The 72,089-nt window shown below is 44.1% G+C and overlaps 1 protein-coding gene across 1 annotated transcript; it reads left to right on the top strand.

Annotated features, from left to right (window-relative positions):
- Positions 1–12,047: 12,047 nt before the first annotated feature.
- Positions 12,048–63,687, top strand: MYOZ3 (myozenin 3). The gene is made up of 6 exons (XM_086931295.1): positions 12,048–12,195; positions 20,326–20,415; positions 21,364–21,530; positions 22,727–22,958; positions 23,861–24,047; positions 62,506–63,687. The coding sequence occupies exons 2-6, from the start codon at positions 20,334–20,336 to the stop codon at positions 62,687–62,689; spliced, it is 852 nt and encodes a 283-aa protein (XP_086787421.1). The 5' UTR covers positions 12,048–12,195; positions 20,326–20,333; the 3' UTR covers positions 62,690–63,687.
- Positions 63,688–72,089: the final 8,402 nt, after the last annotated feature.

Here is a 72,089-nt window from a genome sequence, read left to right as displayed (position 1 = left end):
TGCTTAGTGGAAGCGTGCACTGCCGGCTGGAGGTGTGTGTGCCTGGTGGAAGCATGCACTGACGGCTGGTGGTGTGTATGCCTGGTGAAAGCGTGCACTGACAGCTGGTGGTGAGTGCGCCTGGTGAAAGCATGCACTGACGGCTGGTGTTGTGTGTGCCTGGTGAAAGTGTGCACTGATGGCTGGTAGTATGTGTGTTTGGTGAAAGTGTGCACTGACATCTGGTGTTGTGTGCCAGGTGGAAGCCTGCACTGATGGCTGGTGGTGTTTGTGCTGGTGAAAGCGTGCACTGACGGCTGGTGGTGTTTGTGCCCGGTGAAAGCGTGCACTGACGGCTCGTGGTGTGTGTGTGTGTGTGTGTGGTTGTGTGTGTGGTGGTGAGTGTGTGGTGGTGAGTGTGTGGTGGTGTGTGTGGTGGTAAGTGTGTGGTGGTGAGAGTGTGGTGGTGAGAGTGGTGTGTGTGGTGAGTGTGGTGTGGTTTGTGTGTGGTGTGTGTGGTCTTATGTGTGTGGTTTTATGTGTGTGTTCCTATGTGTGTGGTCTTATGTGTGTGGTCTTATGTGTGTGGTCTTATGTGTGTGGTCTTATGTGTGGGTGTGTGGTGGACTTCGTTCCGCACACTCACACTCTGCCCCAACACACTCACACACTGCCTCACCCTACACACACACACACTGTTCACCCTGCACACACACACACACACTGCTCACCCTGCACACTCACACACTGTTCACCATGCACACTCACAAACTGTTCACCCTGCACACTCACACACTGTTCACCCTGCACACTCACAGACTGCAGTCACTGTCACTCTGCAGTCACTCTCACTCAGCAGTCACTCTCACTCTGCACTCATTCTGCACTCACTCTGCATTCACTCTCACTCTGCACTGACTCTGCACTGACTCTGCACTCACTCTCACTCTGCACTTACTCTCACTCTGCACTCTCTCACTCTGCACTCACTCTCACTCTGCACTCACTCTGCAGTCACTCTCTCTGCATTCACTCTGCCCTCACTCTGCACTCACTCTCACTTTGCAGTCACACTCACTCTGCAGACACTCTGCACTCACTCTCACTCTGCACTCACTCTGCACTCACTCTCACTCACTCTCACTCTGCATTCACTCTCACTCTGCACTCACTCTCACTCTGCACTCACTCACACTCTGCACTCACTCTGCGCACTCACTCTGTGCACTCACTCTGCGCACTCTGACCGGAAGAGGAGGAGTAAGGAGTGAGAGCGAAGCGGAGCAAGAGTGTAGCTGTGCTGAGATACGAGCTGCGGAACTGCGGAGCTGCGGAATTACCAAAAAGCCGAGAGTCGAAAAGCCGTAGCGGAGAGAAGGCGGCGGGCATCAGTTTCAGCGTGGGGGTTCGCTCCACACACTTTGGGCTTTAGGCTGTGTGCCACCTCCTCCGTCCTCACTGCGCTAGCACCGGCGTGCTGTGGGAGGTGCGCGAGGAGTGAGAGCTTGGGATTTGGAGTTTGGCGCTGGCTGCGAGAACGGCATTTGGAGCATTTGGAGGAGCACGGCGGCGTTTATGCGAGGAGCCAAGTGTGAGAGCCGAGAACCGTCGTGCAGGAGGGTCCACCAGGGGGACAAGCGAAGCGAGGTGAGCCACCCCATCGCACTGCCTTCCCCCGCCTCCCCCCAGCTGCACTATCCTGCCTCACTAAACAGAAGCACAGCAGCAATCCTCCTTGAAAGCGTTGCCCGCCGCACAGTAGTATAGCAGCAACCCTTTCTGACATCGTTGTCTGACTCCTCCACAATCACAGGGAAAACGTGAATGAACACGAGGAGGAGGGATGACTAATGGGCTGTGAGCTGCAATAAGGAACATTAACAACTGCTTAACAACAGCTCTTCCCTCATCCTAATTCAGCTCACTATCTAATTACATCTCATTAAAAAAGGGAGCCCTGTGACGCGTCCTTTTAGCCAGAGAACGCTCCAAGCGGAAAAACATCAATTTGCCATAAAGCACTGTTTTTTCAGCTCAAAGCCTTTCTTCCCTCGAATAAACCTCGCAAACATTGGGTTGCGAAAAGCACATCTGACTATGCTAAAAAGGGCTTAGCGTTTACCATACCAAGCGGTTACTATTCCAGGCATTTTCTAATACAATACCCGATTATTGGAGTACTTCAGAGGAGTTCTGTTCAGCAGATACGAGAAAGTGACTCAAACTCGCTGGGATACCAGACTGTTGGCGGCGCTTGCTAGAAGAACCAAAGCATCGTAGTGGCATCGTAGTGGCCACCTACAGCTGACGACCTTTCATAAAACAATAGCTCACTGCCCAGGCTAGAAATCAAATCCCACAGTTTCTTACCGCCAGAGAGTGCCAGAGAGCTGCACGAACGCTAGAGCCAGAGCTGTGAGCGCAGCAATCCAAGGCAGAGGAGCCGCTAAAGACTGTCTCAAGACTCAATCAACACCCATCTAAGCCGCAACCGGCACATCCTTCTGTGCAGAAGCTTCAGAGACCTGTGCGGGGGGAGCTGGGAACCGGTGCAGCGCAGAGCAGAAACTAAACCCACCTCTAGCTCTCGGACAGTTATGAGGTCAGGAAAAGTGAGAAGGTCTTTCATAAAACCAGCATCCAGACGGAAAAGGGGGGCAGCAAAAGATGCTGGAACCTCCCCATCACCTACAGACGACAATCAATGTACAACAACAAACGCAAAGGAAAAAGACAACTCCAATGAAACCAAAACCAGTAAAGAAATTACTGACGATATGGGCTGCCTTTGGTTCACAGGCTTGGAACTCACCAAAGACAAAAATCCTGAAGCCACAACGGGCCAAAAAAATGCATCAAAATCAAGTAAATCATTGAAAGGATCAAAAAGAGCCAGAACTGAAGATCTCATAACTATAGATGGAGAACCAGTTACTAAACCCTCACACACTTACCAACCAAAAATCTACACGAAATTTGCGTTCCTAAAACTTCCTATAGCAGCAATCTTTACAAAAAACGGGAACTTGGAACAACTACCCACTCCTTTGGAACCTGGGAAGATAGAACATTTCCCACCACAAGTACAACAACTTCCGGAAGCAGAAAGATCCTTAAAACTTGTAATGGCGGACATCCACATCAACAGTTACCAGAGGGCACAAACTGATATCGAGCCAACAAACAATAAGGAAAAAGACGAAACCGCCTGCACGACAGTAGATCAGCCAGTGGAGTTTAGCAGTCCACCAAACATTGTATTAAAGAGTGCTCAAAACACACAGACTCCGCCCAGAAGGATAAAAGCAGAAAGCTCCCCGGTCATGCAGACCTCTCCAAGTGGGCCAAGATTAAACGGAGCACTAGACGCCTCCATCATTTTCGAATTTCAAGACCAACACGATTGGGGCGACTTCTCATCCCGATCACTGCAGAAAAAAGCCCTGAGTGAGCAGGAAGGAACGGGAGTAACATCTCAACCGACCAGCACCCCTCCACCGATGCTAACGAGCTCGCGAGACGCTCACCAAACGGCCCCTAAAGAGCAGAGTGACACAGGCCGTTTTAACCTATCAAATACACCTAAAAGTCAGAAAAAAGAGAACATCTACGCCACAGCCAACGATATGACCTTTCTGGCGTCACAGGAGTGGCAAGACTTAGTGGCGGCCTACAACTTAAAACCCAGCAAAACCCCAGTGACACTAGACCGGAGAACGAGAGCAAAGGCTTGTCCACCACGTTCTGGGCAAACCTACTAAACACAATACAACTATCTGCAACAGCTTTACAATATCAATCAGAGAAACTAGACATGCAACTAACAGTATTACAAACACTCGCAGAGTTTACCTCAGGAATCGAGAGGAAACTAGGCGACCTAAACGGTCTCATTAAAAGGGGACAGGAAGCAGCAGAACTTTCAGCGCTAGCAAAAACAGAATGCGACTGCTTCCCAATAATAAATAAGCTATCGACGCTACCAACTATGCTAGAGAATCTCCGGGACGAGCTGAAACCTCTCAAGGCACCAGCTCCAACAGACACAGTCACTAAGGGAAACGAGACCAGGGCCCCACAACCAAACGGAAAACAGTCCCAAGTGGAGAAGAAGCGACTCCAAAACGGGAAGATCGGCCCTCCTCAAGCGATTCAATCGCCAAAAAATCTAACCCCAACTTTCCCTTCTCCTGAAATAGAAAGCGTAGCAGCACCTACAAACTCACAAACCCGCCGGAAACAAAAAAGGAAAGGTAGGAACAGGAGAATGATAGCCATAACCCAAGGACAGGAACGCCAATTACAGGAGTCCTACCACCAAGAGGAAAAAGAAGAGACCGTATCTTCCCACAATGAGACCGAGCAGACCTTGACCACAGGCAAAGAAATGATCCCTGGGAAAAAACCGACCGCCGCAAGGACTTCAGATAAACTCAATAAACCAAACACAATAGAAACAATTGCAACAACAACCGATCATTCGGGATCGCACAAAAACAATACACAAAGTATACAACAGTGGAAAAGACTTGAGCAAGAGCCCCACGAACGTGGTGCAGCTAGGAGCCATAACTCTGTGCCTCAAAGCGAGAGCCTGACGGCCCTGAAGCCGGATCAGGAAAACTCCTCCGACAAACTCAAAAAAACAATTATAATAGAATCATTTGCAATTACAACCGAACACCCTGGACATAAGGAGGAGTTAAACACACAAAGCATACAACAGCGTAAAAGTCCTGAGCGAGAGACCTACGAAAGTGGCGTAGCTAGGAGCCACAACATCATGCCTCAAAGCGAGAGCCTGCCGACTCTGAAGTGGGATCAGGAAAACCCCAAATCAACGGAAATCACAGTCACAGCAGACTACAACTTCGACCAATCCTCCAACAGAGTTAATGACCCTGGCCACACTGCAGTTGAAGAACTATGTGCCACTCCATCCAATAAGACAGACATACTAATATTCATCCCAGAATACAAAACCAGAGGTCGAGTGGACGTTCTGAACAGAGGGAACATTATAAAATGTATAAACTCAATCGAGGGCCTGGAGGGCATCTCCTCAACTGACCTACTCCAAATCGAATTCCAACCTGCACCAGAACAGAACAAATCAGAAACAACCAAGACGACATGGTCATCAAACGACCCGGTCGATCGCATCTTAGGAAAGCTGACCAAATTCGCACAGTGGGGAATAAAACTTGAACCAGGCAAAAGGCCTTGCTACCCAACACCTTTTCTAAATGAAGGCGGAACAGAACATCGTCCTAAAGCTACATCAATCCTAAAAGGAGCACTTAGTCAGTCACCAGGCTACCAAGGGAGGCCTTCCTATACCGAAGTGGCAACAACAAAATTTCCAACTTCGAACTCTGGCATAATACTGCGAACAATAACAAACAGAGGTGGACATTGACAAGAGCACCCAGCAGAGCCCCCGAAACTCGCAAATTCGATCACCCTAAGAATATGCATCTGGAACATCAACGGCTTGACCGACAAACTAGACGACCAGGACCCAATAAAATACTTAAGGTCATTTGACCTAATACTACTCCAAGAAACTCGGAATGCAGAAGAAATATCCTTGGAAGGATATATGATGCAAACTTCCCCTGCGACCAGGACATCAACCTTTGGTCACGGTTCAGGAGGACTGATGATCTTTGCCTCAATACTATCAATTAGATCGATGAGGGAAATAAAAACTAAGACCATTACTCCACACTTAACACTAGGAAGCCGGACCACCCTCTTGTAATAATCAATTCCTACATACACCTGAAGCACAAGCAGAAGGGCGCAAGAGAGCTGGCCAAGGAAACAGCAAGAATCTTGGATGAGGGGGAAGCTGAGGACTTAATTCTGGCAGGAGATTTCAACCTTTTTCTCCTTGGAACCGCCGCTGACGACGAACTATCACAAGAACTCGACAGGGCATGGGGAATCCCAGAGCAAGTACAAGTGCCGGCAACTAAACGAACAAAGTGCGCAACACAACTGCTAAAAGATCTAGAGCAATTAAACTTAAGGGCGCTGAACAGCCGGTTTAAAGAAGACACCCCCCCCAGCTTCAACCTACCACTCCGCCACAACTTCCTCCTATCTAGATTACGCATTTGTAACGCTCCCTCTATTTGACGTCATCAGCTCATATCAATTGGGCGCCAGTGACCAAAGCGATCATCTGCCGCAAGAAATAGTTTTAAAGCCTCTTAGTGGGATCCCCAAGGAAGTCAGGGCAACCGCAGGCTCTGAACATACAACAGACTTCAAACCCATCAGATTCAAACAAGACAATATCGAAGCGCTGTCTACTGACGCAAAGGAATTAATACATCATGGGACCTCGGCCGGAAACCAAATAGACACCTGGGAAGGGTTCACGAAGGCCCTCGGGATCAAATACGCAACTAAACCAATGGCGTCTAAAGGCAAACCCTCGAAGGCTATATCGAGAAAGACAAGTACACCAAAGATAAAAAGCCTCAAAAGAGACATCAAGCAAACTTTGAAGCAATTGCGCACACAGCCTATAAAAGAGCCTCTACACCTCATCCTACGCAGTTGAAAAGCAAGTCTGAAAAAGGCAACCTGGGAAAACAAAAGGCAAACGAATGATGAACTTTGGGCAAAAATAAAGCACGATTCAAAACAAAAAAACAGCGCCAACTTTTGGAAAACAATTCATAGCCTGCAGCGGCCAGGGCACCACGGGATAAGCTCATATATATCAGAGCCAGCTTGGGCAGACTACCTGCACAATCACTTTAACCAACTCAACGAAGACAATTCCACAGGTCCGACAATACAAGGATACGAGCTTACTAAGGAGACCAGCGAAACAAGGAAGGTAGAAAAAGGGTTCAGAAATGCAGGAGATAACATCAGAGTACAACATAACCAACAGAAGGCAGGGGGGGTAAAGAATAACAGCACATCAACATTTAACACCGAAAATGACATCGATATAACCACTAATCGGATAAAAATTCAAATAAAGAAGGGGAAAACGGAAGGAGCCCCGGGCCCAAACTGGATTCCACCGTCAATATTCAAGCATGACATCGAATTCTGGAGCGATACTTTAGTGCCACTCTTTTCGAGCACACTGGAATTAGAAACATGCCCGGAATCCTGGAAAGGATCTATCGTAAGCCCTATCTATAAGCAAGGAGATAGGAGCAATCCTGCCAACTACCGGCTGATAGCCCTACTAGACATAGAGGCCAAGTATTATGCTGGCATACTATTAGAAGAACTGACTTCGTGGGCAGAGACAATGCATATAATTCCACCGAACCAAACAGGATTCTGCAGAGGACAGGGTACCTCTACAAACATTATGGCTCTATCCCTACTTACAGATGCGGCAAAACTAGGAAAAAACTCGCTGTTCTTGTGCTTCATAGACTACAGCTCAGCCTTTGACCATGTGGACCGGGGTAAGTTATGGCAAAAGCTCGAAAAATGGGGGATACCCCACCCCTCTTGAGGCAACTCATCCTACTGCACACCAACACGTGGGTCAAGATCAAGCTGGGAGACGGGAAGCACCTTTCAAGGTGAATCAACACCTCCAAAGGCCTGAAACAAGGGTGTGTCCTAGCCCAGACCCTGTTCAACCTTTACCTGGCAGATCTACCAGGGGAATTGGACAGTACCAAATCGCACGCCCCGAGGCTAGGGGACATTACGCTGACCAATCTCCTCTATGCCGACGATCTTGTTCTAATAAGCCGCACTCCAACAGGCCTCCAACATCTTTTGAACACTACTAGCACATTCTCACATCGTAACGGCCTAACCATCAACTTGAAAAAAACAAGAATTATGGCTGTGAACTATAAGAAGGCCAGGAAGAACAATTTGTTCCTGGACGGCCACAAATTGGATCAACTGACGTGTTACAAGTACCTGGGTGTCTTATTGGATAGCAGAGGGTCGTTTAAACCTCAATTAGAGACGCTACACCGAAAAGGAACCATGAGCTTCCTCGCGATGAAACCCTTGAAGAAGCTTCTGCCTGACCACACGCTCGACCCTTTTCTGCAGGTACTGAGAGCTCGTCTCCAACCGACATTAACATATGGGAGTGAACCTACTTTTGGAAAAGACGCTCTGGCACTTGACAAAGTAATCGCCAGAACCTACAGATCAATTTTCCAGCTTCCTAGTTATGTCTCATCAGCGCAAATCCGTCTGGAGTTTGGGATACAAAAGCAAACAGTGGAAAGAAGGGGCAGCTTCATAAAAGGCTGGCACAAGATCAGAAACGCAGAGCCAGGCACCCTAAATTCCCACCTCTGGACTGAACTGCAAAGACGAGAACGATCACACGCTAGAGTATCTGGCGGAATCTCTAGAAAATCTCGAGCTGACCGGCCTTTGGAACAGCCCAGTAGACCACAAAAACTTTAAAAAACTAGTAACAAAAGCAACTAAAATAACATCGCTGCTGGAAGACAAAGAAACGCTGGCAAAAAGGGCACATGGATGGATAGTCTTAAATGACTATAAAACCTAAAACCTCAAGTGTATTTAGACCAGGGATTTAAACAGAAGATCAAGGAAAAATTCCTAAAGCTGCGATTAGGCATACTCCCAATTCGGCTCCATGGAAGAGGATTCAGGACGACCAATCTTGCCGACTCTGCAATACAGGTCCTGAAGATCTAGTCCACACAATATGTATTTGTCCCAGTTTAATGGACCTAAGGAGAACACTACTACGCAAAATATGGAATCAGAAGGGGATTAGATCCTGCCGACAGGCAGTCAAACTGTGTTTCAATCCGCAAGAGACCCAACTAAACTGCAGAACTACAAAATACCTCGACGCAGTGGCAAAAAGAATTAAGGAAGCCCAAAAAGATGAAAATTAGTAATAGCCAGACAGTGCCCTGTGCATTCTTGGGTTCGCGACCCAAATGAAGTACCTTAACTGACTAACCAACTACACGTACTACACAAATAATTTTTAAATGTTTGACAACCAATTTTTATGTATTTTAAATTGTGAGTTTTAATTAACTGTGCAATAAAAAATTACCAATTTACCACTCTGCGCACTCACTCTGCACCTCGTACTCACTCTGCACTCACTCTGCACTCACACTCACTCTGCACTCTCTCTGTACTCACGCTCACTCTTCACTCTGCACTCACTCTCACTCTCACTCGCTCTGCACTCACTCTGCACTCACACTCACTCTGCACTCACTCTCACTCTGCACTCACTTTCACTCTGCACTCACTCTGCACTCTGCACTCACTCTGCACTCTGCACTCACACTCTGCACTCACTCTGCAATCACTCTGCACTCTCACTCGCTCTGCACTCACTCTGCACTCACACTCACTCTGCACTCACACTCGCTCTGCACTCACTCTGCACTCACACTCACTCTGCACTCTGCACTCACTCTGCACTCTGCACTCTGCACTCACTCCGCACTCACTCTGCACTCTGCATTCTGCACTCACACTCTGCACTCACTCTGCAATCACTCTGCACTCACTCTGCACTCACTCTGCACTCACTCTGGTTACGCAGTGTAGGCTAGGCCCGAGACCTAAAAAGCTTGATGAGGCTGCTGCTGATGTCCTGTGTGTTTTTGACACCCCTGAATGGAGGCTGGCAGTGCAAAGCCTCGGAAAAGAGCTGGAAAACCTCTATTTACAGTGTTTTTTTTAGCTCGTTTACCCTGCCACCCTGTGATATCAGATCCTCACAGGGACACCATGTGATGGGAACCGATATTGTGTGTCACACGGTGGCTGTGACAACGTGTGAGTTGGCAGGTATGAGCATCAATGCTCAAGTCCTTAAACTCCTCAGCCTTGACTGGATCCCCCCCACCCCTCCCCCCCACACACAGTCACACACACACCTCATCTCTTTCATGTAGGTCCTCAAAGCCTCCTTCCCCAGCCTAACCTAGAAGATAGTAATCCAACACCAGGACAGGAGGCAGGAATAGACCGCTCGGACATGATGTAATGGGGAAGAACATGTGGCTTTGCAAGCCCAAGGGGTCTAGAGAACATGAAACCAATCTAGAGTACAGGCTTGTGGAGAGCTCAGCGTAAGTTGTGGGCATACAAGCCTTCGCGAGGTAATAAATCATGTAACAAGTATACATGTAGTAAAAATAGGCATGATGTCACCAGGGTGCATGAGGCAACAGGGATTTACAGACACTGGGACAGGGAGGCACGAATGTGGACAGTGATGCAAGAAGTCGTTGGCATACATCAGGGCAGCGAGAGGCCCAATCAGAATTTAGGGCTTAAACTGATGCAGAACCTGGGTCCGCAGACATACATCAGGCACCCATATAGGGGGCGCGAACCCAAATACATGGACACAGAGGCAGATGTTTCTTCCAAAGATGTAATTGTGTTTCAGCTGGAACAAAAAAAAACCTTCTGTTTATCTCCCAGTGGCATGTCATTCGCATGAATCACGTGGAGTTAAAATCATATGAACATGGACTTGACGGCATAAACACGCACAGAACGGAAGGCGAGAGGACTCTGACTCCAGCAGTGGGGTCAGGGGTCACACATGCATGCTCTGAGAGAGAAACAAGGACACAGACACAAAGGTGTGGAAACACGGGCATCAACACTCAAGCAGGTGCAACCACACAGGCAATTACAGCAGGCCGGGAAACACACAAGGGCTTGGAGACACAGGCTCAGCACTGGGCACGCAGCAGGGGCTCTGAGAAACAGACACGGACATGACTGGCATGGACGCGGACATGGGTAACAGACACAACAAGCATGGATAGAGAAACACAGGAAGGGATAGAGAGACACAGACATGGCTAGAGAGATACTGATGTATAGGAAGACACTTGATGTGAAGACACAGCTGGATAGGAAGACACAGCCGTGGATAGAGAGACAAGGACATGGATGGGGAGACACACATGGCCATGGAGACACTTGCTCGGAAGAGACAGGCATGGATAAAGAGACACATGCATGGATAGAGAGACACATGCATAGATAGCGAGACACAACACATAATAGGGCCACACACCTTGTTATGGAGACACTTGCTAAGAAGACACAGTCATAGGCAGGAAGAAGCAGACAGGGAATAGAGAGACAAAGAAATAGAGAGACACTGACATAGAGAGACACAGACATGGATAGAGACGCATGCATGAACAGAGAGACGCATGCATGAATAGAGAGACGCATGCATGAATAGAGAGACGCACATGTTTAGAGAGACACTTGCTAGAAGGAAGACACAGACATACTCTGGCTGGGGCACAAGAACATGTTAACTGTACTCCGCAAAACTTCACATCTCACTGGCATCACCTCTCACCACATAGGGTTTCCCGAACAGGGTATCCCACTACCAGTTGATGAACTTTGCTAATTGGACAGGCAACTGCACCAAAAAGCAAAATAAACTGAAAGTTGGCCATATAAAACATATGTAACATAATAAAATGCAAGAGCAATGCAGGAATATGCCATTGTGTTTGCAACAAGCAATCATGCATGTTTTTAGATGAGCATAACATGTACTCGCTAAGAAGAACTCAGAAGTAAAGTAGATCTATTTTGTCTTACAAACCATGAAAAGTTTTTCTTAATGTTACCAAGGATACATATCAGTGTTAAAAATACTGTTTTTGTTAATTAGAACATTACAAAGTTACGGAGCAGCTTAAACGTAAGCAATGACTAATCAGAGTCTTTGAACAATATTGGACGGTCATTGTCACTTCCGGCTCAAGGTAGGCCTTTATCTTTCGACCTATAGGAACTATTTTTCAGATACTAAGACAACAATGTCGGTTTTAGTGTTTAGTCCCAGTGACCTCATCAGTTTTGTAAACTTGTTTTCCTAAAACTTGGGAAGTTAGATGTGCGTGACTAGCAGTTGGGCGAGGGGTCATTCCCAGAGGTCGCCAACTGCTCTCCCTAGCCCCACCTATCTTACTCCCGCCCGCGCTGCCCCTGCCAGAAATAAGTTTATGAGGTAATGCCCGGAGAGTCTTGGAGTGTCAGAGGAGAGGTGCCCCAGCCGGGCTGACAGAGGGAGCAGGGACTGAGACGAAACAGGTGCAGGCGGGAGAGGGTCCCCTGGCGAGGAGGCCGTGTGAAGCTAGAAAGAAACGGTAGCCCCGCGACCAGGAAAAGAGCCTGCACCCCGAAGGAGAGCGCCATCCCTACGAACAGGTAAGTGCCCCCGGGGCGACTCTGAAACGAAGCACTATCTCTGCACAAACAGATATGTACAGAGCGCAGAGGCGGAAAAGAGTAGAAAGGAATATGTTTAAAGGGCTCGGATTGGAAATTAATTCGGTCACTTCAGCTCAATGCATCCTTACAGCACTAAATTAACACAAAAGGGTGGTTGATGTTTAAGGTATTTCAGAGTATGGGCCCTGCCACCCGCCAGAAATTAAAACTAATTTGCTACTTTTTCTGTACATTGCCAATATTTTTGCATTGCCGGCCCATGTACCTCATTCTCGTCCACCTGCCCCAGGCGTCTCACAATTTATGATTGTCCTGCGTTCCTCACATTGTTTGTTCGCGTGCTGAACGCTCCTCACAGAGCTTTTCATGTGCCACCGTCTTCTCATCTCATGGTACATGTACCACAGGCTCCTCACGCATGTTCATGCAGGCCTTCAGATGCTGTGTCCACTGGAGAATGCCCTGCAGAGGGGGTATTCCCCAGATTGGCACAGAAGCTGCTCCAACACTGTGAACTCGCGCATGCTCCACCCATAAACGAGGATGCTAAGTTCTGAGTTGACTTGCGGGCATTTTATCCAGTGTTTGGTGGATACCCCATTGCCGCCCACGTCTGAATGATGCTCACTGTCGGGTTCCAGGAGACCGGCCGAGTTTGCATTTTCTACCCCATGCGAACAAATGGACATGAAGAATGCCAGTGCTTTGGTGAAGTTATGCCACAATATATTTTGGCGGTAGTCTAGAACAGATTATTTTTTCGTAAATTTACTGTATATTGGTACAGCTTGGAGAGTGCTTGGGGGCCATCTAGCGCTAACATGGAGTGAATTTTCAGAATCAGGATTTAATTTGGTCCAAATTGGCTTTGGTTGGAGATGGGTATGTCAGAGTATAATGAATTGTGTTGGGGCAGCCTCTGGGTGGCTTGGAGTTTATTTTGTGGTAGCTTGGATTGCATGGTGTGCACATGCTACAACCGGCACTGCCATTGCTACTATTGCACTCAGGCAGAAACAACAAATAAACAGAGCACTTAAGACTCTTACTTTCTGTAGTTTCCACAACATGCCTTTGCCCTAGACTTTTTACACTAAACATGATGTTTTATGGGGATAAGGTTGGGGAAGGGATCAATTATGTGATGTAATTGGAGGCCAAATGGTGTGTGATGTTACTGCTTTTATCCTTGTTGAATACTCTGTATTTGGGGATAACTGGGAGGGTATTGGATAGAAGCAAAGAGTGTATATGAGACCAAGCGCTGAGAATAGTTCCAAGTTCACCTGGGTAGTGTGGATTGTATTAGAAGTGCTTGTGGGGAGTACAATGAGCTCGTTTGAAATGGATTTTGGTAGTTTGGAGGCATTTAGTGATTCATTGGGCAATATTACAGTAAGTTAGACTATTTTTGTTGTAATTAAACATTTTTAAGTGTACGCTGGGGTATACTGAGTGGCTACTTTATGCTTATCTTTCAGTAGCTTTGATAGATCATCTTCAGTGGCTGATCAAAGTGTATTTTGAGGAAAGAGGAGAGCTTTGAAAAACATTTTATACTTTTTTTCTTCTTTTCGGGAGGTCTGGGTCCTTACAGTGACTGTCCACCATAGCTTTTCTTTAACCGTTTCAGAGGGTTAGGGAGAAGGGCAAAGGGCATGTAGGTATTGCTGGGTATCAACACTGGTGGTAAGGCTCGTTTTTACTGTAGCTCTGCAAACTGTTCCAGCTGTTTAAGTCTTGGCGGGTATGGCATAGATGCAGCCCGGCTCTAGTTGAGGCTATGGAGCGGTTGAGGCCACAGCATTGCTGGGGATGTGCAGTGTCAGACTCAGGAGTTGGTGGCTCTGTATTGATGTTTCTTCATCTTGTTCCATTGTCGGAGATTTAATACTTGGACCAATCTGGAAGGTTCTATGTGTCAAGGCCCAAGGAGACTTGGATCTCCGTAAAGGCGACCCTCACAGCTTTACTGGATCCGCCAGTGTGGCAGACTGTTCTATGACTTGCAGTCATAACTTCACTTCTGCTCCTTCCACAAGAAGAGTCACAGCAACATTTCAGCAGTGGATATGTACCTGCACAGTAGTGTAGGTCCAGAATTCTGCAAATCTTGATAATAGACATTACATGATCTGATAGCAGTTTATTCTCTTTGTGGTTCGGGCCCCTGATGAGCCTTAGAGTTTGTATGCTTGGGCTCCCCTGCTGCCTTTGGTATTGTGAGGGCAGCTGAATCACCATCAGATTACAACTACCCATCAGAAGAGGTGCATTGTTAAGCTTCGTCCAGGCCTCCCAAACTGTGGCAATATTCCTCATTACATTGTGGTCACACTTACATAGGGAAGACAGCCCACGCTCTCAGGTGGAATTAATTTAGCCATACTCTTTCTCTGGGTGTCTCTCTTTTTCTGTGTGTGTGTGTGTGTGTCTATCTCTATCTATCTATCTATCTATCTATCTATCTATCTATCTATCTATCTATCTATCTATCTATCTATCTATCTATATATATATCTATATATCTAAATATCTCTCTATATCTATCTATCTATCTATCTATCTATCTATCTATCTATCTATCTATCTATCTATCTATCTATCTATCTATCTATCTATCTATCTATCACCCTCACTCTATCTATCTATCTATCTATCTATCTATCTATCTATCTATCTATCTATCTATCTATCTATCTATCTATCTATCTATCTATCTATCTATCTATATATCTATATATCTAAATATCTCTCTATATCTATCTATCTATCTATCTATCTATCTATCTATCTATCTATCTATCTATCTATCTATCTATCTATCTATCTAACTATCGCCCTCACTCTATCTATCTATCTATCTATCTATCTATCTATCTATCTATCTATCTATCTATCTATCTATCTATCTATCTATCTATCACCCTCACTCTATCTATCTATCTATCTATCTATCTATCTATCTATCTATCTATCTATCTATCTATCTATCTACCTCTCTCTCTCTCTCTCTCTCTCTCTCTCTCTCTCTCCCTCTCTCTCTCTCTCTCTCTCTCTTTTACTTTCATCCCATGTGACGGATTCAAATGGTAGCACTGGCACTTTAAATACTTTAAATACTGAGTTTGCACAAGATCACGCTTTCCTGTGATCAAGGCTCCACGGAGCCAAAACGTTATGGTGACAGCACTTGAATAAAAATTTGGCATCATAATCTACCGTGGTCTGTGTCTGTTCCTGCTCGCGACTGGGAGATTTCAGCGTGTGGTAGACGGAGTAACACATATACATATTTTCAGCAGGTCAGGGGAGTAGCCATGGGGGCCTGTTTCTCTCCCAGTTACGCCTGTCTCCATATGGGGTACTGGGAGAGACAGGTCCTCAGTGGTGAACACTCTGCTATATGCAGGGATCACATTGTTCGGTGGTACAGATACATCGACGATGTTTTTATGATCTGGAAGGGAACAAGAGAACAGGCAGAACACTTTATTGCTGAGTTGAATGTCAATAATTATAACTTGTCTTTTACCTCTGACATTAGCAAAACGCATGCCACTTTCCTTGATGTTGCAATTGATGTCAACAATGGGCAATTGGAAACATCTTTGTTTAGGAAGCCGACAGCGGGCAATGCAGTACTACATGCTCACAGTCACCATCCACCACATTTAATCCGAAGCATCCCTTATGGGGAAATGCTGAGGATTAGAAGAGCATGCAGCACGGATGCCCAATACAAAATAGCACAAGAAGCGTGCAGATTGAGGTTTTTGGCTCGTGGCTACAATGAAAATGTAGTTGCAGCAGCGATACGCAAAGCCAATGCAATACCTCGTTCTGAAGCCTTACTACACAAGAGATCACGTAATCCCACTGTAACACCTGTGCAACAACCAGTCAGGTTAATATGGTCCTTCAATAGCCAACATGGGGCTTTGAGGAAGATCATTAATAAACACTGGGATTTGGTGAAATGCGATCCTGTCATTGGTAACATCATGCCCAAGAAACCGGCAATCGCTTATTCATTACAGGACGCACTGGTAAAATCTAGCCCTGAACTAGAAATAAGAAAAGATTGGCTGGCAGGCAGTAAAGGCTTCAGGAAGTGTGCTTCTTGTAAAGCCTGCATACATGGGGTGAACAAGACAGAATACTGTACCCCTTTTTCCGATGTTCCGTGTAAGATTAGTAAAAAGCTTACATGTAAAAGTGATTTCTCAGTATATGTGCTGGAATGCCCATGTGGGTTAAGATACGTGGGCAGTTCCAAATTACAGGTACACAAAAGAGTCCTACAACATCTAAGGGCCATCAAAACCAATGACCCAGTGTATCCTGTGGCTAGGCACTTCAGGGAAAAACATAACAGCAACAGTGCATTACTGAAGTACTATGCCATTGATTCCATCGCACCCATGAGAAGGGGCGGCAACAGGGAAGCCGCACTACGAAGATTGGAAACCAGGTACATCCTCATGTTAAATAGTAAGGCACCCAATGGGCTTAATGCATCGGAAGACTTTTACACCTGTCTTTAGATCATTTCAATATACTGAATCTGCCGTGTTGTTCTTCAATGACGCCATACAAAAGTCAACTCCATAAACGCACTATATGGCTTCTCTTATGTAATTCCAGCTCGCCATGTGCTTTTGACTTTTTGATTGGTGTCACAGTGTTTGATATAATGTTCAGTTATCCTGCCACTGCGATAGACAGACTTGGTTACAGTCAGTTTAACATCTGTGACTTATTTATTCATCAGATTAGATTTTTGTCTCTTTAATTTACACATCACCCAGCACTTTATTTCACATTTATTCATTATGCAACGTAGAGATATGACTTCTCAAATCTTAGCCAGGAAAACCACAATTGTACATATCATACCGATGAGTTTATTGGTTGTATATTAATGGTTATCCATTCTTTCGTAGTAATTCTCACATCATGAACTATTTCGGCAGATATAGGGTTTTCAAATGTGAATGCATGTTGGTTACAGGCATGTACATGTTTCCAATGCATAATAACAATTATGGATTTAATATTTAATGGTTTTACACGCCACGTGTACAGATCACGTATTTATATGTATATATAGATTAATATTCATATGTTATCAAGCAATCATGAGTAGGGTTGTTTACAAATGGATTTATCCGTCTATTATGCTTTTTACTGCATTCACATCATTACAGTTAAACAGGCATTATGCCAGTTCACTTGTTTTTGTTTAATGTAATCACTGGCTATGTGTGACTTTCAGGGATTTAGCCCAAAACTTTTGTTCGGAAAGTCACGGTGCATTGTTATTTTTAACATTATGTTAACACGCAGTATGTTTACTATGTTTATTGCACCGTTCTACATACCTCTACGTTGATTGGCTAACGCCATATGCATGTGCACTTTAAATTTCTGCTATTCCCCTCTGGAATGCCATGTGACCAAGGCCTCTGGGAGGCCGAAACGTTATGCTGTCCGTGTGTTGCAGAATAAACTAATTTACTCACTGAAACTTCTGGGTCTGCTGTTTTCTGATGGCGTTGCTGTGATACTGATACTTCAGCGCTGTTTTGTGAGAACCCGTGTGGATATATATATATATATATATATATATATATATATTTTTTTTTCCAACAAACACAGTCCTTTATGGGGGAGCACCCTCGAGCTGGGGCTCGTGTCGAGACAGGGCCACCTCTTGCAATATTATCTCTTAGCAAAAGAATCTTTACACGGCACTCTCCTTGGTATTATTATAATTCTACTGTGATCAAGAACTTTGTGTTCGAAACGCGTAGGTGGAGGAGAAGGAGGTTTGAATAAATTAATTATAATCATACCAAAGAGAATGCCGTGTAAAGATTCATTTGCTGGAAAAAAAAATATTTATATATATATTCTTTCATTGTGATATATTTGTAAAGTCAGAGTTCTCTTCTACACTAGTATGATAAAGAAAACTGTTGCATCTCATAGCTGCAGGTTATGGGTAAAGACATTATGCAGTATCCATAAATGCCATAAGGTGATGAATCCGTAACACTACTCGCTTCACTCACTAACTGCGGGCATTCCCAGGGCAAATGGAACCTATGTATTCTACATATTCCATATCATCATTCAGTCACTCAGATGTAACAGGTTCCAGGAGAAGTTTTGCAATAAGATCCCTGGGAAAGTTTATTAAAATGGCCCTCCAGAATCTGAACAAATACAGCCTGCTGGTATTTATAGAAGATGTACTCCGGCACTCAATAGGTACATACAGTATCAATTTACGACATTGTTTGGTCTTCAATTTTTTTTTCTTCTTTTAATATCTTTCACAGGTTTAGGACAACAGAAGGACATATTATTCAGTTAGGGACATAGTATCTACAATTCATACTTGTCTAACAGTTAATTAAAGTCTCCGGTACATTCATTACAAGGTTGTCTTTTCCTCATTGAACACTGCTCCTACAATTGGACTGAAAATATGATTTCGTTAATCAATATTGAAATGAGGAATAAACTATATTGAACAATTTTGATTTTGCTCAACAACCTTGTAATTATTGTACCGGAGTCTTTAATTGACTGTTAGACAAGTATTAATTGTATATACTATGTCCCTCACTGAATATTTTAATACTTTTTCCTTCTGTTGTCCAAAACCTGTGAAACGTATTAAAAGAAAAAAAAAATTTGAAGACCAGACAATGTTGTAAATTGATACTATATGTAACTATTGAGTGCCAGTGTACATCTTCTATAAATAATTTGTCACAAAGGTCTTTTACTTTGTGCAATCACACCCTCGGTGGTAGGGTGTGTCATTACCCTCAGTGGGATCATTACTGTACTAAGTTCTCTACACTTTATGTTTTCTCTCATATTGCATGCATACTAAATAGTTTGTTTAACGAGGTGCAACATTTTGTTCCACTACCACCTTTTGTCAACTGTACAGCCAGCTGGTAGGTTAGTTGTGAGGCAACATCACTTATAGTGCCTTGGGAGCAGGTTAGAAAAAAAGGGCCTGGGAAATAAGGTCTTTGGAGAGACTTAGCATTAAGATCCTGGGAGAGTTTAACTCCGAGGTCCCTGGTGGAGCTTGTTATCAAGACTCCTTTGGAAACACAAGCCTCCAGGCAAGCTTAGAAACAATATCTCAGAGGAGGTGTAAAAGTGAGGTCTCTGTGAAAACATAGGAAGGAACCCACATGGAAAACCTCCTAATGAATCTAGGGAGAACTTTAGCGGTGACCTTACAGCAAATGCAAAGAAGTATGGTCTGGCTAGAAACGTAGCAGCGAGCATCTGTAGAAAACCGAATGATAAGACCCATGTAAAAGTTTTGCAGGGAGACCCCTTTGTGAGACCCTGGAGAGCGGCAGATGTGAGTAAGACCAGGAAACGTAGCAGTCAGTCAAAATACTTTATTGCGATAACTTAATATCATATAAAGACAATGGCAAAATACAGATTATTTAAAATACATATACAATAAATACATAGTTTAAAAAACGGTTGAGTTACATACAAAAGAAATAAAAGTCATACAAAAAGTCATACATATAGTGCAACATGCGAGGTACTTAGAGCCCCAGAATAAGACATATCTAAAACCAGATATATCCCTGTTACAAATCCTATTATAGTCACAAAGTGCCTTTTATAATACTCAGTTTATGCTATTGAAGGGGGGATTATTATATATTTTCTTTTTTTAGCCTAATGTTCCTGCTCCTAATAGCACTCGCTAGGAAACTAGCCACATAGAACATAATGATGCTGCTGGGAGAACATGTGTCTGAGGCCTTTAGGAAGCGTCAAAGTGTGAGGACCTTGGAAAAGGTTAGCTATGAGACTCCCCGTTGAGCTTCAGAGTGAGTCCCTTTGCAAGTGTAGAAGTGAGGCTCCTGATGAAGATTGGCATGTAAGTGGGATCCTAAAGAGGGCAATGAAACTCAGCCCAACATGTAAACTTAAAGGTAAAGAAACTTATCAGGAGGCTTAGCCTGGAAGAGTTGAGGAATCGTGCCAGCAATTTCTGCTTGTCTAACAGGCCTCCAATGCAATAAGGTATTTACCTTCTTATTTCAGACAGCACCATGATTCCAGCATCTCACTCTGAGATGACGAGGCAGCAGAAGAACAGAGCCCGGGCCATTGTGAGAGAGATCACAGGACGAGGTAAGAATGAGCACGTATGACCAGAGATGGTCGATTGCCTCCAAAAATCTCCAGGGCTTGAAGGGCCTCTGCCTTCATCAACTATGCCAGGATGCATACTTCCAGAAATCACCGCGTTTCTCACTCAGGCATCTTGGTGTTGGGGTGCCCTGCCAGTTTGTGCCACCGTGTAGGTTTCCTGCCACTGGGGTGCTCCCTTTTCTCTATACTAGCACCTGTGATAGATTCCCCAAACAATCAACCCTTCCAAGGCCATGACATTAGAAAGAGTCAGAGACTGGTTACATGTATCAAGAAGGGACTACCTTGATCAAACAAGATGTTTTTCCTTAATTCCCCAAGGTAGTTTTGTTTCCTAGGAGCACAGCCTTGCAAGGTTTGCTTCCTGGAACGTGAGAACAAAGTACAAAGGACAAGGCAGTCTCTCTTTTGTTTTGCTAACATAGCACGCATGTGCGTCGACCTTCCACCCCTGCAGGGAGGAAGGTGGACGCATGTCGACCTTCCCCCCTGCTGTCCTCTTGTCATCCTGGAGTGAGGTAGATGGCTCTAAAAGTGAGGAGAGTAGTGTGCTCTCCCTAGAAGCACCCCTTGTAACAGACCTACTTTGAGCCTTCCCTGTATGCTGCCATCAGACATGGCGCACAGCAAGAGAGCGAAGAAAGACTATTTTAGGGAGGAGAGAACGATAACAACAAAATGACACAGAAGTGCATGGCGAAGGAGAACATTGACAGCATAGGGAGCATGCTCTGGGCTCAAAAAGGGGTGCTTAAATAAAGTAGTAGAAATGTCACTCTGCCATTTCAGTCCTTGAAAGTTTGAGGTGGTAGCAGCAAACAATGAATAGAGTAAAGGAAAAATCACCAAGAGCAGTGGACAGTAAGGCAATCACCCCCTTTACAATAACCCCTAAAATAAAGCATTGCTTCATTGCTTATTCTCTAGGTATGCCCATAAATGTCCAACTGGACCTAGGCAAGAAGGTCAGCACCCCTCAGGATGTGATGATGGAGGAGCTGTCACTTCAGAACAACAGAGGCTCACTGATGTACCAGAAGCGGCAAAAGAGGGTGGAGCGCTTCATCCTCGAGTACCCCGACAGCACCCTGCCGGTGAGTACCCACGGCTCGTTCACCCTGCGAGATAGAGCTGTGCCACAACGAAGGGTAACTGCACTCGATGCAAACAAGAACGGGACACTGGATACTGGTGAAAATACTTGCCAATCACATTTAGCACTCATGCACTTATTGAAAGATTGCAACAAAAGAAATATAATTACCAAGCATATTTCATGTTTAATAATGCTTCCTGGTTGCCCATATCAGCTCCTGGCAGCCACAGCGTTTTGCCTCTGATCTTCTACAGTATAATCTGATCTCCTAAAATGCAACAAACTATGTGACCACAATGTAGGCAAAATATGTACACCCCTTGAAATATACCATGTTGGTGTAGATACTGTACTTGAAACTTTGGCAATGTCGGTCCTGGAGGGCTGGATCTATGGCAGGTTTTTAAGATAACTACATTTATTTAGATGTGAATATGCTCAAAATCTGTCATGGATCCGATTTGATAAGAAACAGTATGGAATCCTAGGGTCTGTACTCAAAAAGCATCCAACCCCCTCTTTGAGATGGAGGAGCTCTGGGATGTTTTAAGGAGTATGAAGGGTGTTCTAAACCCACATATGTAGAGTAAAAAGTATGAGTGAGGATGCAGCGCTCCCTCTCAAAGAGGGAGTCGTAGCCCTCTAAGGAACTAGGGGTTTCCTTTGAGAGGAGAATCCCACATGATGAAGCATGCCACCTTTGGTGAGTGAGGGATTTCGTCCTGTAAAGGGATCTGCCCACAGCTAGCTCCCTGAGCATTAGTCAATGGATCTGTGTTTATTCAGTTTACTAATTAATCACTATTTTTAGTGCCATTCACTCTTCATTTCACATATGCTTTTTGAGTACAGACCCTAGGATTTAATACTGTTTCGAATCGAGTTAATTGGGGATGCAATCCTATGCGGTCTCTAAACTTTCCCTAAGACCCTCTGTTTTGAACTTTATTGTGTATTAATGGATCCGACCTGTCCAGTTTACCCTGTCGCAGATTTAGACCTATGGAATTGAGGCAAGAAAAGGTATAACTTGGATGTCACAGGAACCATTTCCAGTTTAAGTCCCCCTTTTTCGCCAAGACATATGATCAAAGATGTGTTTGAGATATTGCCAAAACCCACTTGGGGAGGTGCTCGGTTTCAGTGCATTATCACGTAACAGTACTAAGTTTAACTTTTTGATATCTTTCTCAGGCTGGGAAACATTTAACAACTGCTCAAATTGCATCAGGCACTGGAGGTACCAACGGCCCAGCAGGAACGGAACTTGTGGATGGCTACGCTGATGGATCGCCGGGCAAAGAGAACTACAGGACAGAGGTCCACATTCCTCCGTCCAGCAAGGGGGCACCACCCACCTTGCCGAAGAAATTGATAAAATCATTACAGATGAAGAGATCTCAAAACCCGGGTGCTATCGCTCCAGGTGAGGCAGCCAAAGCATTTGGATAAAGCAAACTAGAAAGGTTACAGGGTGGAAAGAGAAGATGGTTTGCAGTCTTCACTCAACTGACAGGTCTTAGGTATAGAGCTGATCTTTAGTATCATACACGTCCTCAGCTTTACTAACTCCCTAAAGATGTGATCTTTGGACGACAGGGATACTGATGTAAGAAGGACAGAAAGAAGGAGTGAAAGCATCGAGGTAGACATTGATTAATCATTGTCTCCTCCAACTCCCAGAGCCCGAGGAAATGCACTTCATGAATTTGGCTATGGGGTAGATCTTTTTTATCTGCTATGCATTTGAGCATATTAATATCGTGAACATTTAGGTTTTAGTTCACCAGATTGGGGCCTTAAATTCCAAATAATATCTATTATATTTTATTGAACAATTACAGCTTTTCTTAAATTCCTAAATAACATTTAGGACTTTCAAGCAAAGCAGTCTAGTGAAAACTCCTTATACCATTTTCACTCGTATAAAAACATTGTTGGGTTTGCTTTTCAAAATAAATATCCAAATTTAAATTTCTCTGGAAAATCTTGCCTCAGTGGAGTAAAGCTCCTCAATTTGACAATGCCTAGTACTCTAGTCAGGTGCTTGAGGTGTGCAGCTGAGTACTGTCAGGTTTCAGCTCATTAATAGTGTATGAAGCCCTGCACTGCACTGTTTGTAGGCTGAGCAGGCAAATTGTGGGAACTAGAAAGAATCATAACCAAAAGTGCTCATTGTAGCGTACAAGGAAAAAAGGGCTCAGAACAGTTAAGAGCAGCATTGAGGGTAAAGAAGTTGAGAGACTGATCAGTTTTTTTTCAAGCAAAGCCTGCTTCTTACTGCCACTCTCAGATGCTAATGAGCAGTTTCTTCTCGCCTCCTCTTAGGTTATTCGGGGCCCCTCTTTGAGGTTCCACATGAGAAGTTCAACATCACAGCCATCCCCAAATCCTACCGCTCTCCATGGTGCGAGGAGCTGGACTACCAAGGCAATGCAGTCACAGTAAATGTCCCAGTGGATCTTCCAGAGCCCTCCATAAATTCTCTTGATGTGGAGAACAGGTCCTTCAACCGGTGAGTTACATGGAGATATTCCCCTAGGGAGTTGGTGTATAGAATGGTTTGGCACAGGTTAAGCTCACCTTGGAAAGGTTATTAGCACCCCTCATCTGTAGGCCACAACGCAGGTAAAACTCCTGTTAGTTGTACTAAAAAGACAAAACAATGTCTTTTTCAAGTGAAAGGAATTGGGGGTACCCAAATGTCTGGGAAGTGGGCTCTCCTCATTTAGTCAAGATTGGAGTGAAGAAGTAGGACGAGAATTTGATTCTTCCAATGAGAAGGCAATAACTCTCAATCAGGGCTCTTGGTGCTAAGACACCAGACCCAATAGGACTCCGTGGGTCAACAGAGGAGAGGGCTTGAAGACACAGAAGCTTGTACTGCCTTGCAGAAAGTAGGACAGAAGCCATGCATGTTTTCTGTGCCTTCCAGGAGGTAAGTGACAGAGGATGGGGCCTGAAGACAGTATTTTCAGTGCTTTCTAGAAGGTAATTGGGCAGAGGAGAGGGCCTGCAGACACAGAAGTTTTCAGTGCCTTCCAAAAGGTAAGTGGACAATGGAAAGGGCTGTAGGCAAACGTTCACAGTGCATCCCAGAAGGACCTTTTGTTTTTATTTATTGTTTATACTGTACTCTTGAACAATTCCTGTAATCTAATTTTTGAACATGTAAAGCGCTCAGATACCCCCGGGTCTAGCCAGTGCTATATAAAACCTTTCAAATAAATAAGGGTATGTTGATCGATCTAACAGAGAGAGACGGTTGATTCTGTAACTTAGCCAACATGGGGCAAATTCAGATCAGATAACAACATTTACATTGCAGATTTTACACCGCGTGCAAACACAACGCAGTTGTTACAATGACCGCGTTTTTACAACGCAGTGCCATTACTACGCAAGTTGTTACTGCGACTTGCGCTAGAAGGCGCTCTAGACTAAGGAATAGTATGATTTACTATTCCAACACTTTCCATATTGTTGCACACACTGGAGTTGGAATATTAAATCATACTATTGCTGAGTTTAGCGCGCCACCTAGCACAAGTCATTGTAACGACTTGAGTTGTAATGGCAGTGCGTTGTGACAACGCGGTCATTGTAACGACCGCGTTGTGAATGCATCACGTAGTAAAATCCGCAATGTGAAGAGTCATATTCCTTGAGATCTCTGCATGGGTGACTATTTCCACAAGCTGCTCAAATAAACAATAAATAATTATGTTTACTTGTGGTAAAAGGACACCTATCGTTGCTGAGTATACTATAGCAAACATTTGCTGATGACAGCACCTCATTCTTCATTCACAGCATCCTTTCATCACCACCTACGAGTCCTTAGAATTCCCTAAAGCTTGCATTCATTGTGGGCTCTCTGACATGAGCAAATTCCACAACATCTACATTTGAGAATTCTCATGGCAAGCTCCAGGAATTTCTAAGTCACACTCAAGCATCTAGAGTCAGAGTTAATGTTCTCAGAGTGGACCATATTTTTCATAGTCAAAATAGGGCGATCAGAGTTTCCAGTCCTGGGCTTCCCTTCAGACTAATCAAGGCAGTTACAATGACCCAGGACTACAATTCCCAGAATGCACTGGCTGACTAAATAAAGTCCACAACTGGAAGCATGGTTAACCCGTCACATGGACTACTGATGAATCTGATTATAATTGCATTTCTGTGTTGGCCTTGGTTCCACTTTGAAGCGCAATCAACCAGCTAGCAGCCAATCCTTGTAACTAGAAGTATGTCTGGTGTTTTGCATGAAACTGCAGTTAATGGAGCATCAATTTGTATCTTTAATGATCACGCCAAGCAACTGGCACTATCTTATAGTATTCAAGTAATCCTATGTCTTGCTTAGTTTTCTGCCAGCCCAGTCCTCTTACCCAACATTTGCATCCTGAGGGTTTGTGTTATTCTAGTTCTGAGTGTAGGCTAAAAAACACATTGGCTTAGAGTGATCCACATCACTCAGATCACCTGGCAGCTATGACATTTCCGACTGAATATGGTTATATCCAGGTGAATGAGATCATGCAAGCCAGTTTTTCTGTCAGCTCAGAGTGGCGGCTCACTGTGGGGCTGGGTGGAATTCGACATATACGATGGCAGATATTTAATTATTTACATTTACCTTTGCCACCGTATGTTGGACTCGATTATACCTCCACCCAGCCCTGCCCACGACGCGCCTCACCGCCCCACGGCGTTACCGTTGTGAACCACCGCTGCAGCTCAGACTACAGTTCGTGGATATGGGTCTCACTACTGTAGTACAATCCTTAGCAGGAGAAAATGCAAAGATTTCAAGGTAGGAGCAATACACTGCCAACATCCGGCTTTGAGCTTAAATGTGTGTGGTTTGGCTGATCAGTTGCAGGGTGTAGTATATGGCCAAGCCTCAGACACCAAATGCCTCATATCACAGTGGGCACAATTTTCTATTTTTGGCCTTTCCTTTAACAACTTAATGCATTCTGAAAGATGTAGTTTTGTTTCCTTTAAACTGAAACACATGAACTAACATATGTGAAAATATTGGTCTCGAAATGAAATACATAGGACTCAACATGACATGGAGTCATCCTCCTTGGTTAATCTGCTTTATGTTCATGGTAGTTATTGATTAGCAACACATCTACACTTCACTGTGACTGCACAGATTAAAACAGTACTGGGTAAACTAGTTATATTTAACATGGGACAACTTGAGATCTTTGAAGGACCATTTCATTCTATACATACGATAAGATGGGGCCATGCATAGCAGAGGCCCCCAGGGAAACATGTCACCACTGCTTCTTCAACCTAGGGAGACGCACGATAAGCACATCACTCACAACCATCATCAACACTTCAATCACTAAAGCCACCTTCCCAGATACCAGGAAACACACAGAAGCTACTTCACTCCTCAAGAAACTACCCACGGCACCCAAAGTCCTTAGCAACTATCGACCCATCTCCATGCTCCCCTTCCCAGCCAAAGTCATAGAAAAGGCCATAAACTGTCTGCTCCCCCAATACCTTGAACACCACAAAGTCCTAGACAGCTCATAATCCGATTTCTGCAGAAACCACAGCACTGAGATGGCCCTCAATGCAGTTTCAAATGGCATTTGCACCATGCTAGATCAAAGCCACACTGCTACACTCAACGTTCTTGACTTCTCCACTGCCTTCAACACAGTCTCCCACAATACGCTCATGTCCAGACTCCACGGAACTGGAATCCAAGGACCAGCTCTGATATGGATAGCTTCCTTCCTGACTGGAAGAAGGCAACCAGTCAAGCTCCCTCTATTTTCCTCAGAACCCAAGGCCCTCATCTGCAGAGTCATGCAAGGATCTTCACTCATCACCACTCTCCTCAACGCATACTTGACACTTCTAGCAAGCATCATTCAGACCCTCGACTCACCATCATCACTTACTGCTACGACACTCAAATCATCATATCCATCTCAGAAGACACCAATACCACCAAAAGTAATTTCAAAGTTTGCATGACTAACTTGGCCAACTGGATAAGAGACAACTACCTCGAACTCAACACTGACAAGCCGAAAGTGCTAATATTGAGCAACAATACCTCACCTTGGGACTCCACCTGGAGGCCTAAATAACTATGCCCCACCCTCTCACCCTCTAACTATGGCAGAAACCTGCCCATCATCCCGGAAACTAATATCCCCATGAAACATTAAATCAGTGCCGTAACCTCCCCCTGCTTGCACATACTTCACATGCTCTGAAAAATTGCCAAATGGCTCTCGCCTGACATCAGAAAGACTGTCACCTATACCCTTACCACAAACAGACTGGACTACGGCTACTCCCTCAACTACGGCATCTAGTCACACATGCTACACAAACTGAAAAACATCCAAAACGCCGCCGCCAGACTAATCCTCAACCTCCCTCGCTGCATGCACATCGCACCTCACCTTTGAAAACTACACTGGCCCTCCATCATAAACACTGCCAGTTCAAGACGCTCACCCACTCCTACAGGGAACTTCACAGCCAGGGTCCGACCTAACTCAACCACCATGTAAACTTCCACCAAACAACCAGGAGCCTCCACTCTGCATCACTTGTGCATGCTCACCACCCTGCCCCCGTATCCATAGAAGCAAGAAAGGAGGTAGGATCTACTCTTCTTACCTGCCAGCCAAATCCTGGAACGGTCTTCCACAGCACATCTGGACAGTGGTGTGTCTTATGGATTTCTGCTAGAAACTGAAAACGTAGCTCTTCAACTAATTCTACTTGCAGAATCTGCAACTACTGAGCGCCTAAATGCCCTCTGGATGAAAAGTTTTGCGCTTTACAAATCCACGCTATATTACATTACATTACAATGGTGTGGACCTCAATCTAATAATACCTAATTCAACACAGCAAAGGTTTCCTCTCCCCTAATAAGATAGCCGGTGCTGAGGGTAGGAATAGTTGGAATTCGAGTGCTCGAGTGGTGCTGTTGGACGTTTGACACAGGTATTTCTTCAACTCCAAAGTATGTGTTTCTTGTGCATTCCAGGTTCCACATTGCACCACAATGGTATTTTAAAGAATTCCATTAACATTTTTTAATGGTATAATGACTCCATGTAATCAAGAGAACTCATTTTTGTGCCTTGGCTGTCACTTTACAACACAAGCATAGAATACATCTCTAAAAGACTAAGTTATTGTCATCGCCTTTGCTTGTTTGTTTTGGCATAAGCCAATTTGAAAATGGCGACTAGTACATGACATTGCACATGGACAAAGAGTGGCCATCTTTGAATGAGTTTACTAAAAAAGAAAAGCCATTTCAAAATGTCCACTGATGCATGTATATGGATCAGGATGCGCCAGCTGCTATTTTGGCATTTTTTAATTTATTGATCCCAACCAACATGGTCGATGGTCATTTTAGAGCAGTATATAACAAGCATTTGCAATGCAATAGGTCTCGCATTAAGAATGCTGGAGCTATTGGTATTGTAAATGACAAATATTTTATGTATGTGTTGGTTTTGAAAATAGCGAAATTTATAGCTTTGTCATTTACAATGCCAATAGTTTTAACTTTCGCAAACGTGACACCTATAGCATTTGTAATGCAATAGGTGTTGTATTTACATGACTTAGTTGTATTAATATTACAAATAACAATGGCTTTTATTTTTTTAAATAATTAATACTTAATTAAAACTTATTGTAATTTATAATGGCAATAGCTTAAACTTTTGTGAATACCTTTTGGGAAGATTATGTTCAGTGCATTTTATTGTGATGAAAATCCAACAACAGAAGTGAAATATTAACATCTTTTTGTAACATTTGTAATAAAGCTTGAAACATTGAGAGAACATATTAGAACCAGTTGTTGTTCAATGGTTACACAGAGTGATGCTGTTGCGTTCAGTGGTGCTGAGTGGTGCTGTGGCATTGAGTGGTGCTGAGTGATGCTGTGGCCTTCAGTGGTACTGAGTGATGCTGTGGTCTTCAGTGGTGCTGAGTGATGCTGTGGCGTTGAGTGGTGCTGTGGCGTTGAGTGGTGCTGTGGCATTGAGTGATGCTGTGGCGTTGAGTGATGCTGTTGCGTTGGGTGATGCTGTGGCGTTGAGTGATGCTGTGGCATTGAGTAATGCTGTGGCGTTGAGTGATGCTGTGGCGTTGAGGGATGCTGTGGCGTTGTGGGCAGTCGTTCAACTCACTGAGCCATTAGGCCTAGTCAACCATTCAAATTCTTGTACACAAACTGAATATTGGGTCTTTCGTAGAATACAGGGGCAATGTCGAAAGTGTAAAAATAAGACTGGCTTGCTCTTTTCCAACTCTATTGGTTGGATGTGGTGCACTGTCAGACTGCGCGCACGTTGTCGGAATGGCACAGGGTGGAACCAACTGCATGTGCATTGTCAGTATGGCACAGAGTGAAAGTGGCTGCATGTGCATTGTCAGAATGGCAAAGGTGGAACCAACTGCACGTGCATTGTCAGTATGGCCCAGAGTGCAACTGACTGTGCATGCATTGTCAATATGGCATTGTGTGCAACTAACTGCATGTGCATTGTAATAATAGCCCCGGGATTGAACCAGCTGCACCTCGATTGTCAGGATGGCACAGGGTGGAAGAAACCAACTGCATGCGCATTGTTAGTATAGAACTGGGATGGAACAGATGGCACGTGGATTTTCAGGATGGCACAGGGTGGAACCACCCACACGTGCATTGTCAGTATGGCACAGAGTGAAACTGACTGCACGTGCATTGTTAGTTTGGCACCGGGGGTGCAACTGACTGCACGAACATTGTCAGGATGGAATCAACTGCACGTGCATTGTCAGAATGGCTTGGAGTGAAACTGGCTGCATGTGCATTGTCAGGATGGAATCAACTGCACATGCATTGTCAGAATGGCTTGGAATGAAACTGGCTGCATGTGCATTGTCAGGATGGCACAGAGTGGAAGAAACCAACTGCATGCACATTGTTAGTATAGCACTGGGATGGAACAGATGGCACGTAGATTTTCAGGATGGCACAGGGTGGAACCACCCGCACGTGTATTGTCAGTATGGCACAGAGTGAAACTAACTGCACGTGCATTGTTAGTTTGGCACCGGGGGTGCAACTGACTACACGAACATTGTCAGGATGGAATCAACTGCACGTGCATTGTCAGAATGGCTTGGAGTGAAACTGGCTGCATGAGCATTGTCAGGATGGAATCAACTGCACGTGCATTGTCAGAATGGCTTGGAGTGAAACTGGCTGCATGTGCATTGTCAGGATGGCACAGAGTGTAACCAACTGCACATGGAGCATCAAGATGGGACGGGGGGGGGGATTGCCTGCACATATGTTGTCATGCTAGCAGCGTGGTGCAATTGCCTGCACGTATGTTCTCATGCTGGCAGCATGGTGCAATCAACGGCAAATATACTGACAGAAAATGTAGTGCAAACAAAATAATACAAACACTCCCTTTACGTTGTGTGTGACTATCAAAGTATTTTAGAAAAAAATATATACTTACATCGGCTTAAACCGCCAACATAATGCTAATAGGGTGAAATACTGAGATGAACATAGTGACGTTCCAATTTGACCCTACAAACATTACTGTTTAGGGTAGTATTTATTAATAATTAGAAAAAAGTACAACCTTTTGTAGGTTTGGAGTTGAGCCTAAAATTACTCTGCTCCCGGGGGAAACAACACTTAAGGAGAATGTCTCCGTGTGGCTTGGCCTCTGTTGGCGCCTCGGGCATGTTTACTGCTATCCCGTGCAAATGCAAAGCCATTAATCAAGCAGGGAGGGGGTTGATTGGGGGACGGGGGAGAAACCAGCTGCTGAGCATGTTCGGGAAGGCAGAGGGAGACTTTTGTTTGCTTTTTGTTTGCTTTTTGACTAGCTTATATCTTTGAGGGAGAAATAGTTTATAAAGCGCCAACAGGAGTAACTTCGCATGAGGCGCATAAAGTGAAATGACTCTGCACAGTACAGACACACGCAATACACAGAAATTATTTATCCCTATGAGAAAAAAAAAGAGAAATAGTGGGTGGGGTGGGGTGATGGAAGGAGCAAAGGAGATAAAGTGAATACAGTGGCAGGAATGGAAGAGGAACAATGGGCAATAAAGGGAAAAGAGCTACTAGCCAATGAAAACAGGAAAGGGTTACAAACAGAATAGAATGAAAAGAGGGCGAAAATGTGGGGCGAAGAGAACGAGAAACTAGAGGGACGTGAGATTTAAGGCAGAGAAAGATTAAAAAGAGTGGATGAATCAGTGATACAGGAGGGAGGGGAGAGGGGAGAGGGGGGTCGAGAGTTGCAATGAAAGGGAATGGTTGAGAGAGCAAATTAAGATACATAGGGACAATGTTGGCAGATGTGAGGAGGGAATAATGCGATGGTTGGAAAATAGAGAAAATGTAGATGACGAATAAAAGATACAGGAAAGTTAGACAAAGAGGGGGGAGGGGTGGCGAGGGCAAGTTAAGGAACTGCAAGGGAAAAGAAAGAGATGAAAGAAAGAAGAGGAGAGGAGCATAATAAGAAATGAGAAAGATGATAAGGAGGGAGGAAACAGACAAGAAAGTTGAAACGAACGAGAGGGGTGGGGGGGCCAAATGAAGTTACGGGGGACATTGGGGGCAAAGGTAAGAGACAGGAATAGGAGAGTGAGAACGAGAGGGATAAGCGAAGTGAGAAGCAAATGAAAGTGAGAGAGAGAGCACCGTGAAAGAAAAAAATAATACAGAAAGGGAGGGGCCGCTGAGTGGGAGAACGAGAGAGGAATACAGGGCTGGCCCAAGGCAGAAAACAAGAAAGGCAGGGAGAAACATTCTTCAAAAGAAAGGTGGAGATTTCGAGAAGGAGGGAGAGAGCTAAAAGTAGATGCAGAATGACAGTCAAAAAGAGGAACAGAGGAAAGAGTGGAGAGAAAGGAGGGCAATTAACATAGCAAGGAGAGGTAAAGAAATTAGCAGCTTGGATTGCGGTGAGAGGTGCTCTTCTCATGTCAAATAAGGCTATCTACCAGCGCATGGCGCGGCGCCCTACCTAAAAAAACAAGCGGGAAGCTGTGTACATTTAACACGGATTCAACAAGCTCTGACTGCAGGCAGAAAATGCTTGACGGCCGGCGGCGATGGAGGGCAGGAAAGTTAGAGAAAGAGGGGTGAGGGGTGGTGAGGGCAAAATAAAGAACCGAGGCGCCCCAGCTAAAATAAAAAAAACAAGCGGGAAGCTGTGCACATTTAACATGTATTCAACATGCTCTGACTGCAGGCAGAAAATGCTTGACGGCCGGCGGCGATGGAGGGCAGCATTGCTGTGGCGGGTCTGAACAACAGCAGGGGTGAATAATTAGGGGGGAGGAGAAATGCCTGAGGCCGAGCGCACGCTGGGGGATGCTTCAGATGCCTGTGGGAGGGAGGCGGATGGCTTTGATGTGGACGCGCTTTCCACTCGAGTGCTCCAAACGAACTGTATGAAATCTGCGATGGTTTAGACCTTGGTTTGCCCCCAATACTCTCGTCTATTTATTCCTTGCGGAATATAATAGACAAGACCTAAAAAGGAAAAATTAAATGTGCAGGAGCAAGAAAATAAAGGAAGTGAGAGGCGCAGTAGCACATCGCAGCTACAAGGACCTAAAAAAACAAGAGAAAATTCAAAATATAAAAACAGGGCGTGGGACAAAAAGCATGGTAGGAGACCCAGGAACCAACGAGCGAACAGTGGGGCGAGAGGTGGAAGAGAGGCAGGTAGAGTGTGGCAGAGAGAGACCCTTAAGAAATGTGTTTGGAACAAATGCCAAAGAGGGATAAAAGCAGAAGGAAAAGAGAGTTCCTGTGGTTGTTAGTGGGACGAAGCACACAGGGTAACAAGCATTTACAATGCAATGGTTTTGCCTTTGTTAAAGTTAGAGCTATTGGCATTGCTCTTGACATTATTTTTATTTATGTTTTTTTTTTAAAACATAAATAAATGGCATTGTCATTTACAATGCAACTAGCTTTATCTCTCGCAAATGACACCCACAAACACCCAGAGAGCCCCCCCCACACACACACAGAGCCCCCCCACACACACACAGAGCCCCCCCACACACACACACAGAGCCCCCCACACACACACCCACACAGAGCCCCCCACACACACAGCCACACAAAGCCACCCCACACACACCCATACAGAGCCCCCCACACACTGCGACCCCCCCCACACACTGCAAGCCCTACACACTGCGAGCCCCACACACACTGCGACCCCCGTTTCAATAGATGTGTGATGCTTACCTGGTACTAAATTGGTCCCTGCATGGCTGAAAGGTTGAAATGGTGTAGGAGGCAAGGGGACAAATGTGAGCATGGAGAGAAAGGAGTATAAGTTTGAGATTAGTGACTGGGTGAAAATAAAATCAGGAAGGACACAGGGTGGTCTTTCCAAATTAGATGGTCTATTTCAGGTAGAAAATGTCAGTAGGTTTTTTGTGTTCTTGAGGGGGGATAGGTCCAACCGGCACCATAATCGGACGTTTATTGTTTATACCCATTCACAACAGGCAACTAGGCAGGATGGTCGTCTCAGAGCCCAATCAGCAGTGAAGCAACAAGGTCCCTAAACCTCCGTAAAAGCATGTATAACACTGAGGGGCCCTCCTCACCACGCACAGGGCTTGATAGAACTTAATTAGTTCCATACTGACAATTATTGCCAGACCAAAAATGTGTTTAAAACAGTAACATACACACTTGATATCTAGGAGAGCTCACCGTGTAGCACTGCAGACCCCAATTTTACCCCCATTTTTGCCTGCACACCCTAAAAACGACCACATACAACATGTATACACTTTACGCGTTTAATAGCAGTTGACTAGGAAGTTCAGAAAGCTTTTTACAAGCAAGTAGTCCGCCTGCTCACGTTTTTTCTGGGTTTTCCGCTGCTCGAGTTCGCATTTTTAACATGAAAAGCAAAAGGAAAAACACAAACAGACTCGATGGGCTACTCAACATATCTAATAATATACAACCGGATATTTGCGTGTCTAAAGTTAAAAAATGGGTTATGGCAACTTCCAACTGAGCGTTGAAGGGACTGACTGAGAAATGTGTGTCTCCGAGGCAGGGTGACAGTGTAAACAAGCATTTACAATATAATGGTCTCGGCAATATTAAAGGTAGAGCTATTGGCATTGCTCATGACATTTTTTTTGGGGTGTTTTTAAAAAAAAATCATAAATAAATGGCCTTGTCATTTACAATGCCAATAGCTTAATCGCTCGCAAATGCATGACCTATTGCATTTTACACCCACACAGAGCCACACACGTAAAGCCACCCATGCACACTGCACTCTGCACTCTGCACTCTGCACTCTGCAAAATCGAGTACGTCTCATCAGAATTAAAGCCTTTAAACGCACAGTCATTTGTGAAAAAGACCTCTCGACTTTAATATCTATATCGTCAATTATGATAAAATCATCTTTCACAGTTGTTGTACGAAACAGTAAGAACCTCCATATTCTTCTCGGTAAAATCGAGTTTATAAATGGGTCTGTAAAAACATATTACAAGCAACTCGGCCTGCTGCCACGTTACTATCCTGACAGTCCGTTTCTTTTGATGACCTTCCGTGGAGCAAATCAGAGAGAGGCGATTAATGCCCATTATTCTGAGCAGGGGGTCAACTGTCCAAATTGTTGTGAAAATTTAAAGCATGAAAATGCAAAAAAAATTCCTTTGAGCCTTCATTGCAAACACTTATTTCATCTTTAATGAATTTCTAATCTGCCTCCCGTCACTCCTCTGCATATCTTTGCCGATCAAGTTCAAACCGCAAATTAAAGTTTAGAGTTATGACAGTCACATTTTAAAAGTCAACCCAAATGCACTTCATGACAGAATTAAACTTTTAACAGAACGTGAAATAATTTATGTAAGCTCACAAAGCTTTCCAGCGAGTGTTTTATGGAGCAGGGTTCACTCTATTTAGAAGCAGGCGGCATTTTGGTAAGAAGGGAATTGGGTGAAAGACAAAGGACTCTGCCCAAGATCACACGCTTTCGGTCAAGTGAGGGAGCAGGGGTTAGCGCCGAAGTCTCCTTGTTTTACAGTTAAGTAGCTACGAGCGCCTCTTCGCTTCATTGGGGAGAGGAAGGTATAGTGCTGTAATGTGAACTGGGTGTTCTCTAGGCGCTGTTTTTAAGCAGCACCCTTTCTCCAGCGGACCACAAAAGGGTGCGTCTGAGTTCCCATCGAGTTACCCTCCGATGCTTTCCCCGTCCGCCCCCCTAGTGCCAAGTGACCTTTGCCCTGGAGATGATGTGCTTTAAGGTAGCGCTTACAATACATTTCGGCGCTGCCATCACTGGACTTAGACACTACACCCCAAACCAGTGTTCAGCTGAAGCGTCAAGAGCTCACACCTTCAATTCTTCAAACACTTTAACAACACACACACACAGCTGCGCCACCTCCTGCTTTGAGGGGGGGGGGTGTGGGGGGGGGGTCTTTCCGGCACACACACAGACAGACGGACACTGCAGGCAGGCAGACAGCCGATCACCGCAGGCACACAGATAGACGGACATTGCAATCAGACAGATGGACACTGCAGGCGCACAGACAGCGGGACACTACAGGCACACAGACAGACGGACACTACAGGCACACAGACAGATGGACACTACAGGCACACAGACAGGCACCGTATCCTGGCTGGTTGACATTGTAAACCTAGACACAAGGGTGGTTTCTTATTCCTGCTGGCACGGAGTGGCGCATCTTCGGCGTTTCACCCTGTGCGAGATTTGTTGAAGGAAGGAACAGATAGGAGAGGGGCTGCTCCATGACACTGTGGTTGCCTTGACAGTAGGTGCTCACTTTTTTTTGCTGGGGGAACGAACAGACAGGCTGACATTGCAGCACGCACACAGAAAGACGGACCTTAGACACTGCAGGCACACAGACAGACAGAAACTGCAGGCACATAGATAGACGGACACTGGAGGCACACAGACAGACAGACGGACCTCGGACACTGCAGACACACAGACAGGCTGACACTGCACGCACACAGACGGACACTGCAGGCACACACACAGACAGACGGACCAGGGACACTGCAGGCAGGCAGACAGCCGATCACCGCAGGCACACAGACAGACGGACATTGCAATCAGTTTCGTCTGAATTAGATCAGAGCTGTGGGAAACGGCACCTCCCAAACACACACTCACGCACACACGCGGGGCGGGCAGCTGTGCTCCACTATTAAGGGCATCTCGCAGAAGCTAACTGCGAACTTAATTACTGTCTAACTCACCACAAAATGCGTGCCAGCATTTACCGTCTCCAGCGCCTACGATTAAAAGGCTCCACCGGTCATAAACTATTCTTGGAGAGGGCGACGCGCACAATGATGGCGGCATCCCTAACTCAATGAAAACGCGAATTTCTCGACCATAATCATTTTCAAACCTACTATTCACATAATACCCACCCGTCCTAGAACCAACGGAAGAAAGCATTGAGCCCCTTCCTGTGCTAAATAAAGTGTTCCGTCCATACCGGAAGGGGCTGAGATGCTCGGTCAAACTAAAAAAAAAACGTGCTACCAGAGGGCGGTTCTTCATGTCCACAAAAGCGAGGCAGACGGAGAGTGAAAGGGGAGGGGGGGCGGGAACGGGCACACGGGGAGGGGGGCTGAACGTGAAAACACATTTATAAAACAAAATGCTCACAAGGAACAGGGCTCCACTGGGAACAGGCAAAAAGCACTCACGCAAGCAGGAAGGCGGGTGCCGGTTCAATGCCGGACCAGATTCGGGGGCGTTCCCGAGGGCTTTTGGCTGACGTAGCATGACGTCGCCAAAAGCCAAAAAATCTCGGGAACGCCCCCGAATCTGGTCCGAGATTGACTGACGGAGCCCTCTCCCAATGGCTAGCCTCCATTTATGGAGCTAGCCAATTGGAGGAGGGGGCGTATACCCGACCCACACACACAACTCAAAAGGTTTTTTGGCGCATGCGCAAAGCGCATCGCCAGCCAAAACCTAAAAAGGAAGGAAAGGTAATTCCACCCATTGAGTGCAGAAATCAAATGAAAACATAGGGGCATATTACTAAGGCAGGCAAAATAAAATTATCGCCGCTTTGGCGGCCGCTTTCGGCCGCAAAGCGGCGATAATTTCATCGCCCTATTAGCAAGCTGCCGCTAACATCAGTTAGCGACAGCTTTTAGGTGATAGCGAGCGGTTTGGGGCTTGCTTTGCATGTAAGCGATATTTATCGCTAATGACATGCAAAGTGGGCGTACCCAACCCGCTAGCGACTGAAAGCAGTCGCTAACATCACTATCGCCTATTATGAACGCAGGCGTAGCAACAAAAATATTTACGCTAAGCGCGAATATCGCTGAAACTAACGTCTGCTCAGACCAGTTCTTAGCCTGTATATTCAATGGGAGGTGGATATTCAGGCTAAGTCCCTATTAGCGATAATGCCTGATATCTCTGGATTTCCAGCAATATTCACGCATTTCGCCGCTATCGCCGGATATTTCATCGCTTTGGAGATAAACGTTGCTAATAGCACGTTATCTCTGCGATAAAATCCGGCGATGCGCGGCGATAAAAAAATGTCGCTAAGCTTATTTAGCAATAAATATCGCTAGTTGTTGATAATATGCCCCATACTCCCTTCAAGTGATACTACATTCCACTGAAAAAAACTGTGTGAATATGTGATGTTTCAGGAGCAAGATGAACAAGAAGAGGGAGGAAAGCCACTGAATAAGGAAATACAGAATTGAGATATACTTGAAAGCCTTTGACTCATGAGCAAGGAGCCCACTCAACGCACACTATGGGCTCCATTACAAGTTCCCATTATCTCGTGGCGGGATAATGGGGTGGATTTTACGATACCTGTTGGCATCTCCCCATGGCATAGTTGGGATTACACGTTGGTGAATAACATTTGGATTTTTGAACACCAAGCCAAATGACCCATGTTTTCCCCCAATCCATGGGAAACAAGGGGCCCAAACCGACAGATATATAACACATGCTTGTAGCAAGTGATAAATGTTTGGCAGGCTTTTCCTTGTGCCCATGGAGACTGGATCGGGGGTGGGAAATGGCATGAAGGCTGCTCTTCTTTTACTTTAGATGGGTAGAGCCTTTTCGGATTCCCCCCATGCAGAAGGGCAGGGGCTGAATGCAACAGATTCTCGCAGCTTCCTCAAATTCCTTGAGAAGCCCATGCCTGAGGACTTTGGGCCTAAAATTATTGGTTCCACTGTTTGTGGACCTGATAATTGCAAGGCTGGGCACATATAGTTGCTCAAAGCAGTATCCACCTCAGGGGATACCTTCAAGGCAGCTTGTAGTAGAGCCCTATATGTATTGTGCTGTAGCCAACAGATCAACAACAAACAGCTAATGCAGTCTGAAGGTGAGACCTAAAAATATGTTTTCTGGAAATTGTAGTTTAATGGAGAAAAAAATTAAGAACACACCTACAATTATTGATTTGTAAAAGGAAATCATGCGAATGAAAAAGTTACCAGAAGGCACGAAGTCATCTGGCAATTTTTAATTTATGATGTGATAATTGTTATAAAAATGTTACATTGAAATTCCAAGATGGGGCAGAGTAGTCCATTGCTTTATATTGTGTCCTGTATTCCTTTCCTTCAATTTGTTACTAACAACTGCCTAATGGACCCAATGAATCGTGGATCCACCAGCCAAGGTTTGCTTTTTAGCTAACTGTCTGGGATGTTTAATTTGGTTTGTAAAAACCTAGCATGCATATAATGCTGTTTTCTGAAAGTCAAAACTGCCTTTAAGTATCACACATGCAGAGCTCTCAATTTTCCTGGAGTGACTGGGTGACTAACTCATCAAATCTAGGCTATTCCTTTACATTCAGCCCTGCCACGTTTTCTGGGTCTATTACTGACTATGTACTCAAGGCAGGATTTTACTTTTTGTATTCTGCGACTTGCAGTCTTGTTTAACCCATTATAAAAGATTACTACAAAAATACTACAAGTTCCAGAATGCAAAGAAAAGAGCTGTAATGAAGCAGCTAGCTAGTCACGAATGGTTCTAGAGAACTTAACCTATGTGAATTCAGGTTCTTGCGGTCCTAAATTTAAAGTGGGATAAACATGGCCAGTGTACTAGAATAAATAGAAATACCTTGGTCTGAATTAGACACTCTTTCATAGGTTTGCTACCTATTGATTGCCTCTGTGGATCTTAAAAGTTTCATTTTCATAATTTCCAAATGGGGGGGTTCCATGTACTCGTGTTAGAGAAGTGAGGACCCAAGTATGTAAGCTGTCTACCTCTGCTAGTTTCTGTCTTTTAACTAGATGGATTTTCTTTATAGCCTGAACTGTACCACAAACAATTATATACATTTGTGATACATTTAAATGCATGTCCCTGTTCTCCATAAATGTTGAAAAACCCTCAATCAATCGCTGGAGGTCATTAGAAGTATGCAATAGTAATGCTGTATCATCAGCATACAGCAGGACAGGAACAAAGCGATTACCTCTTTTTTGGGTTGTGTGCAGCAATTGTTGTAAATGTGCGTCCACCCCATTAATATAGAATGAAAATAAAAGTGGTGTGAGGACGCACCCCTGGTAGATGCCTTTCATAAGGGGAGGACCTGGCTTGGCAGTTCGGTCTGGACTGTTCCCATGAGGCACAGGGTCAGGACTGATTTGCATCAGTGGTGTAACAAAACTTGAGGGGGCCCCCCTGCAAGGTACGTGGAGGGGCCCCCTCCAACTCAATCAGGAGCTTTGGGTGCTGGGCTGAGGGGGCCCTCTGGAGCTTGGGGGCTTCCCCTCACCGCATGAGCTGTGGGCCTATGTTACGCCCATTCAATGAGGTGCAAAATCACATTTGGTACAACATAAACAGGAGTAGTGTGACACTAGGATGACCAGGTGTCCCGGATTTGCCCAGATGGTCCCGGTTTTTCAACAGTTGTCCAGGCAGATTACGGTAAAAGTGCCTCATATCCCATTTTTTTTGAGAGGGTAAACTGAAAACAGTGTGAGGCTCTTTTTTAGGTGTTCCAAAGCATGGCTAGTAAGCAGCTGTTATAGGTAAGCAATTTAATTAACAGGTATGATGCTGGTTTTAAAAATTACATTTTATTTATTTTCTTAGTGCCTCTTCAGTGTGTGTCTATGGGGATGAGGGCTGTCATTCTTTGCCACTTTATTGTTGTACATTTTTAGTCCTTCCTCTATTTTTGCGAAATGTCCAGGTTTTTGAGTCGCATGAACTGGTTATCATAGTAGTGTGGCAATAGTGTAATATGAAATGAAGTTGCAAAATCGCTAAAAAAAGACAGAAACTGTCGTAGAAAGTTGTCACATGAGGGTAATCTGTGTACATGTATGTGATAGGATGGCAGTTTATTCACGTGAAAAAGCACCATTGGTGCAACAATAGCATAGGTTTGCAAACACAAATGTGCAGCATCACATTTATGAGTAAATTCACTCTGTGTAAATGATGCAGGGTGCACTATCACCTTTTGAATCTAAAATCTTATGGGTGCAAAAATACACGGAGTGCAAATTTAGCAGGCGTGTGGAAACACAATTAGGAGTAAAAATCCCTTTCAGGAGCAAAAGCACACTTCAAGAAAATTTTATTTAGTTGTAAAATCAGATTTGGATGAAAAAAGAGCTGGGTCTGATGAGACGCTTTCGGTGGAAAAATAAAATTAAGACAAAAAATTGCTTTGAGGCAAAAAAAAACATTTAGGTGCAACTTCGCTCTAGGCACAGTCAGCAGGAGGAATGGTACCATTTTGAGGTGCAAAGTCATCAAATACAGAGAGAAAATATGGTTATAAGAAGTTACATTAACTTTACATATGAGATGGTGGGGTATTTTCCAATCATCACTTTGTCTTTATACAAATTGGTAAATATTCCTTAAGTAAGCAATACTGAAGGGGGCCGACTTAAACAATTAAGGGGCTGGAGGCTGCTGACCCAAAGGCCACTCTGTGGATTTTTGTTTATCGGTGACGTGAACCTTAGCTATCAGCAAGGACTCTCTATAGCAAGGCCTAAAATTAATGGAATGGAGTGTGGAGTGTGCCGCAACTGAATGTACCCAGTGTGCTTCCTGCCCGAGCTAGTGACGACTCTGAATAGGTTAATGGTTGCCTGTGGGACTGGGAGAAGGAATGGTGGGGTGAAGGTGAAGAGAGGCATCACAGATCCTGGAAATTAAAGTGCAAAACATGTTTCCACAATTTGTGCTACAAACGCTTTGTAGGATCCCACCTCCCTTCATTGTAGCCCACCTCCACAAGGACTAAAACAATGTTCCCCCTCATGGGCAGTGCTTATGTCTCACAGTGTGACTGACCTCCCAGTTACTGCGGTATCAGATGAGTGTCCCCTACATCTAAATATTGCTGCTACCCATCTGCCTCAGTCACCATAGTCCCCAATGGCACCCCCCCTCACCCAACCACAGTTCCACCCTGCACTTTCATCTTCGTAAAACTCCCTCTCCTGCATTGACCCCTACACACAATGAAAACATGCACCTAAACCCAGGCGTGCAACCCCAATTGGGCTGAAAGGGCTTTAAATCTCACCCCCACACACCCCATGTCGTGTGTGTCTGCCCGGGTTGAGATGGCTTCCCAGCACATACACAGCCTCACCCAAGTACTTCACAAGTCTTTCAAAGACCATTTACTTGCTAACGAGGTTTTGTTGTTCTTTCACCCCTTCTTAGAGCCCCTACATGTCCACTCTGGCTATCACTGGAAGAATTACCCCTCCCCTCCTGAAATTGATGGTAGACCCCCCGCCCCCGAAATATGGCTCTCTCTAGTTGCGCCTCTGCCTGAGCCTATAAGGGGTTCTCTCATCTGCGTGGCCCCTGCCACCATGTTAATGAGCTTGTACCGTTCCAGAAATTAGCAGATCCCTGTGCACTCCATTTTACAAGAACGAGATAGCAGCCCCTCCCGTACTAGGAAATACAATGGAAGCAGTGGTCGAAGTGGGGGGAAAAAGTAGGGGAATTGTGGGCGTAGAATCAGAGGGCAGGAGTAACGCTTGGATTGGGTCAGTTGGCGGAGTCAGAGGTGTGGCAGAAACAGCATATTTAGTATTTATTTCCCATTTCAGTAACCGGTTACAGTTTATTATGTTATTTAATTTAACCAATAGATACACATGTTTATTTAAGGTTTAATATGAGTTGTTGACGTTAAAATACACTCACAAAGTGGGATATGTTTCCAATCACAGAATGTCCCAAATAACCTTAAAAGTGGAATCACAAGCCATTTCTCTCCCATCCATGAAGTTTTTGTCATCAGCACTTCTCCCTTTTTCCACAAGAGCAGATCAAACATGAATGGCAAAATATCATAGTTGGCAAATGTTTTCCACATTATTATGGCTCTGCCATATTTGCCACATAATACATGATCTGCTGCATAATCTGACGATTTAACTAATAAATTGTTTATAGCTCAAACGGATCAAAGTTTACTAAAAAATGTGACGTGCTGCTGTGAAGTGGAGGCCCTTTTGCAAAGGTTGACTGGTCACATTTCTCACTGCTGCAGCTGTATGTTCCACTGGTACTAATAAGGAAAAATCTTTGTAGAGACTGTTAGCATGTGTAAAAATGTCAAAATAATAATGTATCAGAAAATGTACAGCTCCACTAATACCAGTGTAGGGTGTCAGAGCACTTTCATCATACATATTACACAGAGACAATCATTAGTATGTATGTAAATCACTGTATAGGAAATGTTATAAAAGACAAAGGACTACAAAGTGGAGGAGTCACATGACAACCATACTAGTAGGCAGCATAGTTTAGTAATGATTGGTCTGGAGAAACACAAACTCAGAATTCAAAATGTAATACCATGGTTGGGCGTTCTCTTTAATAATCAAAATTGATTTCTACCCAAAGGAACCCTTGTTTGCAACATTAGGATAATCAAAAACTGTGAGAAAAACCTTAACGCTCTAATTTATACCTTGCAGTTTGCATGCAGCTCTTACACAACAGTTAATTGCTCATGGTTCTATGTTAGGATTTTAACTTATTAACAGCAAGTAACAATAGGGTCTCTCTCACAAAGCAGTAACCCACTGACCTATTTACATTATCTGCACTTTGTGATCTGCATGGTACATGTTCCTAGCCGCAGGCACATTAACCCTCTGTGCTTCTTTTTTATGATTTAACAAAAAGGGGTAACCCTGTGTCCCTCAAAACCTGGGTGTGTGTGATTAAACAAAAAATGGTTCTGTCGGGTGGCTTAACGAATTTCTTTAAGTAAAGGCTATGTTAGCTCATAAAGTATTGAAAAAGAATGATAATCAATTACATTCAATTACACCTCTCTGAGAACAGATTTAGTTCAAGTTTTTTATGTATGAAAAAGTCACAATTGTAATACACTGGAATTTCTTCATTCCATTTCAAATTCAATAGCTGTTAAAAACATGTGAAAAGTGACTGTTGGTGAACAAAGTGAATAGTGAAACAAATTCAGTGACACTTATTTACAAATTTATACAATGGTTATTGCGCCTGTTCCCGGAGGTTTCTTGACCAATGTTATGCGCATAACATTGGTCAAGAAACCTCTGGGAACAGGCACAATAACCATCTGTGTCCTGGGAGCATTCATTCAGAACTCTGACCGCCAAAACCAAAACCTTTGCATCCCCCCCCCTTTCTTTACCCATGTACAACACTGTATAAATTTGTAAATAAGTGTCACTGAATTTGTTTCACTATTCACTTTGTTCACCAACAGTCACTTTTCACATGTTTTTAACAGCTATTGAATTTGAAATGGAATGAAGAAATTCCAGTGTATTACAATTGTGACTTTTTCATACATAAAAACCTTGAACTAAATCTTTTTTATGAGTCAAAACTTCCACTAGCATAAAGATCGTGAAAATGAGGACTATAAAAAAAAAAGACTTCCACTAGACAAAACACCATCTCTCTCTACTAAGAACATTAATCACTGGAGTTATCATTACATTTTTATTGTTGCCAAAAATTGCCCGGTGCAGTCGCACTGCCTTAGAGCCACCCCGCTCCAGGGTCCTGTGACCTCAGTGACAGAGTCACTGTCACTCGAGGGTGTGCTGCTTTATAGGCCTGTCCCCAAGACTGGAGGTGAACTTCTTGGATCGTGGTGGACAGGCCTAGAAGGTCAACCCGCACTTGCCACTGTTAGGGTTCACCTGCTGGTGCTGAGACACCAGGGCATCTAAGGTCTTGCAGGCCTTCTAAGGTCCAGCATGGGAATGTGCTCCATCTGGAGAGTGGTCTGGGAGACTGGTCATAAAGGCTGCACCTGGTTTCCCTGTTTCAAATTCAGTAGACTGACTATAGCGCCACATTCTCTCCCCCACTGAACACCATACTGCCCCACTGAGAGAAACTTGCACTGCACTGACCCGCTATAAACACCTGGATGTGACTCAATTAAAATTATGCAATAGACAATATGCTGCCTAAAAAAAATAACAACATCCTAGAAAAAGCAAACACTCATTGGCAATGCAAGATTCAGTCAAGCATGTAAAATGTAAGCAGGAACAACATGGTTATCTTTTTCCTTTTACACTCATTATTCAGAAATTAGTGAGTGCTTTTGCCTAAAAAGTAAAGGCAAAGACTAAAGGGCCCGGAAAGGACCCGTTTCAGTGTCCATTTTTTATATCCTTACAAAACATAGGATGTGTGGTTTAAAAAGACCACATTTGTGAATACACAGCAGATGTACACATTTTTTCCATTTCACACATCAAGCAGGTATTTCAGTACCTCCAGGAAAGGTGCACTTTCCCATCCAGGGAAAACAATGTTGTTCAAAGAGAGGAGAAAACAAAAGTAGCGCTTCACTGGCAAACACTGTAAAGTGATGCTAATGTGTTTTACTGTGAAAAAATCAATGTGGCCACCTTGCAACCACTCAGTCTTGCTTTCGTTAGTTAGTTGCTTATTTTTCATATTCAAAATGTTTTTATTTCTCTCCACCCCGAGGTTGCACATAGAAATTGAAAAATTTCAGTAAAAGACACCGTTTCCAGCAAAACTGTTTTTCTTTTTTAGATCCATTTCACATGGAGGCAAATAAACGAAAGGAGGAAAGAGAGGGTAATACCGGTTTCTTGAAGTCTCGCTTTTCACTAAATGAGGAGAAGCGAGAAGGAAGAGAGGGAAGAGGGGAAACAAACAGAGGGGCGTGCAGCTGCCAGCGGCAGGAGAAAGGACACTGGTCTCATCTTCTCACAGGGCACAAAGGAAAATACAGAGTGCAAAGTGGTTGACGGCTGCGGAGGGGCCCCTGGAGCACAGGGGTCCCTGGGGCCCCCCGCACTGCGGGGGCTGCGGGGGGCCTGTGTTACGCCCCTGATTTGCATATGGCTGGGTCTAAACTGGGGTGGCATGGCGAGCAAAAGAACAGTGGATTTAATCCAGGTCTATTGACTGGTGGTGAATGTGTGATTTGCACTGCACGCCGTCCATCATCTGTGTGTCTTTTGCTTTTATAATTCTAAGGCCTGGGGTGCACTCACCCTTTGACCAATAACATACGCGAGCAGTCAAATGTCTATATAACTGTGCTAAAATGGAGAGTATATCTAAAGGAGCGCCCAGATCTACCAAAACTTTCCACAACTTGGTATGATTAACAAGGTTAAATGCGCTATTAAGATCGGTGAAGCACAGACATAAATTAGCCTTTTTTGCTATAGTATATTTGCTCACAATCAGGTTTAGGTTGATACATTGCTCCAAAATACCAACTCCGGGCCTAAAACAGAATTGTGAGTCAGTAAGCACATAATTATCTGTTGCCCAGGTCTCAAGTCTTTCTAGGGGTATCTTACCTAGCAGCTTAACTGAGGAATCAAGGAAGGAAATAGGTCTGTAACATTTGGCATCCCCCCTATTCCCCTTTTAAAAATCAGGACAAATATACTTTCTGTACATGTAGCTGTATAAATCCCTTTGATACTACTAAGCATTTTTTAGTTGAGATGGGTCCCCAGAGTACAGATTGTGACTTAAAAGCATCTACGGGGACCCCATCTGGCCCAGGTGCCTTCCCGTATGCATATTTCTTTAGGGCTACACTGACTTTGTCCAGGGTAATCGGGTTTAGGAATGGAAGGCTAACCTCAGTTATATCAGCATGGGAGGGAACCATGGCTATATTAGCTGGAATAAATAATACCCCAATATAGTGGGTAAGCCAATCGGCTGGTTGCACATGTGTCACGATCTATAGGGCAGTTATATCTCTGCGGAATGGCTGATTTACAATTTTCCAAAACAAAGAAGAGTTCCTCAGTTTTGCAGCTAGATTCATCAAAGGCCCGTTTTGCGAGTCAGTAATAGCGATTATTAAGGAATCGCTATTACAGACTCGCAAAACGGGATTCATGTGCAATTCGCAATTTATTTTGCGATTCCTACAGCTTCCTTATTTGTGATTAGCTAATTGCTAATCGCAAATAAGGAATAACTCCCCATTCATTCCTATGGGCCTAAAGGCCCATAGGAATGAATGGGAAGACATATCAATGTGTGAATCGCTATTAGCGATTCGCATTTTGAAATTGCGATTTCAAGGGTGCAGGGGTGTCCAAAGGACACCCTGTAGCACCCCTGAAAAGTAATCTACATTGGTGTTGCGCACACACATGTCCAAAGGACATGTGTGTGTGTAACATGCAACTTTAAAAAATGCACCTAAATGCATTTTTCTAAGTTTTCGCTATTTACCACGAGGTTTGACCTCGCGGTAAATAGCGGCCCAAAAGTGCGATTTCGCAATTTTAAAATGGTTCATGAATTGCATTTAAGGAATCTCAAATAGAGATTCCTTAAATGCAATTCCTCGCAAATGTGCGAATTCTTTAATAGCGATTTTTGCATTTGGGATGATGAATCCCAAATGCAAAAATTGCGCTCGCAAAGGGCCAGATTCTCAGAATCTGGCCCTTTGCAAGCCGATTTTTGTTTCATGAATCTGGCCGTTGGTGCCCACTCTAAATCCTCCCATGCCTTCTCCCGCAGTTGAGATTTACTTTTTTCTAAAGCATGTTTATAAATGTAACATTTATATTTACCTTCCTCCATATTTCTAGCCCTGGCTGGTAAGGCTTTTTAAGCTTTTGGTTTGCTTGGAAACACTGGTGATCCAAACCCCATCTTATTAGCGCTTTTTGTTTTAGAACTATATTTTAGACTACCTGAATTAGCAGTTGTAACCTTATGGAAGGCAGTAAGGATTTTACCGGGACGTTGATTCCATACCGTACATACTGTCATTTCCTCTTTGTTCTCTTAAATGGTTTTTTTCCAACAAATCAGCTTCATTTTTACCCACCCATCTTAAACTGATCCACAGTGTCCTTCTGTTTCCAGGTGAGTCGCTAACTGTTCTCCTTCTTTATGCTGAATTTCTGTATTTAAGGCAAATAGTAATGGTTGGTGGTCAGGGGCAGCTCCTCCATTAGAGCGGAGGAGGGTCACCCACCACGTAATGCCCCCAAAAGCCCCATAGTTGAAAAATAAAATGGTAATAAAGTTTATTAATTACCATTTTATTGTTCATCCTCCCCATTCTGAACCTGGTGTCAGGACAGGGCAGGGCTTGTTGCATGGTAGCAGCAGGGAAGAGGGTAGGCTGCCTGGGCACTTTTCTAAGTGCGCATGTCTGTTTGGCCGGCCGCCTTGCGATGGCCAGCTAGACATACACATTTTGAAAGTTCTAACTCATCTGTCTCAAGAAAGCTGTCTTAGACCAAGCACAGGCCTCCAGTACCCTTGAGAGCACTGAGAGAGGCCACTCCCTCCAATCCTGGCACTGCTCTCATGCTGATTAACAGCTTGGGAGCAGCGTCAGGATTGGATAAGGGAGTTGCTTAAGGTCCGCACTGAACATCGGATTGCAGCAGGAGGAGGAGGATGTGCAACGAGGAGGCCATGTTATTTGTGTACAGTAAATGGATTTCGTTTTTTATTATTTGATTTGTGGTACGCATGCTATAGTGCACAACTACCCAACACCCATTTGCTCGTCTTACCACTCCGGCCACTACTGTTGGTGATCCCTAAATGTGGTGGGCACACCCCTAAATGAATCAAACATTGATAAACCATGCTTAGAGATTAGTATTTGGCCAATAATCAAGAAGTAGGGGTCCGTATTGCATCCTAGGAACGCTTCAAACTCTTTCAGAAGGGCAAGATCCACCATGTTCTTAAATAAGCTAAACCTATTATTATAATAGTTTATCAGCACTATTTCCACCTTAGCCTTTGAGTGAAAAAACAAACACTGAAAATATTGGGAATTAGTGAACAACTTTATAAGTGAAGTGGGATTAATGTAGAAATCAGGACTGCTAACCCCCTTTTACCCACCCCCTAGGAGACGGTAAAACTGGGGTAATAACTGAGAAGAATACTTCTATTTAAAAAAAAAAAAACCCTTATCCCATGTCTCTTAAAAACAGGTTATTTGTGAAGTTAAAAAAAAGTATGCCATTCAGTATTTACCATCTTATTTTTAACACCTGCTACCCTCCATTACATTAATATGTGTTGCTTTCCCTGTGGAAGGGTATACCGTTTGGTCGACTGATCTATTAGGAACTCATCCACATGGGCTGCAGCGGCATTATCAATATCTGCGAAACGTCTACCAATAACTTTCTCACGTAGGTAGTGGACACAGTCCCGTCAGCTATAGGTTCTGATTGTCAGTCCACGTCATCACAGCCACTGAGAGGAGCTCATCTATTTATACATCTCCATATATCAGATCTTACTTGGTTGTTAGTTGGCTGATTTGGGCTATATGGCATTTGTATATTATTTGTATTTGTTGGTTTGTAGAGGAAACCCAAGGGTACAGCTGTAATTTCTTCCCCCATCGCAGGACTGCTTTGCTGTCTATTGTAAGGATCAGTGAGGGGAAGTTTAACCGGAGATGGATGAGGACATTTTACAGGCGCCAGGACGCCCCTTCGCTGGGGCAGCTGTTGCGCCTAATAAATGTTATTAACATAACATAACATAACATCACTATACAATCACCCTCATCGTATTTCCTGGTATGGCCTACTCATTCCCCACGTCTCACCATAATGATGTCCTGCCACAGCACATTCGGTGCGCATATATTATATGACATCCAGTCAATGTGCCGGGAAACCCATGGGTAGCTGTGTGCCTTATAAAAGCAAAATAACATAACATATCACCTTATTACATAAGTCTGTCCGCGACTCAGATGTTCCTGATTTTATTTTTGGGACATTCTTCAGTATAATCACATAGGGTGTTGTGTCTGGGGGCAGATGTAAGCAGTCTTTAGCAGCTTTGATCTACTTATATTTTCAGGGACCCGCTTCTGTTTGTGGCCTGTTTCATGGTTTATATAAGGCGGTTTGGTGGATAGAGCCTCCTTCTGTTTTTCCATATTATTCACCAGTTGAATACTTAATGGCTCCCTCTCTTTAGGATGCGTGTTCTTTGCCACAAGCAAAGGGGTAAGTGCAATGCACATTTGACTCTCATGTGCAACAGTGTGGCCAGCAACAATTGAGTTGTGTTTACCCAAAAGATCTTTAATGAACTGCTCGATTAAGGTCACACGTTCTTTTCTTTACCTAGTTTCAGTCAGTAACTTTGATTCAATGTTATCAAATGTATTATGTATCGTTTTTAACAATAGTTCCAAGCCTTTAGAGAAAGGGGGAATCATAAACATTTAACAAGTCCTGAGACATTGTATTGTTTCCTTCTGAAATCGCCTTCACTTTCCTCGAATTAGTAGCCCTCCATGGTATAGTTGTGGATGTTTTCGTTGGCTACCTTCTCTCTTCTTTTTGGAAGGAGGTGGGATTAAATTGTCCCAAGCTGATAGTTCAGTTATCTCCAGAGAATCTGTTAATACGGACAGCAACAATGTGGTTTTAGGTTTCGCGACAAGTTTTACTATATTATCCACAGCTGGCAATGCTGTTTCGTTATTAAAAATAGTAGGCTCAACTGTAGCTTCTATAATTACATCCCGCAAAGCACTTTTTGTTGCCACAAGTCAGGCCACTGCACTAACAATCTCTTCATATATCCGTGAGAAAGTCTGTAATAACATTGTCAGTTTTTACAGTCTTTGCTTTGTTACCCATATGATCTTGTAGCTGCTTACGCTATCCCATGATAAAATGTCAGGGTAATAAATTAATAATAATAATTAATCAACTGGTAGGGAGGAGGAAACAATTGTGTCCGTTTTATTTCCCCTGGTGAGTATGGGATTAATCAAAAGAAAAGGACACTTGTAACATTTCTAAACCATTTGTTAGAAAAATGAATGATGAAACACCCTCAAAAACTCAATGTTGTTCGAATAAGCGGTATATATGTTTCGTCCGCCCCACATTGAAGTTATGGCAGTTATCATTGGATGTTCCAATACGTGCTCATTGCCCGCCTCATCCAGAGGCACCTCTGGTTATAGAATGCAGTGTCCAGAGATTAAGGGTTTCCCACACAAAAAAGTGTGAACAAAACAAGAACTAAGATTCTTGAAAAATTAAAAAAGAGAAAGTCACCCTTGTACTTTAATGTGAGGTGAGATTCTACTTACATAAAAATAGACTGATACTACAAAAAGGTCGAGTTACTGGATCTTTTAGTATTTATAAAAAAGGCTTGTCGACATGTTTCAGCTCCTTTTGGCCCTACAGGGTCTGTGGAGCTTTCGTCAGGACTAACACACAAAAATTAGTTACTCACACGATTAGTGTAGTATTTTTGAGTTTTCACTTTTTGGTACTCTGTTATTTTTACTCTCCGCAATCTGTTTGGGGAAAGTCGTATTCTCCATCAGAGGCGTGCCGCTTCTTTGAGCGCAGAGCCGCGTGGTGTTCAGTTCTCTGACTTGTGCTGACTCTGCCCCCGGGTAATAAATTAGCCCATAGGTACACACAAACATTGTAGACCTGAAAACCCGAGATGTCGGGTGAAGAACCTAGCCAAAAAGGAAGAGATTTTCACTCAATATAAGTTAGAAAATCAGCAGGAACAAAAACTTTCTTTCTTGAGTCCCCTCACTCACCAGGGTTTCCTCTTGGTGACATGCTTCTCCCCCCCCCCCCCCCCCCCCCAGGCTGTACTTTGAGTATCGCTGCTTTCACCAGTTATTCTCACTGTGAGGAGCCTAAAACTGCCAGCCAAGATGTGGGGCCCAGCCCGGCCTCAGTTGGCTGCAGACGGGCGCAGACTGGCATGTCCAATGCTGTGGGATTGCAGAGGGCTTTATTAGCATGATGGAAGGAAGCCCCGCCCCCTTGGAGGACAAGCAGCATCTGCGCCTCCTGGCAGGTGTCCATTGGGGGAATTAGTCCCCTGTGGTCCTGTGGGCTCAAGGAGGCGGCGTTCCCAGAGATGCGGGCATGGAAACAATGTGCTAACTAAACTGGGGCATCTATAGAGGACCCTTTACTAAACATGTATTTTATTACCATCGTATGCTATTGCTTGCATCAATTCAGATACACGTTGGCTATGTTCTCGCACAAAGTTGAGGTCGGCAATCCAGAGAATGTAGGAAAAGAGCCGAGACATGGGCCATCTTGGCTCTATGGGCCAGCGCATGAAGCAAGCCAGCAAAGTCATTGTCATGCTGTAACAAGCCACCGTATTGGATGTTTAAGAGGGGAGCATGGATGATGGGTGGCAACAGCAGACCGTGCTTGATGGATAGGTGCATCTCAGACAGACTGGGTGCCACTGACAGTCCGGCAGTGCAGGCCATCACAATTAATCACGTCACACTACACTGTGCCCCAGCCCCATCTGCTTTTCACACCCGTCACAGGCTCACCCTTCGTCCATGGCACATCTTTTCTCCCCCTGGCTTTTTCTCTCTTTTAATATTTTTCGCCACTCCCCATACCAATGTTCTCTTTTCTCGCTGACGAGGCCTCCCCTCGGTTGTTACATGGGGCCCGCTCAGCCCTGCAAAAGGTACATATTGCTCTGTCGTGGCTTTTACATCTCTACAACCTCGGACTTTACCTTCACAACCCGCTATAAGATTGTCCTTTAGTTCATGCGTCGCAACAATTGCCAAAAAGCATTATTTTGTCAGTTGAAATGCAAACATACAGCTACATAGGTTTTTTGTAAATATAAAATCATTCAAGTTAGCCTAATTGGGAATTAGCGCACGTCTCCTGTCTGAGCAGTGACAACACCAAATGAAACTTTGTTACTGTGAACCTAAGTTTCCATTTCCGGGATTTCTTTTACAGCCCACTGAATTATGGGAGCTGTAGTCTATGTCCTCTCTCTGCCTAACTGAAATTGTCAAATGAATGAGTTATAAAAGTAGAAAAAGAGACTGAAGCACAGCAGCTCTAGAAACATCAAGAGTGCATGGGTGTTCTGTGTCGCTGCGGGGGTCACGTTTCCAATGCTGCCTTGCCATTTTACACCAACCAGACATCTCGTCAATGAAAGATTGATTACACTGGCGCAGGCCTGTGACCCGCCACCTGTCACTTGCCTGTCTGCTTGGAGGACTAGCAGCTTTGATTCTTTTTCAGGACTGTAAACTATGCACGACTCCATAGGCCATGGGTCTGGCAACCATCTTGACTCCAAGACTCATGGGTCTACCATTTTACTAGTGACCCCAGGCCCAGGGGAGGCCTGGCCTACGTGGAAATGTCAGGAAGCTCAGTGTCAGTTTTCCGCCTCTGAAGGCCCCCTAGGAGGAGGGGAGTTCACAGACCCCAGGCAGATGTATGCCCGACCTTCCCTGCTCTTAAAGGCCCTTTGCAGGCCTGAGGCATGTCGGGAAATCAGCTCTATTTCCCTATAGATCAGGCTGTGCCCGGGGCTGTCCCCTCTGGTTTTACCTTGCCAGCTGTCAGGACGCCAAGCTCCCATACCATTGGTTTGACGTCATGTGTATGTTATTGCAGATCTGATTCCACAGCATAAGGTTTAAATTGAGCCTGGCTGTGCTTCTGCTGAGGAACTGTAATTTCCAACCTTCACCACTCATTACCCTAAGTTAGTTTTTTTACAAACTGATGCAGTGTGGGAGTTGTAGTGTTGTTGCATTTCAGATTAACCAGTTGGACCAAATTGAAGACAATAGAGTAAAAGTAGAAAAAAACCAGGGAGAGAGTTAAAAACCCACACAAAATTAAAAAGGCGCGATAAAGAAAACAGAAACTAGGATAACGACTAACAGATGACAATCGAGACCAGGAGACCTTGCAGTGAGATAAAACCATGGGCAGACCCAAACTATAAACAAAGGGTTAATTCTGAGTTGAAACACATGCACTTTCTCTGGTTTTCGTTCTGATTTTTACACTCAGAATATGTTTCAGTATTTTCTTTGTTTCTTCTTGGTGCCTTCAATTCAGAGAGTGTCTCGAATGCTTCACTCAGGGTGCACCTTGCTCTTATAAACCTAGTGCCCTTCTCGTGGGTGTCTCGTATTCTATACTCAAAGTGTAGCATGCAGGCTTTTTTTAGGAACGTTTCTGTGCCTTGCAGACAGTAACTGTCTACGCTTTCTAACACAGAGTAGATGTCTCGCTGCACTGCACTTTAGGCAGGGCTTTAAGTGGGATGAAAAAACTGGGCGGTCTCTCAAAGGGGCGTGGCCAATGTAATTACAGGTGTGCCTAAAACACGTAACTTAAAAATCTGTGCTTAGTGTGCTGCCCGACTTTTATTTTGCTGTTTCTGTCATTGCATCCAGATATATGATACAACAAGTAACATCATACCTACAACAAATCAGGAGTATTGGCTTTGCCAATGGTTGTTAGTGGCATAAGATAAATAAGCAGCAACTGTGGCTTGGATATAATATTGAAAAAAACTTGCACTTAAAGGCCGGGTGACAATGTTGCTGCTCCTGAGTTTCAAAAAGAGAGGAGAAATCAAGAAAGAAAATTACTCTCTTTAAAGGATTTCCCTTCCCCTACAACGCTCACCTGGCATGACTTCATGCCGTAAGTTCTCCACTAGTGAGAAGTGAGCAGTGTGAGCATGCACACATCGATGTGTACTGGAGTACGAAAAAAACGGACCGCCTATGCCAGGGCACAAAACAGAGCACGATAGAGACCCGTTTCGAGGCCCCCTTTAAAAAACTGCCGGTGCTCAGCACCGGTGAGACCCGGCCCATTTAAAGCCCTGACTTTAGGGAGTTCTATAATAAAGGCTGTATCGTGTCTTCCACTCAGAAAGAGCCGCAATCCCATGTCCTCAGAGGAGGGCTAATTTTTATGCATTCAAAGCGTGACTCAGTCCCCTGCACTTGGGCAGGTGCGTAACGACCATTGGGCTGAAAGGGCACTCTGCACTCAGAATACTCTTGCGCTTTCCCCCTGTACACAAGCACACTACTCACCCTGTTCATGTGACACTTCACTCACTTGTCCCCCTCACTGCTTACTCTGCAATCTCACTCACACAAGCCCATCACTAACCATACATTAATTCATCCCACTCTGCACTCAAATGCGCACCCAAATTCATATGGTCAACTCAATCACCCTGCAGTCATTCTTCTCTCCCTACACTCACACTGTCACATCACTCACCGTGCACTTACATGGGCACTCCTGTCACCCACACAGCGCAGAGGGCTAATGTGCCTGCTACAAAGAATGTGTACCATGCAGATCACAGAACTGATTGTGAGTAAACTATGGGTAGCCCTTAAAAAAGTGAAATGTTGGTCAGAAAGGGGCTATAGAGAGATGAGGTGCATTGTTGGCAAGTGGTAGTGAGGGAATTCATGGAGGAGGAAATGGGAGAGGGAGAGCCAAAAAAGACTGTTGCACCTTGCGCAACCAGTGTTAGGGCCAGCCCTGGCTGGGAGTCTTAGCCCTCCCCCGCCCGAAGTTCAGGTCTAGTTGCGCCCTGCACTCAGGGTGTCCCTAAGCCATGCACCCTTGGGATGTCTCGGTGTACTTGATTTAGGGGGGAATCTGCTCTCAAAGGCTGTCCTGTGTCTTCCACTCAGCAGGTGCCTGAATCTCCTGCCTTCAGAGGGTCGTCCATTTACTTAAACTTGAGAGAGTCTCTCGCTCACCTGTCTTGGTGTCACTATAGAGGTGTCTTTGTGTCCTTCACTCAGAGGCACATCTAGCCGTAGGGTGGGCTCTGTCTAGATTTCCAGGTCCCCACCTGCAGTTCCGGTTTACCAAATAGGCAATGTAGGCACCGGTCTTTGGGCCCCACTCCTGTTAGGGGCCGGCTACAACTGATCAAAATAATATTGATTTGATCTTGAAAGAAAATGGCAACCAAGCTTTCCTAAATTGTTTTCCAAAACATAGGAAAAAAGTAATCTACTCAAAGAAACGAAAACTTTACATGAAAGACTCAATAAAGCAAATACTGTCTTCATGTAATGTACCCATTAACAACTAAAGGTACATAAACCAGAGACATCAGATTCACATAACGGTTTGTCTCTTAAAAGCTCATCTTCTGGCAGCTGCCAATTTATAAAAAAATGCGGTGCAAACCACATACATGTAATGTAATTGGTTTATTAAAACTGTTGGTTGGTAACATTAAAAACGTATTAGGAGATAATTTGCAAAGGGGTCCTGAAATTTTGACTGCCTAGGGGCCTCCACAGGGTTTAATCTGGCACTGCTCACCTGTCTTCTCAAGCAGGGTGTATTTCTGGTTTGACATATGTCCCGTTATTGCGGCCAAGTCTTCCTTCTATTAAAAGCTGTCTGCAGTTATCCCCCCACTTCACTGCGGCATCCACACTCACTTAACACGAAGCCTGCTGGTCCTTTGGGGGGGATTCTGTATCCAAGACACTTTCAGGCCTCATAGATATGTTCTATTCCTCTGTTGTTATGTTGGTTATTTGTAAAGCGCTTTATGCATCAATAAGGTTTTTCTAGGTGCTGATGGAGAAGGACAAGCCCTTAGATGTGGAAAATTACAGAACAAGGAGAGTGTGAAACAGGAGCCAAGGTGGAGAAATGGAGAAAAAAGGCTAGTAGATTGAGTGTGTCTATCATAGCTCCCTTCTTTTATTCATCATCCACCTCTGTGCCCTAAATGCAGAGATAATGACTAACTTCCTAAAGCTCCACACTGCAAAGACAGAGATCATGACCTGTGGACAATGACAAAAACACAAACCTACCACCGTATGGTCTAAGGACCTCAATGACTCTCAAACTACATCAAGAGAGCTAATAAACCTAGGGCTAGCAATGCATTCAGATTTGATACCACGTCTTACAAGGTCACTAAGGGCACACTCTACGCAATGAAAACACGGCAACACATTTCCCATGCACTGGATACCAACAAAAGTTACGAACTGTCCTCACACTTGATTCATCAAAGAAAAATGGGCTCGCAAAGGGCCAGATTCTGAGAATCTGGCCCTTTGCGAGAGCAATTTTTGCATTTGGGATTCATCATTCCAAATGCAGAAATCGCTAATTGCGAAATCGCTAAATTGCGAGGAATTGCATTTAAGGAATCTCTATTTGAGATTCCTTAAATGCAATTCATTAACCATTTTTAAATTGCGAATTCGCTATTTTTGGCTGCTATTCACCGCGAAGTCAGACTTCGTGGTAAATAACGAAAACTTAGAAAAATGCACTTTAGTGCATTTTTCTAAGTTGGATGTTACACACACACATGTCCTTTGGACATGTGTGTGTGCAACATCAGTCTACATTGACATTTCAGGGGTGCTACAGGGTGTCCTTTGGATACCACGTCTTACAAGGTCACTAAGGGCACACTCTACGCAATGAAAACACGGCAACACATTTCCCATGCACTGGATACCAACAAAAGTTACGAACTGTCCTCACACTTGATTCATCAAAGAAAAATGGGCTCGCAAAGGGCCAGATTCTGAGAATCTGGCCCTTTGCGAGAGCAATTTTTGCATTTGGGATTCATCATTCCAAATGCAGAAATCGCTAATTGCGAAATCGCTAAATTGCGAGGAATTGCATTTAAGGAATCTCTATTTGAGATTCCTTAAATGCAATTCATTAACCATTTTTAAATTGCGAATTCGCTATTTTTGGCTGCTATTCACCGCGAAGTCAGACTTCGTGGTAAATAACGAAAACTTAGAAAAATGCACTTTAGTGCATTTTTCTAAGTTGGATGTTACACACACACATGTCCTTTGGACATGTGTGTGTGCAACATCAGTCTACATTGACATTTCAGGGGTGCTACAGGGTGTCCTTTGGACACCCCTGGCACCCTTGAAATTGCATCCTTATTTGCGATTAGCAATTTGCTAATCGCAAATAAAGATGCAGTAGGAATCACAATTTAATTTGCGATTTCTACATGAATCCCGATTTGCAAGTCCTTAATAGCGATTCCTTAATAATCGCTATTAAGGACTCGCAAATCGGGACATTGATGAATCTGGCCATATATGTCCAAGCTTGACTACCATAACAACAGACCCAGTTTAATCATACGCAAAATACATCTAGTCCAAAATGTGGCAGCAAGACAACTTTTTCTGTCCTCAACAGAGAGACTGCATGGCACCAATCCTGCAAGTACTCCACTTGCTTCCTGTAGTTGGACGAGTAACGTTCCAGGCACTTTGCTTAGTTCTTTTGTTGTACATTTAAAATACGTATATGCAATTAATTTACATTAATATGTTATGTAAAAATATTGGTACTATTTTTTATAAAGTTCAATAAACCTTTTACAATTTGCGTATGTTTACCATAGGGAGATCACCGCCTCACTGGCAGAGATCTCTGCCTACGTGTGAACAGTTACTTGCTGTACCTAAACTCTTGGACATTTGGTTCCACTCCTTAAACTCAAGAGTGGTGACATATATGTGTACACTTTGTAGTAACTTTACATTCATAAATGGTAAATAGCCAATAGCAGTAAAGTCGCAACAAAGTATAACAGCAAATCTACATGTGTAGATTTACACTTATGTAAATTTACCTTAGTGAAAAGGCCCTGTGAGGATTAAATTGTCCTGGGTATATGTTTAATCAGGTGCATCTAAAAAGTAGTATAAGGTAACTTGGCTCTCATTTGTTGTTGAGTGTCCTGAAAGGAGAGATGGCACCCTGCACGATCAGACACCATCTAATAAACAATTGATTTATTAATGTCCAATTGTCATTAGAAGAACCACCATGCACAGCAAAGGATGGCAAATGGTCATAGTGTAATCTAGAAAGAATTTGAGAGATCTGGAGATGTGACAGGTATGCTATGTCCTCTCCATACCAAATGAATGGGTAAAGGGGAAGGAGGGAAGATAGAGGTCTCAAAGTAATATGTAAATTGGACGGGGCCTTGGGAAAGAATAAAGATGAGGATTCACACCAACTTCAACTTTAGGGAACACATTAACAGGCTCAATTCAAGTAACCACATAGAGTCTACTGACGATCCCGGCGAACATAGCAGCAACCAAGGGAACAGGTTTCCAACCCAGTATCTTATTACTAAAGGGTGCCAAGGGTTCAAAGAGTATAGGAATCAACGCAGAAATAAAAGAGTCCAGAGCCTAACATCAATGGGGATTCCAGATATAGAGAATCAAATGCAAAAGTGGTCAAACATCATATGGTGAGCTCTATTCTAGTGAGGCATATTAAAGAACTTTATTTACAAGGCTAATGAAGCAGCAAAGCTGACTGTAAGTAGAGCAACCACTCAAATTCCGAAAGCAAGGTACAACATTATTTCAGAGTAAGTTACACACTTATTGTGCCCCTCTCTCTGGTCTATTAGCTCACACACTGGTGAAGTAATATCTCTTCTTCTCTATCAGTCCTGTACCAGGGCAACGTATTCCTCCCTGATGACCATGAAGCTCTAAGAATTATCTGCATGCTCGCTCAATAAATTGTGGTTAATTTTCCATTTGTCCCTCTTGGGTTCTCCTCAGTTTAGGACTCTGCCTGTGCTCCCAAACCAAGAAATACAAGATGCTTGACAGAGGTTCTGGGCCAAATACCTGTTGAAATCAACCCCCATGTGAATTTAATGCTCATCGCTTTGCCTAGCAACTCGCCCAAAGGGTGTAGCGCTTCGAGGTAACTAACTCTCATCCCCTACTCACTATAAACACTGCCAGGTCTGACAACTGCTCCTCATCCTCTGCCCCTTCATGTGCCTCTTGAGGGCTGGCTGCTTGACAAGGGATGCCGTAGGAAATTTGCCCAAGGATGGCTCAGCAAGGACTAGCGCGTGTCTTATCCGCCCCTGAGTCCTTTCCTTTGAGCCCTTCTGCTCATGCTTGGTAAATCCTAGACTAACAGGACCCTTCGTTTAAGAAATTATGTTACTACCCTGACAACCAAGCCAGACTAAGCAGGACAGAGGTTCCGCCGCGTTTCCTTGTCCTCATCTTTTGTGTTTGCCATCCTCTCCCTTCAAAGACTAGCTCTCAACTTCCTGAGGACTACCTTCTACTAGAGAGTTCCACTCTCTCATGTACTCATAGGCGTCCAAGGCCTACAAACCAGGTGGCAGCTCTACCCCCAAACAATTAAAGAACCCATAATCTCATTACCTCTTGCATTATCCTTCCTTTAAGGAACAGGTGCAATGGCTGCTTCTCCCGCCCGCCTATGAGCATGTTGCTTGCACCTACTTCAGTTCCTTGGAAAGATTTATGAGACTATACCTGAAACCTAGATTGAATATTCGTTTTTTCATGAAAGCACCATAGAGCAGTGCTAGACTTCTAGATTAGTATTATGAGAAGATTGTGGGTCAGTTCACACCTTCTCGCTTGGTAAGTGAGCAGTGAGGGAGAGTGCTAGACTTCAAGTTTAGTAAGAGAGCATTGACAGCATATTATGACCCCTCCAGGTTGTAGTGGAAGCTTTGTTGAATAGATCTCAACATGTAGCTTTGTGAGGTAAGAGCACTGCAGGACAGTACTAAATGCAGAGATCGTCAAAATGCATTGTGGAACAGTTTAAGTCCTAACTTGGCAGCACAACATTGTGTAAAAAACACAGAGCTTTGTGGAAGAGTGTGTCTCTAGTAGTTTGATCACACAGCATCCTAGGGACTTGCAACTTTCTGACTTGATCGAAAAACATTTTGGAAAAGTAAGCATTTTAGTATCATTTTACGTATGAATCCCAATGTATCTTCCACAGGATGGTTGCGGAGCACAGGGGGAGTGGGAGTAGAAACTGTTCCAGAGGCAAATACCCAACAGGCAGAGAACTACACCACTAACCTTTGATGAGGAAGATGTTGTTTTTACCACGTGCCTGAGCTGTATCTTTAAACACAATTATCTCAGATCCCATGTAGTCTGTGAAATACACTGGGTTAGATTTACAAGCCCCTTGCAACACTTTTACGCTGCTGTTACGTTACTTTTTGTAACGCAGCGTTGCAGTAAAACATGCACCACATTGCAGCCCATTTACAACATGACGCATCTGGGGAAATGCATCAACTTGTAAAGCTCTGCACCACATTATACCTGTGTCAGGTATAATGTATGCAGGGTGGGCATTCCCACGCAGGAAGGCCTCGTAGAAGTGACTCAGTGAAATCTACAAGATTTCACCGCGCCCCTCCTGGGAGGCCACTGTGTCAAAACACTATGTCCCACATGCATCATTGTTACATTTTGCGATTTCGTAATTGCGAACATTAAGGAATCGCAATTAAGAAATCGCAAAATGCTATGCATTAAAAAATCACAATATTTTTTGCGATTCGGTATTTTTCCTTAATTGTGATTCACAATTTGCGAATCGCAATTAAGGAAAACCCTTCCCATTGATTCCTATGGGCCAAAAGGCCCATAGGATTAAATGGGAAGGCATTCACATTTTGCGAATTTCAAATTGCGAATCGCAAAATGTGAATGCAATTTCAAGGGTGCAGGGGGGGTCCAAAGAACCCCTCCCTGCACCCCTGAAATGTAACTTTAAATGCAATTTACACACACACATGCCCCAAGGGCATGTGTGTGTGTAAATTAAAACTTTCAAAAATGCAATTTGTGCATATTTGAAAGTTTTCGGTAAATTAGGATGAAGTTCAACTTCATGCTAATTTACCCCTTCCAAATTGCGAATTCGCAATTTAAAAATAATAATGCATTGCATTTAAGAAATCTCAAATTGCGATTTCTTAAATGCAATCTCAATTTTAGAAATCGCAACATGGTTGCGATTCCTAAAATTGCGAAATGCATGATGCATTCCAAATTAGTCAATTGCATTCGCAAACGGCCGAAAATTGCGATTCGCACCGTTTCGAATGCAATTGACTTTGATGCATGTGGGCGTATGCGTGGCTGGAGCAGGCGTAAGGTGTGACGCAGTGTATTAGAAATAGGCCTCCCTATGCATTGCTGAAGTTGTGTCATGCTTGCGACATGACTCCAGCAATGTGTGACTTTTGCGCGGACAAATGCGTAAAAATGTTGAACTCATCTGTCATTCTTTGGGCCATGGTGCGCAGTATGTAAATATGGTGCATCCACGTTGGCGCAAGGGTTTTGCACGCAGGCGCAGGGAAAATGGCACATCTATACAGATGCGTCAGTTTCTTGTAAATAAGCCCTCCATAATTTAGACATTGCTCTGGACCTCAACAGGAAGAAGGGAAAGTAATGAACGTATTGAAACAACCAGCTTTGTGCCATGTTGAACAGAAAGGTGAGAGACTGGCCTGGACAGGAAAGAGGGTCTTGACGTGTGGATTTAGCCTCACAACTTGCGAATGTGGGCAGGCAACAGCGGCCATGACTGTGTTAATTGGACTGGTTTCGCTTATGTCTTTCAGGGCCCCAACTCCATTTGGAGGGTGCACACCCAGGCAGAGGATGGTGCTCCTACCTTTGTTTGAAGAGGCCCCACCACAACCACAACTCCCATCGAGCCTGGAACTCATGAGCAAGAGACGCAGCTTCAACCAAGCGCCGCGCGGATGGAATATGGCGTACATCCCAGAGTCCGACGACTTGTAGCTGTGGCCCTCAATGCGAGAGATCACTCAAGGCCCCCAGGGTCTCTACCCCCTCTGGATGCAAGTCATCATCGAGCAATGGCCATGAAGATCATACAGGAGTGGGCTATGGGAGGTGCTGGATAAGTTCCGAGTAGTCTCGCTCTGACGGAGTCGGACTACATTTTTTGCTTCCTTGAAAGACGCTTTTTATGGACTCAACTTGAAAAAGACTGCAGTGTATTTCAATCAGAATTTGAATGTACTGGTTTATTTTCTTAACTTTCCTCAAATTCAAATTTTCTATTTGGGAGCAAAGTGTATGCTCTCCTACACTTGAGGCAAGAGCTCGAAGGCCAACTCTCCAACATCACATACTGGCCGATAAGTACCTTCAAATGCGTCATTTTCTGGGGCCACGTTGTGCCTTCTTCTCTTTGCTGCACAACACCTTGCTCAACCATTTGACATAAGAGGATCTTTTACAATAACTATTATCTATCAGCTCCATAATGGAGCCATGTTGAGTGTTGCTACTTTATAGATATGGTGTATAACTGTGAAAATGAGCCCGCAGTTTACAGTTCGCACAAGGACTCTGACTATACTTACACACAGACTGTAAACCCAGGGCTGCTAGGCAACACATCTGTGCATGCATGACTTTTTAGGTACCCACTTGTGTTTCGACCTCTGGTTCTACTTCCTCCCAAAGCAACAGGTCTAGTCTTAGCTTGAAACCAGAGGCACATCTCATGTATAAGTCCCCTACTGGAGTCTCACAGGAATATGGTAATGCTCCATCATTTTGCTTAATTTTGGTCAACTGTCACAAATTGAAGGAAGTGGGTCTGAGACTGCCTGCCGCACAAAGGAAGTCTTTCTGTGAAGACTGACTGATCCGTTACTCAAGGTACCGGAAATTGCGCTAAATACAATGCCAATAAGCAGCCAGCCTAGAAACGAGGAAACGGTGTATTGCTCTTGTGACACAATAATGACAACAACATAGGCCTCTTATCCTGCTTCCTTGTATTCTTTGCAAAAGGTGAGTTTCTACCGAGTCCGTTGATCAGATTCAAGAGTCAAGAGGAATAGTAAAAGAGGGTAAGAAGGGTGGAATGATGTCTGGTCGCCCCTGCTTAGTAACCTGTTTGTCAAAAGTCTGAGAAGGCCACACACCGTTCCCTTAACTGGCAGAGCTGCAACATTTGTGTTGCATTAGTGGCCGCTTGATGCATGGAGAAATACATTTTTAGGCAACATTCAAAATGACCGGGTGATAAATGCAAAGAAAAGTACTTTCACTAGTCCCTTAGGCGAGTTTAGATATTTTACTGGAAATAAAACCGTTTCATAAATCTATCTCGTAGAATGCAAGGATCTGGAGATGAGAGGTGTGATGGGACACGTCAACTGCGTCACCATTTGCACAAATTTTCCATGTGATCCATAAATGTTCAGTATTGAGAAAATTACACAGTAATTAACATTGTCCAGGAAAGGTGGACACCAAATCTTTCTGTAAAAAAAAAAAGTGTTAGCTTCCTATCGAAGCACCTACTCAGGTCCATTAAAGATCGCTCTTAAAGCCCTTATAAAGATCCTGCCAAGCTACGATCTCCCTGTCCCTTTTCTCGATCAAATCAATGACCTCTCCTTTCTACCCCCTCGCAGCCCACAAAATCAGAAATAGCACAGACGAGTTTGAGAACACACAGCATATGAAAACGATGGTGCCTGTTCACAAAAGCATTTTTGTGCAAGTAGTACTGCAGGAATACTTCTTTACCTTCTCTACATGCAGATCTAAATTGGTCCAAAAACATCTAAAGTGGGACTATTCCGGAAACATGGGAATATTCAGAAAAAATAAAAGGGACAGCACCCTCTTTGCATTTTTGCTAACAAGATGTTGGGCATTTCGGGTCTCATTGGCAAAGGGATGGAAAAGTACATACAAGCACTTCAAAAATATTGTTTCGCATATTCCTAAATGCTTTAGTGAATTGGCCCTTAAATATTTTTTAAACAAACAGCAGCATTTCTTTGTTGCGGTGCAATAATTGCTTCATGTCTGAGTTGGCCCATTTATTGGGAATAGCAGAAAAAAGAAATGTTTTGTCCAATTTCCACATAGTAGATATCCTAGAAGATTTTATATACTGTGAGACTAGAGGACGAGAAGACTAGCATCGGCAGAGCCAAGATATATCTTCTGTCTTGGGTCTCAGTGGATTATTAAGATAGAAACATGGGGGAATATTACCAACAACTAGCGATAATTATCTCTATGTTGGTTTAGCGGCAATATTTTTAACGCCGAGCTGCGGCGATTTTTATCGCTTAGGAGCCTTGCTATTATCAAGGTTTATCTCCTAAGCGATAAAAATCGGCCGAAATGCATGAATATCGCTGAAAAGTCAGCGATATTCATGCATTACCGAGCTAATGCTCTTAGCCATGTTCTCCATCTCCCATTGGATAACATGGCTAAGAACTGCTCAGGGCAGGTGTTAGCTTTTGGAGATATTCGCGCTTAGCGCAAATATCTCCAAAAGTTGGTAATAGGAGATAGCGATGTTAGGGACTGTTTCCAGTCGCTAACATCTTGGCACGCCCACTTTGCATGTCATTAGTGATAAATATCACTGACATGCAATGCGGGGCCCAAGATGGTCGCTATCTCCTACTAGCTGTCGCTAACTGGTGTTAGCGACAGCTAGGTAATAGGGAGATCATTTTATCTCCGCTTTCTTGGCTTTTAAAGCCAAAAAAGCGGAGATAAACCCCCTTGAATAATATGCCCCATGGTTTTTCAGAAGCCGTGTTTTGGTGATCATCACAACAGAGCCTAGTAGACACCACAAATGTGCCACTAGTAGAAGAGAGTGAAGAAGAGAATGTTTTATTGCAAAGAAGATGAGAAAGTTAACCGGAAATAGAGGTGGGTGAGCCCTTGAATGCTCAAGACTAGCTCAAGCTGGATGACTGGCTCTGGTTCAGCTCGGGCGCTCTTGTACCCTCGAGACGAGTCTGAACTCTCAATAATGGCAAAACTTAATAGAATCCTAAAGTCTGGGTTCTCGCATGAAAAAAACTTTGCGCCTTTGCTGATTACTGCTTTAATGTTACAAAGGTCCTTGGTATGTATTACCTTCAATCAATCAATCAATCAGTAGATTTGTAGAGTGCTACTTGTCTCCAATGAGGGTATCCAGGCACTGGCAGGGCCCAGTTGATAAGCTGAATAGCCAGGTCTTCAAGGACTTTCGGAACTCTTTAAGAGATAGGGAGGTCCGTTGTTGAAAGGGTATTTCGTTCCATGTTTTGGCTGCTAGGTAGGAGGAGTGGCCTCTGCATCTGTTATGCCGGGTGTGTGGGTGGAAGGGGGGTGAGGGTTAGAGAAAAGGAGGCAGAGTGGAGGTGCCTGGTAGGCTGATGAAAGTTTAGGCGGTGGTTCCTTGGAAGTACAAAAGGTTGATTTGACCCAGCTGAAATTGCAACCAGGGCCCTGAAACTGAAACACATACGTTAGTGGTAGGTGTGTTAACCCACAGAGCTATCTAATGTTAACTGTTACCGCACTTATTGGTGCATACAGGGACCTTGTAAGTGTAAATTTAGTCAGTCCAGTCTACTGGAACTGAAACCAGTGTCCCGCAGCTCACACTTAAACCTCTGAAGCAAGTGCATAAACCCGAGGAAATACCTTGCATATTCATGAGTTGGGTGCCCACAATACTCTTAAACACATAGGCATTTGAGTCAACACCAAAAACGTCAACATTGGGTCATTCTGGGTGTTTAAAAGGAGGGAGGGCGCATTGAATTCTCAATGCAGTTTGTTCTGCACCAAGGGGCTTGAAGGCATAGACAGAGACAGCAGGGGGAAAGATACCAAAAACATCAATAGTAAGTTGTTAGTATGGGTCCTCATCTCATACATCACCTCAATCTCACTTTTTGCTGGCTCAACTCATATTTAGGCTGTTCGATCAGAGCCGGACCACTGACTTGGCTCATCCATTAAATTCTCGGGCTCGCCCACCTCTACCTCGAAATTGAAGCAAAAGAAAGTCAGACTACCTAGGAAACCTCAAGGGCAGTTTGGAACAAGGTGAGGCGCAAGAATGAACATATTTGTAGATTCTGGCAAATGTAACAGTTTCTTCTTATGACTTCTGGCCATTGACGAGTCATCAGCAGCGAGACTGTAATCTGCATTTGAAGAAGTGTTTTCAATGAACCGACTGAGTGCGTAGTAACATGTGCAACAACCCACCCATCACAATTTTTTATTGGGATGCATCAGACTATTATCAGGTGATGGAACAAGGTTATGTAGATGAAATACAGATAAGTGCGTTTTTTATGGTCCTGATCCTATTAGGTTGAGGGCTAGCTCCCTCAACACACATATTAAATGTAAAGGTCCAGCAAGATAAACTATACAGGGATGATCCATTTGAGTGAAAGCACTTGCATGGAGGCAGCTATCTGTCTTAACCTGCAGAGTGGTGCTCTGATTCCACTGTCCCGAAATCTGCTTGAGCACAGAAGTTCTGCATGATCTCTTTGTTGTTTTTCAATTTTGGCAGCAGTCTCTGATTGCTTTTGGTGTAAAGAACTACTCTCAAGCTCAATACATATGACAACAGATGCTGTAGCACTGAGGGCTATGGTGAAAGGTAACATGGGTCTCTGTGGTGAATTGTTAGGGACACTCACGAGCTCCTGTACTCCATCTTGTGGCAAAAAAGAAGCATGTTTAGAACACCGGGCATGGTGGACCTCAGCTTCTTTCCTTGCTCCCCCATGCTGTTTTTTTAAGTGTTGCTTACATTATTGCAGATAATAAATATGAATCCTATATTGAGAAGTGTTAATAGTCCCTTCTAGGGTCTTTAGTTGCCTTCATATTCTTTCTAGGCTCGTTGGGGCACTGAACATTCCCTCCAAGCTCACTGGTTGCCCATACATCCCTTCTAGGCAGTACTCTTGCCCTCACACCCGTTCTAAACTCTTCATGTGCCTGGTCAACTTACTTTAAATTCAAGACACTCAATATGATCTTTTGTTGAACCACAGCTGCAAAGACCTGCAGACCACTTCCGGCCTGGATGCACAATGCAGTGTGCTCAGTAATGTACCTGCGGCTGCCTGTTTGAGGTCCTTCTTCCACCAAGGCGTCTCAGAAGCACGTTCTGTATGGTGTATTCCTTCTTGTGGAAATGGACAATATTTGTCACAGGATCAGAAATCAGAGGATCACCATTTTTAGTTTAAAATCCTCCAAACCTGTACAAATTAAACAATGCAAAGATTTATGAAAAACGTGGGCAGTTAGATTTATGTTGTACTAATATAAGTATTATTTGAAAATTCTTATGAATGTTATTTGAATGAATTGCAGAGAACAGAAAGAAGTCCCTATGGTTACAGTACCCAAAGAGCACACACTTACTGCAAGTAACAATGGAGGGGCAGATTTACAAGTCCCTTGCGCCTTTTTTATGCCGCCGTTGCGTCACTTTTGGAAAGCAGCGGCGGCGCAAAAGATGCGCCATGGTGCGAGGTATTTACAACGTAACGCATTTGGGAGATGCGTCACGTTGTAAAGCCCTGCGCCATAAGGAGGCGTTCCGGCACAAGGGGGGGGCGTTCCTGCCCAGGAACGCCTCCTAAAAGTGGCGGAGTGAAATCTACAAGATTTCACTCAGTCACTTTTAGGCCAATGCTGGGTCAAAACCCTGCGCCTGCTTGAAGCAGGTGTAAGGCTTAACGCAGCATTGGACAGATAGGGCCCCCCAGAGCATTGCTGGAGCTGCGTCACACTTGCGACGCAACTCCAGCAATGCACCACCTTTACGGCACAGATGCGTCACGCATCTGTGCCGTTTTTGCCCCAGAGTGCGCCGCATTGCAAATGCGGCGCACCATGGGTGGCGGAGCTGCGGCGCAAAATAACTGGCGCATCCCCGGGGATGCGCCAGTTATTGGAAATCTGCCCCGCAGTGTTTTAGTTTTATATAGCGCAAACTAGACCCAAGACATCGGGTATCAGAGTGCTTTACATGAGCACCAGTTTGGTTACAGATAGACACATTCATTTTTGCTAGACACGGAAGTCGATTCACAGAACTAATGTGAGATAAAATCCTAAACTTACTACTTTTAGTATTCACAGGAGGCATTTAGTAGTAGTAAAGTTAGTCATCCTAACTTTACTAATACTAAATGCCTTCTGTGAATACTAAAAGTAGTAGGTTTAGGATTTTATCTCAGATTCGTTCTGTGAATCGGCCCCGGGGAGATTAAGTGATTTGCCCAGAATCACAAGATGTTGAGCTTCGTCGCTGAGACTTGAACCCGGTTTCCCAGCTTCGAGTTTGACTGCTCTAGCCGTAAGGCTACCTCCTCTCCCCCTAAACTTATAAACCCTTCTTCATCTAAAGGAAATCACGAATGTATTTTCTCATTTCCCAAAGTGCATGGTTTTCTTTCTGCTCCCTCCTTTTCATCCATGGCAGCCAGTTTCTGTAGCTCTCAAGAACTATTGTAATTTTTCATAATTTCTAGTGTCATTCAATCTGGATATGAACACCATTTTTATAACAGCGTCAATGTTTCTGAAATAGCCACAAGAAGCATGCTAGGTTAAATCTCAAGGTGGAACGGGAGCTTTTTTTGTGCGTACCACCCCATTCATTCATGGGTCAGCTTCCTGCTTTGCCCCTAATGCAATAACAACAGTTAATCATACAGGAAGAAGTTGTAATTTCCTTCACCTATCCTGCAAATCTGGTTTTGGCTTCATGTATTTGCTTAATTAAAGTCTTCTTGTTCCATTTGTAGAGAAAAGAAAGCAAATCTACTGCAAAAATCGCCAAATATTTGAATCGTCCACTCCATTCCAGTTCACCCAGGAATAGAGCGCATTCATAGCCTAAGCACTTTTGACAATATGGGCCTTAGTAATTGAAGTCAGGCATTGCATCCTCACTTCCCAAATCACTCCTTCCCTGAAGCATGCTGTCAATCATGTTTCACATAGGGTTGTCCAACTGCAGTGGTCAAGATTTATTTTTGCTCCTCGTGATAATCACATAAGACAAATGTGCATACAAGTAATTGATTGGAAATGATTGGCACAGTTTTTAATACTTGACACCCAGAGTTCAATGCTCCTTCTTGGACACTCACAGCCTGCACTCCCAGCATGCAATAAATAGTAAAATCCCAAGTAAGGGTTTCCTCTGAGACATTTGTCCGAAATATATATATGTGCGTCACTAGTCCATCAAGAGAGGCCAGTGGCGGAATATGATTTCACCAGAGTAACCCAATGCTCGGGTGCACTTGGGTCATTTGGGACGGCTTACCGATTGGCTGGCTGCAAGGAATGCCTAACGTTCTGGGGAGTATATTTCAGGGGTGGTTCTATCTCCAGCTCATGGATGGGTGTCGCATTAGAGCCACCAAGACCTATTTACAGCCCACGGTGCCACCATATCAACAGCAGGCAGGATTACTGGCTCACATCCTCTATTTCACGATGCACAGAAATGTCTCCAGGGAGTGCGAGGACAGTCTGGATTTAGCATCCTCCGAACCTGCTCTAAAATGGACGCCCATGCCTGCAAGTGTGTTAAATAATATTCACTAGTCCGAAAAAGAGAACAACTCAATAAACACTATATTTTGTAATTATTTATGTGGCTTTCTATTTACCAGATTGGGGACAAGCTAAGCAAAAAACAAACTTGAGAGCAAAGTTCATAAAATGCTCTGTTCTCTGCCAGACCTTTCAGCATTTGTGTCAAGCTTTCAACCAAACATCACGCACTGAGAAACCCTAGGTAGGGCAGAGATGAAGAAGCTGCCAATCACTGGCCTGAGTGCAGTATTCAGTACTGCAGGGAAACCACAGCACAGCTCATGAACCCTCTGAAGGAGGGGTGGATCACAACAGCTTCTTTTTTTTTTTTTTTTTTTTTTCGAAGATGATATCTTTTTAAGGCTCCTACACCATTTGGGCCTCATTTACAATCCCATTGTGCCGCTGATGCGTCACTTTTTTGATCCACTGGCAGCAAAGTGGGCTTGCCAATATTTACAAGGTTACAAGGCCCCATAAAGTCAGCTTGGGTGACTTTTCATGGCCTTGTAAATATGGGCTCCTTTCACACATTACTCTGCGTGAAAGGGGCGTTTCATGGGTGTTGCTGTGGATGTTGTCACACAACATCCATAGAATTTGGGGCCAGATGTAGGTAAATCTCATTTACCGATTCTTAAATACCGAATTTTACCGATTTGGTATTCATGAATCGGTAAATGAGATGTAGGTAAAAATCCGGTAATTTTTACCGAATCGGTAGGATTCGTTATTTACCGATTCGGTAAATACCGAATCGGTATTGCCCATTGATTCCTATGGGCCTTGAAGCCCATAGGAATCAATGGGAAATACCGATTCGGTATTTGCAAGGGTGCAGGGGGTGTCACTTTGACACCCTCTAGCACCCCAAGTACAGGCTTGTGTGACATGTGGCACACATACATGCCATAAGGGCATGTCTGTGTGTCTCATGGCACAGGTGTACATGCACAGATGTGCATGTACACCTGAATTCGGTATTTTACCACCCAATTGTATTGGGTGGTAAAATACCGAATTCTGAAGGCCTGTAGCACTGTAAACAGTGCTACCTACATCTGGGATTTACCGAATCGGTATAATTACCGATTCAGTATTTTACAGAATTGGTAAATTTACTGATTCGGTAAATTTACCGAATCGGTAAATTTACCGATTCGGACGATTTTCTGTCCCCTACATCTCAAATACCAAATACCGGTCGGTAACGACCGAAATTCGGTATTTTCGGCCGTTACCGACCGGTATTTGGTTACCTACATCTGGCCCTTGATGACTTCCCAGTTGTACAACATTTTATAAAATTGGAAATGCATCAAAATCCTATGGTGCAACGAGGAGGAATATTTTTATTTCTCCTCTTGTTTCCTCTGTCTACGCGTGCTGCATTCTGAAGCACACATAGAAAGAGGAAAATGCCATGAATGATAGTTTCTGTGCAGGAAGGCATCCCTTCCGGCACAAAAACAATCATCTCCATAGTACAGGCACCCTTGCAAAATTATGCAAGGGTGCCTGTGCTGCTGCGCGGCAACCAATTGTGCGTCAGTGCAGGTATAAGCACAGGGATGCATTGTATTGTTGTTAATATGATGCTTCCCAGTTCTTTGAAAATAGCACGGCACAGCTCAATGGCTTGCGGTGCCGCACAGTGTAATTTTCTTCTAGATGAGGCCCTTTGTCTGTACACTGATGGTATAGGACTAGTCAAACGGGGGGCGTGGCCAAGAGGCCGATGAGACCGGACGCGTGAGCATGG

Source organism: Lissotriton vulgaris, chromosome 7 (assembly GCF_964263255.1).
Source record: "Lissotriton vulgaris chromosome 7, aLisVul1.2, whole genome shotgun sequence".
Lineage (NCBI taxonomy): Eukaryota > Metazoa > Chordata > Amphibia > Caudata > Salamandridae > Lissotriton > Lissotriton vulgaris.
Note: the sequence above shows the minus strand (reverse complement) of the source record. Positions and strands in the feature narration are given on the sequence as shown.

Bases quoted from the DNA above. Each gene is read 5' to 3' on its own strand.
- MYOZ3 (XM_086931295.1), top strand. From the start codon at position 20,334: ATGATTCCAGCATCTCACTCTGAGATGACGAGGCAGCAGAAGAACAGA. The intron at 20,416-21,363 runs GTAAGAATGAGC...CTTATTCTCTAG, and splicing joins GAGAGAGATCACAGGACGAG to GTATGCCCATAAATGTCCAA. The intron at 22,959-23,860 runs GTGAGGCAGCCA...GCCTCCTCTTAG, and splicing joins CCCGGGTGCTATCGCTCCAG to GTTATTCGGGGCCCCTCTTT.